The sequence below is a fragment of the Carassius gibelio genome, chromosome A12 (genome assembly GCF_023724105.1).
Source record: "Carassius gibelio isolate Cgi1373 ecotype wild population from Czech Republic chromosome A12, carGib1.2-hapl.c, whole genome shotgun sequence".
In the NCBI taxonomy this organism is placed as follows: Eukaryota; Metazoa; Chordata; class Actinopteri; order Cypriniformes; family Cyprinidae; genus Carassius; species Carassius gibelio.
The window spans coordinates 5,050,156-5,111,246 of NC_068382.1; the positions used below are offsets into that span (position 1 = coordinate 5,050,156).

The following is a 61,091-nucleotide window of genomic DNA, read 5'->3' on the forward strand; positions in this document are numbered from 1 at the left end:
TCAGTATTTATTTAATTGTTTTATATTTGTTTTGTTTTCTTTAGGAATCCTGTAAGCACTTTTTTTATTGATATTAAGCAGATGTAATTTTTTGATCAGATCAAAATGTTATTGGATACAATTATGTTGACATAAAAGACCAGAATTCAGCCCTCAATCCAATAATCTCAACCCCCACTGAAACCTCATCCACAACCCTGGCTCCTGAAACCAGGACCCTTTCCACCCATCCCAACCCACAACACCACATGCACCACATGAACACACATGAACTACATGAAAACCTCAAGAACATTGTGCAATTCGAAGTGTGCTACATATGGGTGAGTAAGCTGGAAAAACCACCTGCAGAAAAAAAAACAATGTTGTCACCTGATCTGGATTTTAGGGAACCAGGTAAGTGTTAACAGAATTTTGGAGGAGCTGGAGACCCAGCGCCAGAATAGCCTACATGACTGCACAACAGCAGTGTACTGTAGAGAGCGCTATACATTTAGACTGTTATGCGCCAAAAAAAAAACTAAAGAAGAAGAAGATGGCGTCACAGACAGAGGACATATTACAACTTCCTGTTTCGGGAAGCGCTGAGTTGGGTTGTTGTTCGCTAGCTAACGTTAACTAGTAAGCTTGAACGTCCAAAAGGACTGCGTATTAACCTTCGTGTCCGAATGTGCGTACATTTTTAAGGACCAAAAGGTGCGACTTACTGCATTCAGTGAAACAATGTCGGACAGTCCCGGTGGGTGTTGTCGTATATTCAGTCGAAGTAACTGTTAGTTAGCCAACTATTTACAGACCTACCATGTTAGCGGCTCAAATCGACATATACACATTAATTGCATACATTTTGTTTATTTGTCTTAGTTGTGTTATATGTGTGTTTTGAACAAAGAGTGATTAAAGGTTTTAGTGAATATATATATATATATATATACCATTTATGTTACTGCTGTTTTAACATTTAAAACAAGGTCACCAGAATCTGTCACGACAGCAAATATACCTTTACTTTGTATTTTGCCAATGCCAGGAGGAATGCAATGTTATTCTGCTGTTTTACTGAAACTTTAATCTTGAATCTTAATTTAGCTGTATTCTTTTCTTTTTCTAAGCGAGGTTTAGGTCTAACAAAACATATATAACACCATAACTTGTCTTCATTTTTGCTTCGTAATGTTGGCACTTTAATATGTTAATAAAACAACAACATTGTGTGCATCTACTCTATTTTCAACTGTTTTTGACAGATTTTCCACCAAGCGTTGAGCAGAATTTAGAGATAGAAGGCTCTGTTGTGATGATGGAGGGACAGGAGGATAGCATGTTTAATGACCAACATTTCTGTGAGTAATTAACATGTACAAACCTAAATATGCAGATCGTTACTCCTAATTTAAACGTCTTGTATCTTTTACACTTTCTCTGTCTGCAATATCCTCTCTTTGTCTTACTCTTCGCTTTTTTTGGCAGATTGTGAGATGTGTCACCATCACTTCATTGACCAGTGTAAGGTTCATGGTCCACCATTATTCACATGTGACTCGCCAGCAGCTATGGGCGTTCCTCAGAGAGCTCTGCTGACGCTGCCACAAGGCTTGGTTATCGGTCGATCGGGCATCTCTAATGCAGGACTTGGAGTTTTCAACCAAGGCAAGACTGTGCCTTTGGGGATGCATTTTGGACCTTTTGATGGAGAGGTGACCTCTCAGGAAAAGGCAATGGATAGTGCCTTCTCTTGGGTAGTGAGTGTCAATCTTACCATTTTATTATTTGTTAAGAGTTGTAACAGCAATATCAATATAAGCATTTGGCTAAACAAATATTAATGCCATTTTCTCTCTAGGTTTACAGAGGCAATAATCAGTATACCTACATAGATGCAGAAAGAGACACTCACTCTAACTGGATGAAGTAAGCACTTCTGTTTGCTTTTGTTGTGGATTGTAGTTTACCCATTTGTTTGATATTTTTCTCAATCTTTTGTCTTTTCAGGTTTGTGGTGTGCTCAAGGAGTGAGACGGAGCAGAATCTTGTTGCATTCCAGCAAAATGGACGTATTCTGTTCCGTTGTTGTCGCCCTATTGGCCCAGGGCAGGAATTTAGAGTTTGGTATGCAGAGGAATATGCTCAAGGACTTGGCATCATCTGGGATAAGATCTGGGATAAAAAATGCATTTCTCTAGGTAACTACATCTTGGATTTTTTTTTTACCTCTGTTACATTTCTGTTTCTTTTATATGAATGCTTCTTTAAATAATGTCACATAATGTGCAGTTAATCCAGATATTATTTAATAATTCCTGATGTAATCCAATTGCTTTCCACTGTCTGATAGTAGCTAAAATGACACTACTAGGAAAACATGAGAGCGTTTAAAACAGTAACTGAGGAAGGCAGGTTTAGGGACAGGCAGTAGCTTTCTTTCCCCATCTCAGTTCAGATTTTTGTTGCGTGTCAGCTTTTCCAGACTTGTATGCATTTCTTTCTTCTGTGGAAAACCAAAGAAGGTGTTTAAAAAAAAAATTATTTATTTTTTTGTCGTTGTGATTTGCGATTTAAAATGCGATTAAAAAAAAAAAAATGCTAGCTGGAAATGCTGACATCATCAGCACAATTCAGTTTTATTTTGTTGGGATAGCGTCTGTACATGCAGAGAATGTTATGCATTTTCTGTTTATCTGTCATGTCCTATTGGCTTTACAGTAAATTGATTTCTTTTTTCAGGAACAACTGAAGAACAGGCAAGTCAGGACTGTCTGTGTCCTTATTGCCATTACTCCTTCCCAGCCATTTTTTATCTGCATGCTCATGTGAAGCGCTCTCATCCCGATGAGTATGCACACTTCATGCAGACACAGCCGCTTGAGTCTGTGGACATCGACCAGTGCCTTCCGCCATCTGATGAGGCTCCTTCAACCCATACGGAGCCAGTAATAGAAAGCTGTCAGGATCAAATTTCAACCCTAAATGGACAACCCATCCATCACTCAGAAAAGTCAGATTGCGCTGATTTGTCTGACACGTGCAGTAATGGTGTGAGTGGTCAGACAGGTCTCGATGAAATGAATAAATGTGGTGAATGTGGCCGTAACTTTTTGAGATCTTGTCATCTGAAGAGACATCAGCGTACTATTCACTCCAAAGAGAAGCCTTATTGCTGCAGCCATTGTAGGAAGTGCTTTAGTCAGGCAACAGGGCTGAAAAGACACCAACAAATCCACCAGGGGGAGGAAAAGAGACAGAAAGATGCTGACAGACCTTCTGATATATACCCTTGCACAAAGTGCTCCTTCTCTTTTGTGGCCAAAGTCAATTTGTATCAGCATCTGAAACGGCATCACCATGGAGAGTATCTTCGTTTAGTTGAGAGTGGCTCAATAGCAGTAGGGACTGGAGGTGATGCTGAGAAAAATACTGACGAGCATGACCCAACCTATGAACCTCCTGCTCGAGGGAGAAGGCCTGTGAAGAACACTTTAAGAGGCAGGAGTCACACTAAAAAAGTACCTCTTGGCCGACCGAGGGGGCGACCACCTAAACCCAAGAATGCAGCTGTGGATGAAGTGCAGAAGACTTTATCTATCTGCACCGAGTGTGAACAAGCGTTCTCTGATTTGGAGACACTGGAAACTCACCAATGTGGAGTACAAGATCATAATAAGCCAAAGGAACCACATGAAGCACCAGCTTCTCAGCATGTCTGTGGTGAGTGCCTGCGAGCTTTCAATAATTTAGATCTTCTTGAAGCCCATGAGTGCATTCAGCAGGGAGACGGATCTTACTGTTGCTCTCACTGCAACCTTTACTTCAACCGTATGTGTAACCTTCGTCGCCATGAGCGCACCATCCACTCCAAGGAGAAGCCCTACTGCTGCACGCTGTGCCTCAAGTCCTTCACCCAGTCTTCTGGCTTGAAGCGCCACCAGCAGAGCCACTCACGCTGCAAGGCCCACCGCCAGAGCTCAGCCCTTGTTGATGCCACCATCTTTCCCTGTACATACTGCCCCTTCTCTTTCACAGATGAACGCTATCTTTACAAACACATCCGCCGTCACCATCCAGAAATGAGCGTCAAGTATCTGAGTTTCCAAGAAGGGGGTGTTTTGTCTGTTGAAAAGCCTCACAGCTGCAGCCAATGCTGCAAGAGCTTTAGCACAATCAAGGGCTTCAAGAACCACAGCTGCTTCAAGCAGGGAGAGAGGGTGTATCTGTGCCCAGATTGCGGAAAGGCATTCATTTGGTTTAATAGCCTCAAGCAACACCAGCGCATCCACACCGGAGAAAAGCCTTACACGTGTCAGCAGTGTGGCAAAAGTTTTGTCCACGCCGGACAACTGAATGTGCACCTCCGCACACACACGGGTGAAAAACCTTTCCTGTGTTCACAGTGTGGCGAAAGCTTCAGGCAGTCGGGAGATTTGAGGAGGCATGAGCAGAAGCATTCAGGTATTCGCCCCTGCACGTGTCCCGATTGTGGGAAAAGCTTTAGTCGGCCACAAAGTCTCAAAGCTCACCAACAGATCCATAATGGCACCAAACTCTTCCCCTGCACTCAGTGTGGAAAAAGCTTTACTCGTAGATACCATCTCACCCGGCATCATCAGAAAATGCACTCCTGACTAAAGTAGTAATAAGACAATGAGGAATTTATTAAAATCTTTAATGCAGATTTAAGTTCCTTTAAGACAAAGTTACTTTGCTATTGAAAAGATCCTGTTCTTGTCTAGTCCGTTAGACAGGTCTGAACTAGGCATTTTTGAGTATGTAACGTAATGGGGCACAAAATGTCTGAATGTAGTTGTTCCCAAAACACGGAGTCATTAGGCTGGTTGTAATCAATTTAATGAGACAACTTGGCTGAAGACAACTTTATTTTATTAATGACAAAATGTGTTATTGTTCAACAATGTTCTTACGATCGTAGTAAAATCATTTTGTAAATGTATGTGTGGCAAGATGTTTTCTTTTAGTCAAGAACTTCAGAGATGGGAAACTTGGGGTTTGAGGATGAGAACTCCTGGGTTTGCATAGATGCATAAATGTTCAGTTTTTTATTTTTTTAAAGGTGTCATGTCCCTCTGTGCAGCATACAATGCTTACAATCATCTTTTGTTGTGCTTGTTTTGTTTTTTGACCATACAACTGATCTTAGGTCCATTTATTAAAGTTTATCTCCCATTAAATAGTGGGTATCAAGTAATACCCTTGCACAGATAACTACTTTTCACCATGATTTACTGTGATTTTATGATGTTGCAAAACTTGCAACCTGAGAGTTATCATCAGTCTGCTTTGTCACTATTACTCTTTTAATTTAGCTTTGGTTAAAAATGGGCCTCTTAAAAGAAAAATATTCTGATGCTCATTGGTTTCTGTCATGTTTGTCTTCGTGTTTCAGTTCTTGTTTCTTGTGTAGATAATGTAAAATCACACGAATGAGGTGATTACTATCTTAATGTACTGTATGTAAGATTTATACATAATGAAATCTGTGTCACTGCTGCAAAATCTCTCCAAAAACCCTTGGAACTTCGAGATAAGTAACCATTTCAGAGAACTAGAAGATGCTCATACATTGGTGCTATGCAAATTTCTTGTCTTGGAAAATTTAATCTTCAAGCACATTAAAATAAAAGAATTAATTGTACAAGCTTTTTCTTTCTCTCTGCTCATTGCACATTGTTTGACTAACAAAGAGTTCTCTAATGCAGAGTATGTATTGCAATATGTTTTTTCCTTCTGTATTTGTACCTCAGATGCATTCATATTAAACGCTATGTTGAATTGTTTGGGTTATTTGCTCCGTTTAATACTCAAGATTTTACTGAAAAACTGAGCAAAGAAAACGCTACATAAGATTGAGGTTGAAGAAGATGAAAAATCCTCTGGGATCTGATCTTTGAGGGCTACGGTTTTTCATTTACTTTATTTGAGATAAATAATTATATCCTTGATAATTTTGAATGGTCTGACATCTTTTTCAGCAGAAAGAATCATTTAATTAGTCACTTCAGAGTTTAAAGCTGTCCCATACGTTTTAATGTAGGTTATTGTAAGCTACGTATGTATCAGTTCACTCTCTGTAGTGTTAGGTAATGTGAATGTTCCCAGTTTTGGTCATCTTTGAACTGAAAAGCAGTCTCAGATAGATCTGAGTTTATACAGTCATATCAGCTGCTCCCTTGACACATTTAAATACAAAGTGTTGGACTACCAATATATGTCCATATAAGTTATTTTGAGCATAACAGAGCATATTCCACTTGAAGAAAACAAAGCCACTTCGGTTACAAATCCACAGCTGACTGTTTATTTCATAAAAGCACATTAACGAACCACGAGTGTGTTTTCCATACAAGCCTTGCACTAAAATAAAGTTGTTTACATGCCTCATTGATTTAATGTAGTCCTGTGTAAAGACTAATGAAGACGTACTAAATACTACAATCACAATCATTTATAATTCTTGGTTCCTTCATATATTTCACATGATTATGTTAGCAGATGTAAATTTCACTGCTGTTGTATCTAAGACATCCTCCTTCGACATCTAGTTTAAGAAATGTGTGCTGTATTAAGTCAAATCATACTGAGCAATTCATGACGCAGATTCTTTCCAGGCAGTAAAATCAAGATTGTGTCCTCTTTTATAAATGTATCCAGATTTCATTAAACTATTGTGGCTCCATACAGATCGATCTCTTAACTGCATTTAAATGTAAACCACATTCATTAAAAACACACGCAAAACTATACACATGTGGAGGCCAGTCCCATAATCATACATAATCATTCCCATCTTTTTTGCCTCTTTAAAGAAGTTTAAAATGAACACTGGAGAGTGACTGTGAACAGGAGTAATACTGAGAAAAAGGCAACAGTTGGTTTTCACGGTTCAAGTCACCAAAACCTTGCACAAGAGGTAAAGTGTGGACTGCTTTAGGTAGGACAGAGGTGTTTAAATTAACCCCTTACAAATCTGGCTATATAGTAAGGCTAAGCTATAAGTATATCGTTTGATGTTTTTTAAGGTAACAAAATATGAGCTGAAATACTGCATCCTTCATTGGTTCTTAAAAAGACCGTTTTTATACTTTATATTAACTTCCCCCTCCATTCCACCATGAATGATGTGCTTCCCATTTTAAATTAATATGCACTTTTAAAGAATCTAGACCAATCATACGTAACGTTTTATCACATAGAACAGTGCCTAAGGAATGTCCTAGGAAGGACATTAGGACAAACATGAAATAAAAGAGTAACAAGCTTTTTAAAGTGGCAGTTCATTAGTTTAAAAAAAAGGCTTCAAATACAAGATATTGTTTTGAAACACTTCTGGTGGAATAAGTGTTTCTGTTTCATTCGTTTCAGGACTGAAACGCAGAAAAATGTTCCACTGTAGTATTTTGATCATGAAATGCATGCTGTATGCCAATTGTTAACGTAACTTAAAAAAGAACATTAGAATATTACAGGAACAACTTTGGCGAAACTATCAGTGACAGCCGAATCATTACCTAGAGTTAAATATGAGGAAAATACAAAGGGGTTTAAAGAGCAAACACTGCTGGGTAAAACAATTATTCACAATACTAAGAACGAGATTAATTCATCTCTAAAAGCATAAAAAGCCTGAAATCAAGGGATGGAGGAATGAAACTCTTGGGCTTACTGGGAATAACAATATTGACAAAAGTACAGATTCTCTGTTTCCCCAGTTGCAATACATTTATATTGAAGTAGTTAAATTTTTTTACGATGGATCCAGTGACTTCAACTCCTCGACCTGTGGCTCAAGACTTGTTACCTGTATCAGAAGATATTTTATATGACTTGAATTGTTTAATTGCCATATTTATAAACTATACAATAGGTTTTAAAATGTATATGTTAGTGGGAACTAAAAGGACTTGATTACATTACTAAATATTACAGGAATACTCTACCTCGTCTTGAAGTTGTTCTGTTTCGTCCTTATGTGAAGCTTCACTCTCCTCTAGAGTTTTCTGCTGAGCTGTTTTCTTCTTCAGTAACTCGATCTCCCTGTATGAAAAACAGAAGGCAAAAGACATTCATATATTTCTGAAATCATACTGAATACTTTAATTAGTCTCTTGGCTGTGTATAGTGCGATCTTGGCCTAGTGACTAAAAGAAAAACATCTTTGACAAAAAAAATCCTAGTTTAAAATACATGTGCCTAGTCCTTAGAAATGTGATATTTTATTCATGTTTGTTTAGTTTATAGGATTTCAAATTGTTTTATTTTTTTTTTATTATTATATAAAAAAAAAATATATATATATATATATATATATATATATATATATATATATCAAACTTGTCTGTATGAATTGCTTTTTATTTAATTTGGAATTTCTATCTTTGTATAAATTTGAAATATTTGTGTGTGTGTGTGTGTGTGTGTGTGTGTGTGTGTTTAGTATTTAGTTTGCGTGTCTTTTAGAATGTTGTAATGTTATTCTAATTGCATTTATTGACTTTCTAAGTATATTAATTAGCCTTGGACACAATTAACACAACATTATAATAAAAAAATAACAAAGGTGTATATATGTGCATGTATTCATCTTTAAATTAAGGGTTAAATCTAAACAGGACCTTCAGTAAGAATATGGATGTGGATCTGTATCTGTGTGTTTTCTCTCACTTTTGCTGATATTCCTTTATAAGGCGTTTGGCCTTGCTGTATTTGCGTTCTAGAGCCTGGTACTGAGCCTGCGTTTCTTTCAGGTGCTCATCCACAGCCTGGCAAAGACTCTGCGCCTCCATCCAATATCCCTCCAGCTTCTCCATGCGCTCCCGGTTCTCCTGCATGTTCCGCTCCATCTGGGCCTTTTCAGCACGCCAGCGCTGCTTCTCCTGATCTGCATGATTTAGCTTCACACATGAATGCAAACAGGTGATTCCGTTTTTTAGTTTTGTCATGCAAATAGTAACATAGGTATACAACTGTGGAAAACCAGAACTCTTTGTCAGAGGAAAAACTCCCATATGTGTTCTTTTGAAAAATGGAAAGGCCTATAAATGGCAATTCTGCCATCATTTACTCACACTAATAGCATTATAAATCTTTATGACTATTACCAAAATGAAGAATGTAATTAATAATTAATAAGCAATTAACAAACTCCAATTTCCAGTCAAATGGACTACTATTATGGTGCCTTTTTGGAGTTTGACCGTTTGAATCACTGTTCACATTTGTTGTAAAAGAGCAGCATGAACAATTTGAAGTTAATATAATCTCATGTAAATGGTGACCATTTTTATTTTCATTCTCTTAATCCTAAGAAATTCCAACATTCTATCAGTGATCCGATGAACAGTAAGCATGATTGAAGTTATCATACCTTCCTCTTGAGCTGTTGGATTTCAGCCTGAGTCACAGCATGTTTGATCTGCAACTGTGCCACAGTAGAAAACAGGTTAAAGAATGTAAGTAAATCTACACCCCCCCCCCCCAATTAATTAGCATTTTAATGGAAAATAAACCAAGCACAACTGATTCGTCAGAATGCATTTTTCAAAGACAATCTAAAGTAACAGTTTGAAAATACTTTTGTATGACTTTCATTGAGTGGCTTCTTATAAAATGTAACTACTGCAGCTACAGAAAAAAAGAGGTCTTTACAGAAAGCCATAAATATTAATGAATCTTTGCTATTTGCCATGAATCTCAGCACTTTCATTAATGTTTTAGTTTGTTATTTTAGTAAACTGGCTTTTTGAGATGGAACTATGACTTTTTAGGTTAAGGTATTCTAGTTATATAATTCATGTGGGTGGAGTTTTGTTGCATGTAAATAGTTACACCCTATCCTGACCTGGCCCTTCTGTGCATCTTTGCTAAGAGACAAAGCAAAAGCATTTGAAATTAATATACTTAAAATACTGGATGCACCCTAATTTGAGTCCTACTAAGGGTCTTTGATATTGTCACAGTTATGGACTTGTGTTCTTACTGAGTTTCCTTATTTGGTCATGTTCATTTTCTTGTTTAGTTAATTAATTAGCCCCACACCTGTTTCTGTTTCCCACTGATTTCATTCCCAGGATTTAAAAAGCTGTGTTCTCCATTTTTTACTTTGTCCACTATTGATGTTAGATTATTTGGATTTGTGTTTGGATGTGCCTTTTTTTTGTCCCGTGGATCTTTAAAAACTATTTTTTGATATCTCCTTTGTCGTGTGATTGCTTACATACCAACACGTGTGACAGATATCAGCAGAGACCTCCGCAATTTGCTGTTGTTGAGTTTGTCTGTTCAAACTGTCTGTCTACATACATAAATGTATGCACTTTTCCATCAAGCGCCATAGTATAGGAGTTAAAAAATTTCAGGTATAAGATTTGGTTTCAGTTCAGTTATGCCCTACATAATTTAAGCACTAAACTGAAAATTCAGACTGAACAGGTTGCTTTAAAATTTTACTTTTACAGTTTAATGAAAAAAAATTTCCTGTCACTTGACATTATCCATCTACTTCAAAAGAGAAAAAAATCATTTTTTGCTTGCAAGTACAATTAAATGTGGATACTTTCATCTTTTAAGCAAGTAATTTTTTGTTAGATACTCGTCAGTATCATTTTTTTAAATCCTTACTGTCCAGCATAATTTGTGTCTTACTTCTTTATATTTGTGGGCAAGCTTCTCAGGGTCCACTTCTACTGGTGACAGCATGTCCTCATTCTCGGCCAAGTCAAACACCTCTATGGCACTAGGGTACGTAGGGCTCATCTCGTCTTCATCTTCATCAGTGCCGTAATCACCCGGCTAGAAGGAAAAGACAAGGGAACAGCATTCTGTCACAAGTTTTAAACACATAAACACACACACACGCACACACACACACATACATACATATATAGTATATATATTTATATGTATGTATGTGTGTCTGTTTTAATGTCCTTATATACTAGAGAAGTATACAGACTTTCACATCTGTTAACTAAATACACTTCCTTTCTAAAATCAGGGTACGGATATGATGTCATGGCATTTATTATGTATGTAAGTTTTATACTTAATGTTATTATTCGTTAACACATAGCATGTTCTGCGTTTTAAAAACACAGGATGAAGCCATCGGAAAAGGATCACAGTATTTTAGGGTGATTTTTAATTAAATGCAATCTTTAAATGTACTTTAATACAATGTCTAGTGTCAATCAAAAATATTTATTGACGTGATATTGCATTAACCTGTCAATGCCAAGTGTGGCTCACGTGCCTTTTGTTATAATCACACTGACCTCTAGGAAGAACAAATGTAATGTATGCAGATTTGAAATATTTATATATATATATATATATATATATATATATATATATATATATATATATATATATATATATATATATATATATATGTATATACCACAACAGTCTTAAGTTGCTGGGGTATATTTGTAGCAATAGCCAAAATGCACTGTATGGGTAAAATGTATGCCAAAAATCATTAGGATATTAAGTAAAGATCATGCTCCATGAAGATATTTTGTAAATTTCCTACCATAAATATATATAAAAACATAATTCTTGATTCGTAATATGCATTGCTAAGGACTTCATTTTGATAACTTTAGGCTATTTTCTCATTATTTAAAATGTATTTGCACCCTCAGATTCCAGGTGTTCAAATAGTTGTATCACTACCAAATATTGTCCTTTCCTAACAAACATCAATGCAAAGCTAAAGCTTTATTCAGCTTTCAGATGATTGACAAAAATTGACACTTAAGACAAAAGGTTTTGTGGTCCAGGGTCACATGTATGATATATGAATGTGTGGGGGGGGGGGACTTTTATGAATAGTTTAACTTATCTCTTTTCCACACCCTACACATAAATTAATTATTTTTATTATTTTCTTTTACAATAAAAAAAAAGCTGTCAGGTTTAAATCACTTTTCAGTGAATTTGTCCCCAAAGTACGGTTAAGTAAGTACACACACAGGAAAGCACCACAGACCTCTTCTTCATCTCCCGTGTAGTTGCCATATCGTTGTTCCATCATCTCTCGTTGCCAGCGCTCCTGTTCAAGGGTCTGCTGGATGAGCTGGGCCACTTCACTTTGCTCTCCTGGCTTCTCTCGACCAATAATAAACCTAGAAACAGAGGTGTTTATTACACTGTGGTAATCTGAAGTCTTTTTCCTGTTCATACACTACGCTATAATAAGAAATGGTTCTCTTTTTCTTTATACTGTAAAATTTTTCCTTTAAAGGAGTCATTTTCATACTTTTTTAATCATTTTACTTTTTCCTTATCATTTTAGTTTTTCCTGAGGTCCACTTATCATGACCTTTAGAACTAAAAGGGCTGTGTTTTGCTGTTTGACTTTAGTGAAAATGCCTATTTGGATAATGCATGATCAGTAGCTGTCTATAATTCAACAGTCATTGCAATACAATAAGACAGTCTGCATTGAAATGTGTTGCTCAGCTGGTTAACATAAAAACCAAAATGATCAGGGATATTTTTTAATATAAACCACAGAAGATTTGACTTTAGAAATTACATAAATAATAATGTACTGATACCTACATTAATACTTAATTCATCATATTGAAAGCATAAACTAATCATGAAGTAATGAAGTTACCATGACTAGAGTCTTATGGATTCATGCATGAATAACGGCTGCTTTAATGTTAATACATGTTTGATAATTAATGCATTAATTAACTTTTATGGGTCTTTTTTAAAAAAAACACAAGAAGTACTTTGACTTTAATAATAATAATCATTAGTATATGATAAATGAAGTAGTGGTCAAACAAAATGTGTTTTTTGACAGCCGATGCCGATATCTTGAAAAGCAGGGGGGCCGATAGCTGATATAAAGCCAATATTATTTTTTACAAATGATTATTATTAATATTTAAGAAATGTGAAATTATTTGACAATGGATTAAAAAAAAATAAATGTGTAAAAGAAACATACTTATACTTTAGATGACAGTATTTTTCACAAATAAATACATATTTAAGAAAATTAATTATAAAGGAAGTAAACACTGTAACCAACTGGCACTCAGTATTCTGAGAAGCTTGTGTGCATTGGGAATCATATTTTTCAAATAAAGCCAAGGTAACCCTTATTTTACATACAGCACACTGAGAAAATGACATATGACTGTGGGCAAATGCATAAAGTGCAGTATAATTTGAAATCACGAATTTGAAGTTTAAAACATTCAATTCACACTGACAGACAGTCACACAGAGAACACGTGATCATGCTGGATAAAAATGCATACTTCACAAGATGTGAGATCTTGTTGATTTCATGTTCATTGGTCATTCAAAGATTTGTTTAAATTATATAAATGCGTATTTGCTTAATGCTGACGGCAAACGAGAAAGTATTATAATGTTTGCATTTCTATTTCTAATAGGCCTAATATAAAATAAATCATTATAATACTTTATGTATACATTAATTCCTTTGTTTAACCGTTCTATCTGATTATTAGACAGACTTCTATCCGTATTAGACACAGCTGTTAACAACAACGACAAACAAGCACTGTGTGCGCTTAGGAGCTGCTGCTGCTCTCAGCGCTGTCAAAATAAAAGTCCCGGCTCGAACACATCGGCCAAGCAGAAAAACTCATCGGCCAATGCTAAGATATATCGGCGATATCGGTCAACCACCAAAATTAAGTATTAATTTAGGTATTAGAACATGATTATTAATTTTCCTTTATTGTAAAATGTTACCAATTATTGTATTTAAATGCTCTTTTAGAATCTGTACCATTTTAAAGAGATCTTATAAACATCTTCTTGTAAGGCCAGTCATAAATTATGAGAAGACAAAATTTACAATGATGTATAACAGGTGTGCTCCTGGAAGGCCACTGTCCTGTTTAGCACCAAACCCAATTAAACACACCTGAACCAGCTAATCAAGGTCTTACTAGCATATAAAAAACTAAATTTGGACAATTTGGACACCCATGATGTACGATGACAACAAGATTTATCCTGTTGTTTACTTTTGATAAAGCTCTTACAGATCCTTCTTTGCTTGTCTGTCTCCCTTCTATATTTATCCATCCTCAATTTTCTCCCTTTTCTTTGCTCCTACACAGTGCGTGTCTCCTCCACCCAGTGTCTGGTTTCATATAACCCTCTCCTTGTTCTGGCCTCCCCCTGTTAACGCTCATCTATCATAATGAAATATTATTCTCTTCTAAATGCAGTCTTTGTAACACATCATAATTACAACTGCCACAATGACCCCCTCATTGGCTGAATGCTGAATAAACTGAATGCTGGAAAAAAAAAGAGTAGGGAAAGATAATGTCAGTGATGATGTCAATGAAACTTAAATCATTCTTTAAACATTAAAAAAGCACATATTTGAGCAAGTTTTAAATGATTAAAGAATTTCATTTCACAATGCTATTGAGATAGAACTGGCTACAGTGCTCCTTTAACAAAGAGAGCATGCAAACATTACAAACAATACAGCTGCACGCAATTGTAATATATTACACGACTGTAATGTCTGTTTATATCCTGCCATGAATTTATACAATATGTGTATACAAAGTAAGAGAGCTTGAAACAAATAAGCAAAATGTTATAAAATTCAACCTGTCATGTAGTCAAAAGTACAGTCTCTAATTACTTTGTATTTATTGCTGGATTCAGTTCCTTCTGGGAAGTTCCTACTTATGACTTCAGAAGGTGTAATTATGATCTAATATCTTGAGCTGCTATCTGAATCAAGGGAAATTAAGTTTTGGCACACAAATCTGCTGTCTGATGAACACATTTTGAGGCTATTCTCAGTATTCTCATACTATTTACACTGTAAACTTTCATAATCAGAACTTAATTGTGACCAATACCCAATTAGTTTCTGAAATTATTTTTAATTTACACCCCAAATTTTCCGCACTGATGTTTACAACATTGTGGTGGTGTTCATGTGTGCTCCATTCATAAATGGATAAAATTCTGACATTAATCGAAGGTAGCATATAATTAATTCATCATTACGTGTGCCAACAGCAATAGGTGCATTTCAGTTTCACATATCTGTAGACAGATATATAAGATAAGAAAAATGGGAAAGATGGGACTTCAAAGAAATTAGATCAGCAGGGACATTGTGTGAGTTGTGTACCACAGTGTTCTGCATCCTGCTGGTCTTACCGAACTGTGCCAGATGTGTTTCTCAGAACAGAGGCAGCAAAACTTTGAGTTACACCAACCAGGCTTGTTCCATCCACCTCCACTATCAAATCATTCACCTGGATCCTGAAAGAGAAAAAAGTGGGCAGTGTTAAAGGTGTGAAATGAGTTTCAGTAATTAAAGGGACAGTTCACTCAAAAATGAAAACTCTGTCTTTAATTACTCACCATCATGTTGTTCCAAACCCGTAATACTTACGTTCATCTTTCGAGTCGATTAACGCATATATGCGTTTTGAGTCATTTTCTCCTGATAACCCCGAAAAGAACTTAAATTACACTCTCAGTTTTAATCGTACAGATAAGAGCAATGCATCAATCGAATCTGTAAAGGGTCTACTTTTTTTTGGATACAGACATAATAACAAAAAACCTTTGTGCACTTATAAAATAAAGATAACAAACAAGGTGCGCTGTCTACAGTCTTTGTCTCCGCTGATCGTCATGTACAAACATTTCATTAAAACGGACTGTAACTCCGTGAATACTCAACGAAGAGATATGAGAGAGATATCTATAGAAAGCCTGGAATGTCTACTTTTAAACTAAACAAGTGCTGCCGAAATTACTTTATTCTGAGTTAGAGTAATCCATATGAAAACAACGCGATGTCTGTTTTTCATAACTCCGCTCATTATATCTAATGTGACCACGCCCCCGCGCTGAACGCGCTATTCAGATTCAAACTGAAGCGCGCGGCTTGAATACGCCCACACAGAAGAAAAAGCAGCGAGACTGTTCTTCAAGTTTTTATTTTATTTTACTGTTTGCTTCGCGATGAGAGGACTAAGACATAATTCACCCCAAAAAGATGTGATGTGGTTGAGGATTTGAAAAATGGATTTCCTCAGAAAAAAGAATGAAGCTCTTTATTCAGCAGAGATCATAAACATGAGTAAGTCTCTTTTTATTTATTTGTACTAGTTTTCACATAAAGTGTAAACATTTTACTAGTCAGACTTTTTCCAAATACTTTTTCCAAACTATAATTCCTGACTAAATGTATAATCAAGTGAAACATTATGAAGTTTCAATAACAGTATACAATACTATACCATTCAAAAGCTTGATGTAAATAATATAAATGTGACAAATAGAGATAACTCTAACAAATGTAAAAACAATGCAGTTCTTTCGATTTATTCCCCCTAAAAAAAACCTGAAAAATATTCTCAGCTCTTTTCAACATTAATAATAATAATAATGATGATGATAATAATAAATGGGGTTTATTTGGTAGAAAATAAGATTGTTGAAAGGATTTCTGAAGGATTGTGTGACTGGAGTAAGGATGCCAAAAAAATTTGTTTGAAAGTAAGCTTTGATTGTCCCTAATAAACTGTTTAACTGCTCCCCCAAGTGGATATTAAATTATGTTGTGGGATAATTAAATATATTCTTAATAAACTACAAACATAAAATTACATACTTTTATTTTGTTCTCACATTCTTTCTTGTAAGTCCTCCCTCAGAGTGGCACAGTTCAATGAGAGGCTAATTATGCAGCTCATTATGCAGGCCTTTGTCTTCTCAGGTGTAAATCACAATGATATTCATGATAGTTGACGCCTACTCGCATATGACTTTTACCAACAAAAAGTGTCTTAGAAAATTTAAATCAATATATTGTTTTCTGTGAATGAGTAAACAAGATGATTTTCACATAATTTAGAAAGAAAAATTCTAGGCTACAAGCTCCAGTTCTCAACTTTTTCGGCAACCAATTTTATGTATGCGTTTTATTGCCTTATTCAAGTGACTTAACATTTTTAGTTTTTCACTAACCATGCATAACATTTTTTTTCTCAAAAATACAATCATGTACATGCATGAATTTCACATATTATTATAGCCCAGTTTGTGCTGATTACAGTGATATTAGACTTTACCCATTTAGATATTTATAAGAAACTGAAAAAAGCACAAATATCAGGGCATGACAAAATTTCTCCAGGCCCCAAAAATACCCTTAGACTCCAGAGGGTTAAGTTATTTTTGATGAAATCCAAGAACTTTCTGACCCTGCATAGACAGCCACAGAACTACATTGTTAAAGTTGCATTGGTGGTTCAAGCGGTCGTTCTGATGTAGAAACCAGATGCACTGTGCCTTGTTTGCAAGCAGAAGAATGCATGTGTCGTGGTACTGTCATAAACGTGCGCCAAAGACTGACACGGTTAGTTTCTTAGCTTAGTAAGATTAAGGTTGAACCACTGATGCCACGTGGACTGTTTTAACAATGTCCTTGCTATCTTTCTGGGCCTTGAACATGGTAGTTCTGTTGCTGTTTATGCAGGATCAGGAAGCTCACGGATTTCATCAAAAATATGATAATTTGTGTTCTGAAGATGAACAAAGGTCTTCTAGGTTTGGAACAACATAAGAATGAGTAATAATGATAGAATTTTCATTTTTGGGTGAACCATCCCTTTAAGTTGAGATATTAACTATGATGCTGTGGAATATGCATAACGTCTACCTGCCATCCCGATGGGCCGCCCCTCCCTCGGTGACCGTCTTTACGAAAATGCCAAGCTTTTCCAGACCCATGTCAGCACCAGCACCCATCCCAATAATGCTGATACCCAAACCCTCATTGTCTGTTGATGGACAACAAAAACCGAGAATTCAATACTATTTTAGCATTTTCTATTCAATCTATAGGTTCCTTTTACCTGGGGATTAGAATAACCCAGGGTTAACTATTTCAAGTGTGAGAAAAAGTACTGTGAAGCACACCTTCATTTCCTCACTGACATTCCCTCTGTTGAGTATTACTCTTTGAATACAATAGTTGTTCATTAATAAACAGTTTTATTTGCAGTGGATATAGTTGTAGCTAAAGGGTGTTATTAATCTCAAAATGTCAAACTGTTTTTATATAACTTTTTTATTTCTACTACATTGCTTAAAATATTGAGATTGCATTTTGATTAAAGCACATTTAAGACACTGTCTCTATTATGTAAAGTTTAACATTAACAGTGGCCTCTATGTGTGTTCTGTGGTATATAATCATTTAGTTCTTTTAAATTAATACACTCATTACTTCTGTCCACTGGAGTCCTTCCAGCTACATAATCGCCTTCATCAATTTAACAGTCTTTAAATAAATAAATAAGCTACCAAGCAGTGAATATGTCCATCTGGTGAGTTCGACAGAAGTGAGCTTCACTATGGCATATTCGCAAAGCACTTGAAATTAGTAGTCAGAAGGGTGCAGGTTGGCGGTTGGGTATGTCTTCAACCATTTATATACGGTATCCATCAATACATCAACCCACTTATTGACTCTTCAGTGCATCAATCATTTCAAGCGTCTTTTCCCAAATACCTTTCTCCAGTTCAACGGGGAACAGGTCCAGCCTTTCCACACGTTTCTCCAGCTCGTACTCAGCAGAAGCAGCCATGGGGTCCACATCATCATTCCTCCTGTCATAGTCCTCATTAGAATAGGTTGTGAACACCTGAAGATTTGATCATATATAAATAACCACGTTTGCTTCAAAGAGACAAGCTTTCCAATCAGGTAATTACATTAAAAACAATAATAATAACAATAATTCATTCACTTTTCAGGACAAGTAAATTCTCCCCTGCTTATTAGATTAACTCCCACTTTCAACAAGTATAGTCTAACTTTGTTTCAGCATCAGACCTTGAACCAAACCTGGAATAAGGATGGCATTGCTTGTGATTATACACTGATTTGTATTGTCTCGTTCAATAATACTAAGCAATAAATATCAATAGTATTAACCAGTTTGCCACCTCTAAATTATTGGAGTTGATTGATGCTGTTCACCTACTATATTTAGCATTGAGCAACAGATAGATTTCTACAGTTCCTGATGAAGATTCAAGTAAGTGCTTACATTTTCTTCACAGTGATTTGGACCAGACACAAGACATCTGTACACTACCCTCTATGATGTTTTACTATTTTTTGTTGTAGTGTCATCACTTTTGAAAAGTAATAGCACACTTCTACTGTAGAATTGCATTGACTGTTGAATTAAAGTGTCTCTTTATTGAAAGCAAAGTTGTGTGGGCAGAGTAGGTGTGACTGTGCAAACTTCACAGCAGCTCTTGAGGCTTTACTTCTAGTTTTATATAATCTTTTTAATGTGGGTGCAGGTGCCAACTTTACCTGGCCTGAACACAAATGCATGTTTTAAATTTATACTGTTAATGTGAAATCCTCTTGGTGACATTCACAGCATGTAAATGTTCGTTTTACATTTGTCTTGCAGCCTTCTCAGGTATCTTCTTTTGGCCAGACACATACTGTAATTGTCCTTCATAGAGAAGGTAACACCAGAATGCATTGCAAGAAGCTCAGTGAAAACAATCTCAGCAAGATGTTAGACAAATCCAAATAGATTTTCTAGCCATTATAAATATACTAGTTAATTAAAAACCGGAATGTATTAGAGCTGTACTAGAGTTTGTACCATACCAACTGTCCTAGAGATTGCACCATATTTGTGTGTGCTATGCATTTTTATGAAGAGTTTTCTGTTTGGTTGACATCACCAAGCCCAATTTTTTTAGCCACCTGTCAAATTGAGATTACCTTTACAATCCAATCAATTCCCAATGGATAAACTAAAGTCCTGGCCTGCTTTTGCCCTTGAATATCCTGTTTCATTTAGAAATAAGTTACATTACAGAAATAAAATTAACTGTGAATGCTGTTTCCTGTTATGTAATAAAAAATAATAATACCAGACCATCTTTATTCCCCAATGCCAGACAACCACCAGCATCCTAAATCCTCATGCCTCAATTCTACCTACTTGTGTCCTTCCACAAGCATCCCACATTAAACACAACCCCAGAGAGAAAAATTGTTCTTTACTACCATCTGTGCTTTAATTCCACCTGCACATACTCCCCAATAGCAAAATACACAAGAAAAGCATCACACACCAGCTGAGACCAACTGTTATGGACACATAGATTGTGTGGCTGGGATTTTTGGTGGTGCCCAGAGGACACAAACATTGGATTAAAGAGGGTGAAGACAGAATGAGAGAGAGAGGGAGAGAGTGACAGACAGTGTTGTTCTGGTTGTGTAAGAGTGCCAGTGAATCACATCTCTTAACAGATGGCCAGGAATACCCCTCCTCTACTACACAAACAATCCCATCTAGGCTCTGCTACACTACAAAATGTATGAATGACAATAAATAATAAGTGCGTGTGTGCGTGTGTGTGTGTGTGTGTGCACTTAAATGCAGAGCACCAATTCCGAGTATGGGCTACAAATTTCACATTTCACTTTCACTAATATTTCTATAGAAATTGCTGTTTTCTTGCTCAGGTGTTGGATGAATCTCATGAAACCTGTCAACATGCCTTGGTCGAATAAAAAAGAAGCCTATTTTAGGACCATTAAGTTTATTTTCTTAAAAATTGCTGCAATGTTAAAGTATCAATCTCATTACAGTTTAGTGTAGAAGTTTAATTCAGTTTTGTATCACAATAATGAAAATTTTAAGGGGAATAGTGCTTATGACAATAATAATGCAACAAAAAAAATGTCTGCTGAAGCCCTCCGAGACTTGAGAACACACGACACTTGTAACATTGAACAAAACAAAGTATGAGGAGACGTTCTGACAGGAAACCCCATTTAAGGAATACTGTTAATAGGCTGTTGGAATGGAATAAATCCAAATAACATGGTTATTGCCCACAACCACTGACATTTTCTGCTCTGCTTGAGGTCGGGAGCAAGAGAGAGTTGCAGTAAGATTGGTTCTGTTCCAGGTGACAGAAATAGATTTCTGAACGCCTGAAGGCTTTCTGTTACTCTAACACATGAGGCAGAGGTTTTCCAGTCTTTTCCCCTCTTTTCTTCAAACAATATATTTATGTATTTATAAAATAAAATAAAAAATGTAATTTTGTTGCAGGTAATATAGCTCACATGCACATTTGTATGTTTGTATTTTTGTTTCCTGAAATTATTTCCTGTAGCTTAATCAGTAGAGCATGGTGCTAATAACGCCAAGGTCATGGATTCAAACATCTATGTAAATATGTACCTTGAATGCGTATAAGTTGCTTTGGATGAAGCTGTCTGTCAAATGTGTAAATGTAAATAAAAACTTGGGATAACTCGATGATAACTTGATGAAATGCAATATTTTGCACCACACTTCTCTCTGGGTAATGCTGGTTTTGAGGTTTGTGTTTATTCAGTGTTTTGCAAAAGTAAACTCATCAAGTCTATGCAGTGGGTCACGAACGTTGATCTGTCTTCAAAACAGCCGATAAAAGAGTCACGCAAAAACGTGCGTCATCACTACGACACCTTTTACGGCATTAGATCTGGCTTTTGTTCACACATCGCTCGTTCCGGGACAGAACCCGGCAATGTTAGTGTCAGTGACTACGTTTACATGCTGTTAAAATTCGGGTTATGGTCGGGTTAAGGTCACTATTTGGGTTTCTGAAACATTCGGGATAACCCGTTTACATGCGTGAGCAGAGAGAGTTACTCCTGTATACATGGAATGTGTAATCAGTCACCAATATCCCGATGTAAACAGCGACGCACGGTTAGCGTCTGGACGTAATACGCAATATGCGTCATTTCTGATTCTTCTTCCTGTATCCAAAGACTCAAAAGACCAAGATTCCTTGTGAATAGAACATGCGCAGAACACACATTTTGATGGGGATATGCCGAAACGCGTTTACAAGACCAAATATTCGGGTTAGAAAAGGGGTACCCCAGGTATATCCAGGTTTTTGCCGGTGTTTACATGGCCGTGCGTGACCGGGTTATTGCTAATATCCCGGTTTTGAACGGGTTATTGGCTGCATGTAAACGTAGTCAGTGTGAAAGGGGCTTAAGGGGTCAAGGCTGCACTGCTTTAAAGAAGACAAAGAAAATGGGGAGCATGTAAAAAATTATATTCATTTATGAATCGCACTTATGTCTTCTAATGATTCTAATAAATTCACAAGATTTAAAATCAATGTTCTAAAGCAGTGGTTCTCAATCCTGTTCCTCGTGTCACCCTGCTCTGCATCTCTCTCTCTCTCGATCTCTCTTTCAGATCACCAGCTCAGCTCAAACTATGAACTGTTCCATTTATACCCTTATTTTCACATAGCTATGGGAAGCGTTATACATTATCGCACGTGCGGTTGCCGTACTGTATTGAAGTTTTAATCAGCATAAAACCGTATATTAAAAGCTAACAGAAGAAGTAGCATTTACAAATAACAGCATATCTAAAAGTATGAGACTGACAACAACAAACATAAAACAGACCATTAAGAGCCTTGCTTGATTCTGCGCGATCCTCTTCAGTAATATACTCTGTGTCTCAATCAGGCTCAAATTGATAAGCAATATATACGACACCATTGTTTACAATACAACTGCAGTATATGTCACTGAGGTGAGGGGCGGGACTTTTAGACTCGCACTAGAGGCAGTTTAGCCAATCGCAACAGACTGGACTAGCTAACCAATCAGAACCTATCGCGTATTTCTGAGGGAGGGCTTCATAAAACCAGGAAATTATCTGCACGCTTATGGGAGAAGGGACAGAGTGGTGTGGAATAAAGGTTAATTGTGTGAAAAATAATGTGTGTCTGTGTGTGTTTTTTTTTTTTTTTAATAAAGCATAAAACACAATCAAGCCTAGAACAAAAAACAGTCAACCACCCCAAAATTGTAAACATAGGTTAACCACAGATATGATCTAAAATGTAAATTGGACATACAAACAAAGAATTCCCAGTACAAGTATGTTAAATACATGCCAGGCAGGCAAAAATAACATATTGTAGAATTTAGGCAGTCATTCCTGAACATCATCTATATCCTGATGTTCTGAGGCTTTGTTCAATAATGTAGCATATGGTGAGATACTCTGAAGTGAGCTGTATTTTATCCTTATGATGTGCTGGGACTGAGTAAAGAATGAAGGATGGATGAATGAACCACTCCTGCTGTTAAAATGCGATTAATATGTGTGCCCTTCATATAAATACACTCTCTGTCCTAATTGGAATACAATTTTACTACCATAATGCATTTATAAACAGCCTTTTTTCTTAAACAAGCATATTTTATTTAGCATTATTTAGGCTTAAATGTGCATGAGGCGGGAATGTGAATTGATGTGAGTACAGTCAAACTTTCTGTAATGTCCCTCGGGCGCAGAGGTGTGAGAATTCACTCACAGACAGTTCTGGGCTGTCTGTATGATCCTGATATATTTGTCAGTTGTCTACAGAAGTAGCTCAAAATTTCAAGCTAAATCCAATGCTACACATTAATTCCTCTCGTACCCAAACCAACAAAAATCAAAGCAAATATGCACTTCCACTGCTTTATCCCTTGTATTATACACAAAAGAAAATTCTAAAGAGTACTCTTTTCCATGCATTAACAATAAATGGCTTCAAAAAGCTTTAAAAGCATGCAATTACAGAAAAATTATTAGCAGTCCATAGGACAAACATGCACAGATTAATAGAGTATAACGACTTAAATTTTGGTCTGATCGTGTCAGAAAGCTTTTTAATTCCATAGTCTTGATTCTAAAAGTACACTGTAAAAAAATAAAATTATTGACATTTACAGTAAAATACCAGCAACTGTGGTTGCCAGAACTTCACCGTTAAAAATATGGTAATAACATTTTAGGTTTTACAGACTTAACTTTAATTCACAATAAAATGCAGTATTTCATTAACTGATATAATGTTCTAATGTTAATAAACCAACATACTGAAGTACTAATATCTGTTTTGAACCATTGTAATGCACTAATAGCTACCAAAAACTGGTGGTGATGAGAAAGTAGCATGATGAATCAAAGCTCATCACTAACAAAATCACTAAACACCATCATGGTAACACACGATACTGAAATGATGCAATAAACATTAATTTAACAAATTTAGATGAAAGATAAAACCCTAATGTACACAAATGATAAAAAAACTAAGCATAGTTAACAGTTATTTCAATAAAAATAAAAAAACATAAAATATGAAGTGTCATGCAGGGAATTCTGGGAGTGTCAATTTACAGTTTTTCACTGTAAATGCAACAATGACTTTTTCTTTTTAAATTCCCAAAACTGTAATTTTAACGTTATTTTAATGTAAAATCACATTAAATGTAATTACAGTTATTCACCGTATATATAGAAACTTACTGATACCAATTAACAGGTTTTTACGGTAGCATTTTTACAGTCTTTTTACTGTTAAGATCTCTAACATATTTTACACTTTCATGTTTAATTTTTCTTCTGATTTTGGGAACAAACCAACTTAGAGCTAATAAAAATGCTGAATAACTGCACTCTGTGTGTAAAAACAGTGTGTGAAACATAAAGCAATATTCCTTATATTTTTTTCACAAGTGTTCACAGTCCATAAACACAGACAATGGGAGATTTTTATTTTCCTGGCAGAAAATTACAAATACCTTTAAAAAAATGTCTATTTTTCTTACAGTGTAGAGATACATAACTGTACAAATAATTTCACAAATTTTAATGACATCTCTCCAGATACATATTAAATGACTGATATTCAGGTCTATATGTGAGCTATATAGATAAAGAGAGAGAAACAGAGAGAGGCTAATGAAAAGATGTAGTAAGTTTGTGTCACGCTGCCAGTCTTTGTTTTCCTGGGTGTTCCCTAGTGAGCTCACTTCCCCTTAGGCACTTCACCATAGGCACTTTAATTCCGCTAGTCTGGTTGTGTCTTCACAGTAATTGCACTCCAATTAGAATCGCACAGGTGTTGACAATACTCTGTCATTAGTTTCCCTATATAGAGCTGTCTTTCTCTGTTGTCATCATGGAGTCCTTACCCTATGTGTCTCATGCTCTCGTTCCCCCGAGACTTCCTCTACCTTCTCATTCTTCCGAGTTCCCCGTTTCATCCGGTTCCCTCTTTTGGTTACGTTTGTCTCTCATGACTGTTTATTTTTGTAGTTACCCCTCTGTTTAAATAAAAACCCTTACCTGCATTTGGATCTACCCTCTCTCTTTGTGTTTTCCCAAACCCAACCGTGACAGAAGGACTCCATCATGCCTAGATCCAGCGGTGTGAGATTTCGAATCGGTTCCCCAGCCACCATGGAGGAACGGAGGGGGAGATTCCGGAACTTAACCACCCTTCATCAAGAGGGAAGGGAGGTGGGTGGCCTGGCGCAATTGTTTTGGACTTTGGCAGTCGGGTTAGGTTACAATGATGCAGCACTAAAGGATTGGTTTAATAATTGCCTGGATGATCCTTTACCTCAATGGGAGATGAAGGGGTTAGAGATCCTGGACTTTTGGGGGTTTACCAATTACCTGCACCATCGTGCTCAGTGGGATGCAACAACCACACCAGAGTTTCCAGACAAGGCTGCCAGCTCAGCTCCACAACCCAAGATGGCCACCAGCCCAGCCCCACAGCCCAAGATGGCCGCCAGCCTAGCGCCACAGCGCAAGATGGCCGCCAGCCCAGCACCACAGCACAAGATGGCCGACTCAACGCCACCGACTCTCCATCGTAGAGGGCGGAGGAGGAGACAGGCAGCTACTGTTCCTCAGGACCCGGAGAACGTTCCCGAGCGGGCGGCTGCCGTCCATGAGGCCATTCCCGATGCGGTGCCCGCTGCTGTTCCGGAGGCGGTGGCCGAGGCTGTTCCCGATGCGGTGCCCGCTGCTGTTCCGGAGGCCGAGGCGGTGGCCGAGGCCGTTCCCGATGCGGTGCCCGCTAATGTTCCGGAGGCCGAGGCGGTGCCCGATGCAGTCTCCGAGGCGGTGCCCGATGCAGTTCCCGAGGCGGTGCCCGATGCTGTTTCCGAGGCCGAGGCTGTTCCCGAGGCGGTGCCCGATGCAGTTCCCGAGGCGGTGCCCGATGCAGTTCCCGAGGCGGTGCCCGATGCTGTTCCCGAGGCGGTGCCCGATGCAGTTCCCGAGGCGGTGCCCGATGCAGTTCCCGAGGCGGTGCCCGATGCTGTTCCCGAGGCGGTGCCCGATGCAGTTCCCGAGGCGGTGCCCGATGCAGTTCCCGAGGCGGTGCCCGATGCAGTTCCCGAGGCGGTGCCCGATGCAGTTCCCGAGGCGGTGCCCGATGCTGTTCCCGAGGCGGTGCCCGATGCAGTTCCCGAGGCGGTGCCCGATGCTGTTCCCGATGCAGTTCCCGAGGCGGTGCCCGATGCAGTTCCCGAGGCGGTGCCCGATGCAGTTCCCGAGGCGGTGCCCGATGCAGTTCCCGAGGCGGTGCCCGATGCAGTTCCCGAGGCGGTGCTCGATGCGGTTCCCGAGGCGGTGCCCGAGGCTGTTCCCGAGGCGGTGCCCGATGCAGTTCCCGAGGCGGTGCCCGATGCAGTTCCCGAGGCGGTGCCCGATGCAGTTCCCGAGGCGGTGCTCGATGCTGTTCCCGAGGCGGTGCCCGATGCAGTTCCCGAGGCGGTGCCCGATGCTGTTTCCGAGGCCGAGGCTGTTCCCGAGAAGGTGCTCGATGCTGTTCGAGAGGCCGAGGCAATGCCCGATGCTGTTCCCGATGTGGTGCCCGCTGCGGTTCTGGAGGCCGAGGCGGTACCCGCTGCTGTTCCGGAGGCCGAGGCCGTTCCCGATGCGGTTCCCGTTGCTGTTCTGGAGGCCGAGGCGGTGCCCGCTGCTGTTCCGGAGGCCGAGGCGGTGGTCGAAGCCGTTCCCGATGCGGTTCCCGTTGCTGTTCCGGAGGCCGGGGCGGTGGCCGAGGTCGTTCCCGATGCGGTGACCGCTGCTGCTCCGGAGGCCGAGGCTGTTCCCGAGGCGGTGCCCGATGCAGTTCCCGAGGCGGTGCTCGATGCTGTTCCCGAGGCGGTGCCCGATGCGGTTCCCGAGGCGGTGCTCGATGCGGTGCCCGATGCGGTGCCCGATGTTGTTCCCGAGGCGGTGCCCGATGCAGTTCCCGAGGCGGTGCCCGATGCAGTTCCCGAGGCGGTGCCCGAGGCTGTTCCCGAGGCGGTGCCCGATGCAGTTCCCGAGGCGGTGCCCGATACAGTTCCCGAGGCGGTGCCCGAGGCTGTTCCAGAGGCGGTGCCCGATACAGTTCCCGAGGCGGTGACCACAAGGCCGTGGTGGTCTTCTACTCCGCCCTGGGGGACTCTGGCGGTGACCACGAGGACGTGGTGGTCGTCCGCTCCACCCTGGGGGACTCGGGCGGTGACCACGAGGACGTGGTGGTCGTCCGCTCCGCTCTGGGGGACTCCGGCGGTGACCATGAGGACGTGGTGGTCTTCTGCTCCGCCCTGGTGGACTCCGGCCTCGACCACAAAGACGTGGTGGTCTTTCGCTCCACCTTGGAGGGCTTTGACTTTGACCACAAGGCCGTGGTGGTCTTCCGCTCCGCCCTGGCGGACTCCGGCCTCGACCACAAAGATGTGGTGGTCATCTGCTCCGTCCTGGTGGACGCCTCAACATGCCCTTCATGGACTTATGTTTTGTGTTTTTTGAGTTCTGTTTCTGTCTGTTCCTTTTAGTTTAGTCTGGCCCTCCTTCCCTCCCCCTGAGCCTCCACCTGTCCGCCTCCCTCCTGGACTCCTTGTTTTGTGTTGCACCTTTCCATTCCTCCTGGTTGCTCCTGTCCCTGTTTTCTGTCCCTCCGTCCCTCCCCCTGGTCCGCCGCCGTTCCACCTCCCTCCTGCCTCTTTTTCTGTTGGGGTTTTCCTGGGTTTAGGTGGAGCATCTGGTAGCTGCTCCGTAGGGAGGGGGTAATGTCACGCTGCCAGTCTTTGTTTTCCTGGGTGTTCCCTAGTGAGCTCACTTCCCCTTAGGCACTTCACCATAGGCACTTTAATTCCGCTAGTCTGGTTGTGTCTTCACAGTAATTGCACTCCAATTAGAATCGCACAGGTGTTGACAATACTCTGTCATTAGTTTCCCTATATAGAGCTGTCTTTCTCTGTTGTCATCATGGAGTCCTTACCCTATGTGTCTCATGCTCTCGTTCCCCCGAGACTTCCTCTACCTTCTCATTCTTCCGAGTTCCCCGTTTCATCCGGTTCCCTCTTTTGGTTACGTTTGTCTCTCATGACTGTTTATTTTTGTAGTTACCCCTCTGTTTAAATAAAAACCCTTACCTGCATTTGGATCTACCCTCTCTCTTTGTGTTTTCCCAAACCCAACCGTGACAGTTTGAGTGTTTGGTGTGCACAACGCCTTCAGGGGAGGACTTACAGCGACAATACTGCTATTTATAAGCACTGCCAAGCCAGGGAAAGAAAGAGAGACATGAGTGAAAGAGAAAAAGACAGGAGGAAAAAAGGATTCAAATGGGAATGAGTAAAAAATTTAAGGAAGATGAAAATAAAAAAGAATACTAGTAGGACTTGAATGAATATGTTCATCTCAAATGAATCTGGGTTGAAGAAGGACACATAGAGGAGAAGAAGTGAGCAACTGAAAAAGGGGCAGAGAGAGAGGGAGTGAAAAAATGAGAACAAAGCGGTTAGTGTGAGATCTGCCTCTTAGGTCAGCCTCAACTCTCCAGCCTAAAGAGAGAAGGAGAGAGAGAGGTTTAATAAAGACCCAACACCCTAGCCAGCACAACCGGCCTTGTGTTTAATGGAGAGCTGTTCAATTCATTTAGGGAGAAAACTTTGTCCCAAATTCTGTCCACACTGAGAGAGAAAGAGAGACAGAGAGACAGAGAGAGTGACACGGCCACTTACTGACCAACACAAAGGCAGCCACAGCTTGGCAGCAACTGAATGCTGTCTCCTCGGCCTGCGGATCTACATGATCTCACACACCAGTGAAAAACACAGTACGAAGACTCCAGATTGAGAACAGGGATGGCTTAAAAACAGTTTTTACTCAATTTAAAGGTAGCACAGAAATGCTGGTGCAATGTATATGCTAAATTTAACTTTTTTGTGACAGAGCCATAGACAGTGACATGTCCACAAAAGGCCCTATAAAAAAAAAATTCTCCATTGCAAATGTTTTTTTAATCAGCCTTGTGAGTGAAAAAAACTGAACAAAAAAAAAAAAGTTATATTGTGCTTCTTGCATCATGTTTCATGGCAGTTTCAAAGTCAAATGTCTAGTGACCGGCACAAAAAAACATCTACATTTTTCTCAGAAACAGTTAAACATGACTGTGGCGATATTTTATTTACAAGTGTTTTGAGGTCATAATATATTACTGTGCAAGGAACCCTGTTAATTGATAATCTTCTTCTGTAATCATAATTTGTGTGAAAAGGAACAAAATGTTGGTGTTTCTTGACTCGAGAACAAGTCAATCTTTTGTTCATTATCTTGCTCGGCTCTGTGTTCATATTCAGTTCTCTCTTCACAGCAGTTCAGTCAGTGTACTGTTTGAGTAGGGGAGAACCGGGGCGAAAGTAACACGGGACGAAAGTAACAAAGCGATTTTCTCCGAGCCTCTTTCTGCATTTGCATTCCCAGCTATGACAGCATGTTCAGCATGCAATCCTTGACAGAGCTGAGAAATATCATGTGATTTCCTCATGGTATTCCGAAGTTAGGTCCATAAAACTGTTTTCGAGTACAAAAAGTAAATTATCGAAGCGGTAATTTTTTGCGGTTGTTTTTCTTGTTTCATGTGTCAAAGTAATTATCAATCTACAGGTTATTAAGTGCTTTAACACATCCTAAAGTTTGCATTTTCAATTTTTTTTTATATAAAATTAAATCGAGTTTAAATGTCAGGAGTTCCTGTCAACGGTTACTTTCGTCCCGCTAAAGTCACAGAAAGTATTTATTTTGTTCCAGTGCAAGCTATATTGTGAATTTCTGTGTCTTGCATCATTTCTTACAAATGTTAATGTCATATTATACCAAAAGAATATGTCTTAGTGAGGGTCAGAAAGACAGACAGAGGTCTTGTTTTATCCAGATGTTTTTGAGAGGGTGTTTCTGGACATAGAGGAACATCTCTCTCTGGGCAGCTGCTACGTCACATTTATATTTAAGTTTTAGCCATATCTTAGCTTTTACACCTCCACCTGTGAATTTGCAGTGTTTCCAGATGTTTTAATGCACATTTTCAATTCATGCATAAAAACAACTGGATGGAAACATAAATAGGCCTACTGTTACATTATGTTTAGAGTTTTTTTATTATGCTAATGTGATTACATTTTTATATTGTGCATTCTGTAGAATTGTTTTATTATTATATAAAAATACATTGAAATTTCCAATAAATAAAAAAATACAGTCAGGTTTTAAGACATCTGATGAAACTTAAACTTAAATTTAAAATGAAAATATGAAAATGTAATTTAATAATTGTTTTGAAAAGATAAAGGACAAAATATGTTTGCAGTTATTTATTAACAAGTTTATAGTTTTTGCTATTTCTGGACCAAAATGTATTTTCGATGCTTCAAAAAATTCTAACTGACCCTGTGATGTCACATGGACTACTTTGAAGATGTTTTTATTACCTTTCTGGACATGGTTAGTATACAGTACACACAGTTTGAATGGAGGGACTGAGAGCTCTCGGACTAAATCTAAAATATCTTAAACTGTGTTCCAAAGATGAACGGAGTTCTCATGGGTTTGGAACGACATGAGGGTGAGTTATTAATGACATCATTTTTCGGTGAACTAACCCCTTTAATGCTAATACATTAATAATTACATATAATTAAAAAAGATTTCTGAAGTGGGTATTTGCATGATTTTTCTGAAATGCAGCTTTACATTTACGTTAAAACCTTTTTTGACTTTTAACCCGTTTTATCTAAATGGTGATTGATGGGTGAGTTGGTATGTATCAGGACGGATACAGTGTTTTTAAAATTCCTTATGCAATGTGATCACATTAGTTTCTGTCTACCTCCAAATGTAATCCGAAATATTAAATCGCAAAATATCCTGGACCACATTTTTACATATGTAATAAGCACTCGCAACTTGTGATCAGATCGCCTCTCTGAAATAGATGTTAATGCCGGATGTGAACATGGTAATATATGTAAATCTTGAATGTGCTCTTGAACTGTACTTCAAATCTTAAATGTATATTTAAAATAACTCTTAATTTGATGACAATATAATAATAAAGTAATAAAATGCCACTTAAAGAGAGTCCACTTTCATGACCGTTTCTCAACACACTTAAGTACACTTTTAAAAAGTGTAGTCTTTTAATAAAGTCCAATTAAAAGTTTTAATTCAAATTAGTATTCATTGTAAATCATTGTTTTAATAATCTTTTGTCATGATTTAAAGAAAAACATTGGTGTTTGTGTTGTTAGTGTTAGTATGTGTCAATGTTTCTGATTGTATTTCCAGTTTAGAGGGAGGGACATTTTATTTCTAGAGACAATTTTATTGGACATGGTGTCCAAATGTTGGTTCGGTTCATGTCTACACAGATCTACAGAGCAGAAATAGCTACATCCTGATCGCAAGCAGGCCAGCAGAGCTTATCAGACACATTGTCTGAGGTATGTTTGTTACCTCATCCACTGATGTCAGGTCAGCATTTGTCCTGGATAAATGTCACACCCAATCAAAGAGAGGAAGAGCTTGGGAGGGAAAAGATGCCAAAACAAACCAACTGACAGTCTGGATTTTGTTATATTCTATTCAGCTCTTTCATTCTGTGCCAGACTGCAGCCTCCAATGGTAACTGTCACTGAGGCTTTTACAGGAACCAATAAATAAGGAACCAATAAATGAATGATATGATGCATGAAGTTAATTCATTCACTCCTCCCAATATGCCAGTCCCCGGGCGACCATTTTAAGTGGACGGACCCCTCTCATTCATTTGAATGAACATTAAAATAAAACAAAAGCCAAACATACAAGGAATAAAAATAAGAACACAAAGCACAGTAATTCTTACGGAGCCCCGCACATGACATGCAAGAAAAAGTAAATAAATTGTGCGCACAATTTACTAATTCGTTCCCTAAATGTACTAAAACGTGCACACGATTAGTATTGTGTTCCCTCGATTTGCTAAATTGTGCGCACGATTTAGCAAATCGAGGGAACGAGTAAGTAAAGCGTGTGCACTATTTATAAATCGAGTGAACAAAATAGTAAATCATGAGCACTGTTTATAAATTGAATGAATGAAATAGTAAATTGAAAGAACGCGATAGTAATCATGGGCACGTTTTAGTACATTGAGGGAACGAATTAGTAAATCGTACACACGATTTAGCCTACTATTATTTTCATGCATGTCATATGCGGTGCTCAAAATCTAAATACAGAGTAATCAAATTCTTTTAATGCGAATAAATATCCTCCTACCTGAAAAACATGGTTAGTGTCCTTATTTTGTTTAATATTCCTAATTTCTAATACAAGACACATTCACACATTGAAAATCATACCCTCCATCATAACTCTCAAATCTCGTTCATCATAAATTCATGTTTGATTTTGAGACTTGTGAGATCCAGTGGTGTTTGGTGTCAATGATGCAAAACTACAGCAGAAGATCTTCAGTATATCATTTCAGTTTTAGTCTTTTATTCATATAAAGCTATCATATTACTCCATAAGACTTTATATATAGCGCACAATCATACCTTTATGAAACTGATATGTATCATTAAAGTATTTTTTGTCCTTTCTGTAGCTTGATAAAGCTTAGATTGGTGGTTCTCAACATTTTTGACTTGAAAGGCCCCAGGTTGTCCAACATTACATTTTGGATTATTATAGATATGCTGCAATTATGACAAAGTTGTTTTTTTATTGACAGAAACTGGAAGTATTAAAACCATCATTCATTGTATGATTTCAGAATTTCATGAACTGATGTTCTTCAATACAAACAACAGTAACTGAGAGATAAGAATGAAACATGATTTCAGTTCAAAGCTTGACTTTGTAGCATTTTAATTATGATTACAGTTAAATTATTGTACCTATAAATAGTCATTTATTAATTTAAATCATTTAACAATCAAGTTATCCTGAGGCCCCCCTGGATGTTTACAGATGCACACTGGTTGAGAAACACTGCCCTAGATGGACAAGTCAGGTGAAATGTACAGAAAAATAACTTATTTTGTGTTACGAGGAAGAAAGCACATCATACAGGTTTTGAGTGAGTGAATGATGACAGAATTCTAATTTGTGGTGAAACATCCCTTTGAGGTATAAACTCACCTTAATGGGTGCAGTGCTGAATTTAATTTTCCGGCTTGGGGGCAGATCCTCCTCCACAGGTAATCCAACAATCTCAGAGCAGCTCGACTGTGGCTCATATACATCATCTTCATCATCCTCATCCTCAAGCTGACTACCACCAGAGTCTTCTCCTACTGCACTGTAGGCACTGATATCCACCAAATCAGCCTTAGAGTAATCCTCCTTCAGAGTACCATCATCATCCTCCTTCTTACTGACCCCCACTGATGGACGAGCATGTCCATCCTCGCCCTTCCTTCCAGTGCTGGTGATGCCAGACTCCGTAGTGTCTCTCTCTAGGGCCTCTCCATTGGAAGTCACTCCCCCATTTTCCAAATGACGGACATCATCAGAAATAAGAGTACCTTTTGCCTCTGTGGCATTGGCCTGTCCTGGCTTACACTTATCTCGAGTCTTAGATTCATTGGCACTACAGTCATCCTTTTCCCCTGTCTCTTTCTCATCCAAAGACTGTGTATCCTCAGCAGTGATAATGTCCTGGAGCTCAGACGCTCCATTGAGACTGCTACACCTTCCATCTTGCTCATCCAGGTGCTGGTTTACTCCATCCTCCTTGTTTGACCCTAAAGGAAAAGCGCGTGCCCGTTTGGTGATGATTTTTGAGTTGAGCGCACCGACCCGGCCGGTGACACCGCGCAGGGGCAGCGGGGGCGTGTTGGATAGCCGGTGCAGGTTGTTCCGCAGCTCGGCGGCCCGCTCGAAAACGGCACTGAGCTGGCTGACGGTGGGCGACACGGCCTCGACAGTCCCACCGATCGCGTCCAGGCTATCCAACGACTCCGTGCTGCCGTTAAAACGCGCGACCACATCCAAACGCGACGCATCCTGAAAGCCCGCGACGCGCTCTTTCTTCAGCAGCACGCGATTAGAAGCCGCCTGCTTCTCCTGCTGTTGCTGCTCGAAGATCTTCCTCGTCTCCTGCAGCTTCGAGTACCTGGGCGACGCGTCCGTTTTGCCATCGAAGCGGTTGACGCGCTCGGAGACGCTAGACCCCAGTTTGAGCAGCGCGCTGTGATCCACGTTCTCGTTCAGGCTGCCAGCCCGCGGGAGCGTGAGACGCACCGCTTTGCCGTCGCCGTTTGCCTTTTGCGCGTCTTCAGCCTCGGTGGGTGAGGATGCGCCCATCTGCATGAACATGTTTTTGATGCGGTGCACGTTCGAGCCGTACGCGCGACCGCGGCTGGTGGGCTTCGGCTTGCCATCCTGAGCGTCGCCGTTATTTAAGGCATCTTTCACCGGCTTCAGCGCCTGGATCCCCGCCGCCTCGTACGCGTTGCGGTGAGGAGAGGGGCTGCGGAGCGCGGTGGTGCTCGCTGGCTTGGAGGAGGATGAGGATTCGGTCTTCATCATGGTCTGTTAGGCTTCTCCGAGGCGATGCGATAACAGCATCTCTAAGTCGTTGTCCCAGACGTTTCTGTCAGGACAAATCTTTCGCTGGTGAACAATAATGTGCCCTGGAATATGATAACGTTGAATTGATGCCCATGAATTCATGTAGAGTGTCTGTCAGCGGCATGGCACAAGCAACGCACCATCTTCCCGTGTGTGAGAAGAAGAAAAAACACGCTGATTAATGTGAAAATCACCCATGCATTGATGGAAGACTAAACAAAAAAACTAGAACAGCGACGCGCCCTGGATTTTCACGACAGATTGTGCGTTTATAATCCGGATCGTTTTGATCTCTTGATTTAGTCCGCTGCAGATTTGTGCCTTTTCCCTCTGATGCGGCAGCAGAGATACAGGGTCATAGAGAGCGTCTCATTTCACACCCTCTCAGCACATTGATTTTTATGGGGTCACACATTTGATCCCTCATACCAGCGCAGAGCTCCATAAAATATTCCACCAATAAATGAGTTTTTAACATTTTTACGTCAGTAGTAGCGCTTAGTGCACTATATATATATAAGTGCACTTTTTATTTAATATGATCAAATCAGTCCTGGTTTCTGATTGATTACAGCATTCTACAGCTGTGGAAATATGATCTGAAAAACGTTCATCAAATGACTGCACAGCACTCATAGCTGATCTTATTGATATTATTTTTCTTATAAAATATTTTCTTCTTCTGTTATGTCAAGGACTATAGGGGAGTCCGGGGATGGTTGTAACATTTTTTTAAATTTCTGTCTGTACGGTATCTTTCTTTTATGTCAGTGCATTCAAAGTTTAATACAAACAAGTTTCTGCTATTACATTATATTTGCAACACAAACTGAAAATTTATAGTTTCGTTTCATACCCTGGGGCAAGATGTGACATTGTGAAAAAGGATTATGAGTGGAGAGAATAGCGACTCACGTCCAGATGGCAGTAAATAATTGTTTTCATTGTGTATTTGGCTTAAAAGCACAAGTGTTTTATAATGAATGTCGGCTGAAGGTGTTTTAGATTATGCGCTGGTCAGTGGTTTAGTTATTCTGAATGGATCCATATAGCATGTACAGTCAGGTTAAGGCAGCAGATTTAGTGGACTTTTGGCATCTCTCTGCAGTCCTGTTTGGTATTGCAGCTTAAAGGGGGGGTGAAATGCTATGCATACTGAGTTTTTTACACTGTTGAAGAGTTGGATTCCCATGCTAAACATGGACAAAGTTTCAAAAATTAAGTTGTACGTTTGAAGGGGTATTTTTGTTCCTAAAATACTCCTTCCGGTTTGTCACAAGTTTCGGAAAGTTTTTTTCGAGTATGGCTCTGTGTGACGTTAGATGCCGTGTTGATGGCGGAGACCCGGGTTCGAGCCCCGCTCGGAGCGAGTCGTTGCTGCTGCTGCTCTCGTTCAGTTTCAGCCTCTGGATCATAAATAAACGGCTGAATCTGACTGTAAGCCATGGTTTGTTTTGGATAATGGGTTTTCCCTCATGGTAATGTCACAGCTTCCACATGCTCTCAACGCAAAAGCCTATTCGCGCTCGTGATTCTTTAGCTCCGCCCACACGTCACGCCTCCAGCCGGTCGTGTTTTTCCGGGAAAAATCGGTACAGACTATCTTTCTCTTATGAATATAATAAAGACTTTTTGGATTTATGAAGGATGCAGTACTACTCTATATGTACTCAAGATTAACAGGATATTGAGTGAAAACGAGCATTTCACCCCCCCCCCCCCCTTTAAGTGCTTTATATATCTAAATATAGATATATATATATATATATATATATATATATATATATATATATATATATATATATATATATATATATATATATATATATATATATATATATATATATATATATATATATATATATATATAACACACACAACCTTGAGGCGGATGGGCTACAACAGCAGAAGACCCCACCGGGTACCACTCATCTCCACTACAAATAGGAAAAAGAGGCTACCATTTGCACAAGCTCACCAAAATTGGACAGTTGAAAACTGGAAAAATGTTGCCTGTTCTGATGAGTCTCGATTGTTGTTGAGACATTCAGATGGTAGAGTCAGAATTTGGCGTAAACAGAATGAGAACATGGATCCATCATGACTTGTTACCACTGTGCAGTCTGGTGGTGGTGGTGTAATGGTGTGGGGGATGTTTTTTGGCACACTTTAGGCCTCTTAGTGCCAATTGGGCATCGATTACGTCTACCTGAGCATTGTTTCTGACCATGTCCATCCCTTTATGACCACCATGTACCCATCCTCTGATGGCTACTTCCAGCAGGATAATGCACCATGTCACAAAGCTCGAATCATTTCAAATTGGTTTCTTGAACATGACAATGAGTTCACTGTAATAAAATGGCCCCCACAGTCACCAGATCTCAACCCAATAGACCATCTTTGGGATGTGGTGGAACGGGAACTTCATGCCCTGGATGTGCATCCCACAAATCTCCATCAACTGCAAGATGCTATCATATCAATATGGGCCAACATTACTAAAGAATGCTTTCAGCACCTTGTTGAATCAATGCCACGTAGAATTAAGGCAGTTCTGAAGGCGAAAGGGGGTCAAACACAGTATTACGGTGTTCCTGATAATCCTTTAGGTGAGTGTACATTTGGAATTATCAAACGCTGGTTACAACTAAACCAGAGTCTTGTAGCCATGAACTAGCTCACAATATAGCTACCAATATAGCTAACAACCAAAACATTAGCACTAACAACTTGCATTAAAAAAAATCTCCATACACAGAAAATACAATTTAACTTTAATGAGTTTAACTAAGCATGAATTGCCATCACAAAAGTAAATAAAGTCAAGTGTTTTTTTTTTTTTTTTTTTGAAGTTACATCAAAATGAGTTTTCCCCCTCTATAGTCTGCTGTGTCTGCCTCAGGGATCTTCTTTTTCACATGTGGAATAACGACTAAAGTGAAGGGAATCAGGTTATTTGAAACGTTTCCCTTATTGGAGAAATTGGAAGTGTTATTACTGACCCATTTTACAACCATTTCCCCCATGAATAAAATAAATAATTATTTATAAATAAGGAAATAATGAAAACAATGACTACAAAATAAATGAACTGTAAATGAACTGATTGCCTGGTGTACTGAATCCTCACCTCTCTCTCAGCACTACATGAATGTATTTTTAGGATCAGGTTAGGTATTGACTGCATGAGAAGATGGGCCAACAACATTTACCACATTTTATGAAACACTGATGAGATGGGCTACTGGTGTTATTTTAAAGATGACAGTTTAAACTTCTGGTCGATTATCTTGGGCAGGTATAGGTTAGATTGTCACAGCTCCAAAATAATAGCAAAATAAATGTAACATAGCCTATGACAATCTATATTTTTTTGGGGCTCTTTATATTTAAACACTATTCAGTATAATGAAGCTCTTTGTTTGTAAGTGCAATTCAAAGATGAACGACAATTCTGTACAAAGAAAATATTATGTGGTTTGCTTGCATGACACGCTCTGAAACTGTTTGTGGGTGTCTGTTCGCATACTATTTAGCACAAACCATCCGGGAGCAGCATTGGATTCCCTGAAGGTGAGGACGGTTGGCAAAACGGCTGGATTGTGACTGGTGTACGGATGGTAGGAACTGACGTAGATTCCGGAAGCGATCCGGAAATGGAGGAAGAAAGGATTGAGGTAGATAGTGGGGGAAATTCAAGTTTAGGGTGGAACGTAGTTAAAACAAAGAAAAGGAAGAAAAGTCGTGATTTAATTTCAGACACGGAAAGTGACAAGGGAAGTAAACAGGCACAAAGAAAAAAGAAGGAGTATAAAGTAATGATAAAGTTTGTTGCAGACTCTGTGAGTAACATCAACCCGTTGAAACTTACAAAAGCAATCAAAGAAAATGTAGGGGTTGTAGAGAAAATAAAAACCCTGAAGGATGGAAGACTGTTGTTGTTTTGTAAAGATAGTAGGCAACAAAAAGAAACTTTGAGAATTAAATCAATGATCGGACAGAAAATAGACTGCTCAATTCCAGAAGAGAGAAACTGGATTAGAGGTGTAATATCTGGAATTCCTCTGGATGTTTCAGATGAGATGGTTAAAAGTAATGTAAAGGGAGCTGCAGTTAAGGAAGTAAGACGTTTGAAATGTTTCAGAAACAATGAGAAAACGGACAGTCTTTCAGTTATGTTGGTCTTTGATGAGGTCAAAATACCGGAAAGAGTATTTTTGGGATTTATCAGCTATGGAGTTAGGTTGTACATTCCTCCTCCAATAAGGTGTTTCAAATGCCAAAAATACGGACATGTGGCTGCGGTATGTAGAGGCAAACGAAGATGTGCAAAATGTGGAAGCGATCATGAGTATGGCAAATGTGGACAAGATAAAACCCCAAAATGTTGTAATTGTGGGGGTGAGCACAGTGCAGCGTACGGAGGTTGTGAAGTGAGGAAAGATGCAATTAAGGTTCAAAATGTGAGAATGGAAGAAGGAATATCATATGCTGAAGCACTTAAAAAAGTAAAACAAACCCCCAAAGTAAGCACAGTAGAGGAGGCCCCTGTTAGGATACAGCCACAACCTAGTAAGATGCCAACACCAAGGAAAATAATTGAAGTGATTGAAGACAAAGTTTCATTCATTGCTTTTATGGCTGAAGTGGTGAATTGTTCAGCGCAGACTGAAAGTAGATCTGAAAGGATTAAGATTATCATTAGAGCTGCAGAAAAATATTTGGAAATGAAGAACATATCAGTGGACATGATAAATGAAAGACTCGTGACACAAGCAACAAACAGTCAGACAGCATGTGGGGGCTCATAATGGTTTTTGTAATCTTGCAGTGGAATGCAAGAAGTTTAATTTCAAATGGGCAAGAATTTAAGCATTTTATAGCAAATTGTGATGTATACCCAGATGTTATTTGTATTCAGGAAACGTGGCTTAAACCACAGTTAAATTTTATGATTAGTGGGTACGAGATTATTAGGAAAGACAGGAATAAAGGAAATGGTGGGGGAGTAGCAACTTTTATTAAACAAGGTATAGGGTTTAGGAAAGTTGAAGATAATAATGAGTATGAGGCTGTGGTAGTGGAGGTATGGGAAGGAAATCAGAGTATTAGGGTAATAAATTTTTATAATCCATGTGAAAAGCTAACTAAGGATATGATGGAAAGTATTGGAGGAACAGGGGATTTTAAAATGGTGTGGTGTGGTGATTTCAATGCACACAGTACTTTATGGGGGAGTTCAAACACTGATTATAATGGATTGATCATAGAAGATATGCTGGACTGGGGTGGATTAGTATGTATTAATGACGGAAGCTACACAAGAGTTAATCTCTCTAAATGCAAATATTCTGTGTTAGATTTGACAATAGTGTCAGAAAATTTAGCTCGAAGATGTGATTGGAAAGTATTGAACGAAAATACTATTGGTAGTGATCATTTTCCTGTTTGCAGTACAATTGGAGTAGACTTAATAAAAACAGGTATGGAAAGAATTCCTAAATGGAATTTTGAATCAGGGGATTGGGAGATGTACAAAGAGATATGTCATAACAAAATGGCCGAAATTAATGATGATGTTGTGGAAGATATTGATGTTTTAAATTCAAAAATCAGTGAGGTTCTTAGGAGCACAGCAGAAGAAGTATTTGGTAGAAAGAAGGCATGTAGCAGGAGGAAAATTGTTCCATGGTGGACTGATGAATGCAATATGGCAATTAAAGAAAGAAATAAAACACTTAAAAAAGTAAGAAGATCTTTTAGCTATGATGACTTTATTGGTTATAAAAAAGCTCAGGCAATAGTGAGGAGGGTTATCAGGACAGCAAAAAGAAATTTTTGGAGAGAGTATTGCAATAATATTGGGGGAAACATTCAAATCAACGAGATTTGGAATATGATTAAAAAGATGGGAGGAAAACAAAGAAATAATAGTATTCCAGCTATAATTAATAATGAGGAAGTAATTGTGTCTGATAGCAGGAAGGCAGAGATACTAGCACAAACATTTGTGGAAGTGCATAGTAATAAAAATATATCAAATGACATGATGAAGATAAGGGAACAGAGTGTGAGGAAGAATCCTCATATATTGGAAGTTAAGGAGTCAACTGGAGATTCATTGGACTATGATTTAACTTTGTATGAGTTAAAGAGAGCAATTGCTGGGACAAAACAAACGTCTCCAGGTAGGGATGAGATATGCTATGAAATGATTAAGCATTTATCAGATCCTTCATTAAATGTCATTTTAAATCTTTATAATAAGGTATGGATTTCAGGAAAGCTTCCAATGGAATGGAAACATGGAGTTATTATCCCAGTAGCAAAACCAGGAAAAGATCTTACGCAACCTATTAATTATAGGCCTATAGCTCTAACCTCAAATATTTGTAAGATTATGGAGCGTATGGTAATGAGCAGGCTGGTTTATGTTCTAGAGAGGAGGGATATATTATCCCCTTTCCAAAGTGGCTTCAGAAAAGGGAGAAACACTATGGATTCTGTGCTGTGTTTGGAAGCTGACATAAGAAAGGCTCAGATTAATAAAGAAGTTTTGGTAGGTGTCTTTCTGGATGTTGAAAAGGCATATGATATGTTGTGGAGGGAGGGACTTTTAATTAAGCTGGATATGATTGGAATAAAAGGAAAAATGTATAATTGGGTTATGAACTTTCTGTTAAATAGAACTATTCAAGTAAGAGTGGGATGTGAGTATTCTCAGATTTATTCAATCGACAATGGAACTCCTCAAGGGAGTGTCAGCAGTCCTATTTTGTTTAATTTAATGATCAATGACATCTTTTCTCAGATAGAACCTGGGATAGGGAAATCCTTATATGCTGATGATGCTGCAATATGGAAAAGAGGTAGGAATGTTAAGTTTGTACAGGAAAAGGTTCAAAATAATGTCAACTTGATAGAAAACTGGGCTAATAAATGGGGCTTTAGGATATCTATGGCAAAAACACAAGTAATTTGTTTTTCAAAAAAGAAGAATCCTATTATAAATATTAAAATGTATAGAGAAACATTGGAGCAGACACTAGTTGTAAGGTTTTAAGGAGTATGGATGGACTCAAAATTAAATTTCAGAGTACATATACAGAAAATAATAGATAAATGTAAAAAAGTGATAAATATAATGAGATGTCTAGCTGGAGCTGAATGGGGAGCATATCGGAAATCGCTCAAAAATATTTATGTGGCACTAATTGGAGCAACTATAGATTATGGTAGCATGGTGTATAGTTCTGCCTCAAAAACCCAACTTGATAAGATTGAGACAATTCAAAATCAAGCGTTAAGGATATGTTGTGGAGCAATGAGATCATCACCAGTTTCATCACTTAATGTTGAGACGGGAGTAATGCCACTAGGAATGAGAAGGATTAAGTTAAGAATGAGATACTGGGCAAACATAAAAGGTCAATCGGAAAATCATCCAGTTAAGAATGTTTTAAGTGACTGTTGGGAATATAACTATAAAAAATTAACAAGTTTTGGGTGGTTTATTAATGAGGAGGCAAGAGAAATGATTAAGGATGTTAATATTGCCAGCTGTGTGGTTCTGCCAGCAATTCCTCCTTGGTTTTTTCCAATGCCTTTTATTGATATCCAGTTACATAAAGACAAACATAATAAGGAGAATGTCCTGGATAGCGTAAAAATACAAGATTATATAGATCATATGTATTTTGGTGCCATCCAGATATATACGGATGGCTCAAAAGATCCGGATTCTGGTATAACTTCTGCAGCAGTATTTATACCTCAATTTAAAGTTAACATTTTGAAAAGAACATCAGATCACATTTCAGTATTTACATCAGAATTAATAGCAATTATATTAGCATTACAGTGGGTCGAAGAAGTTCAACCAATCAGTTCAGTTATATGCACAGATTCTCTATCTGCAATTGAAAGTCTAGCAAGTGGTATATCTACAGCTAGACAGGACTTAATTTATGAAATATTGCAAAGTCTTTTTAGAACCAGACAATTGGGAATCATTATTAATTTTCTTTGGATACCGGCTCATATGGGGGTGGCAGGTAATGAGGAGGTGGATAGATTAGTCAAACAGGCCATAAAATTTCAAGAAGTTGATATCAAGATTGCGCTGAGTAAGACTGAGATTAAAAGTATAATAGCTAAGGAAGTTAGAAAGAAATGGCAGAATGAGTGGGACAGTGGAAATAAGGGTCGACATTTATACAACATACAAGGAACAGTTGGTTTTGAAAGAAGAAACATTGGAAATAGGAGGATGGATGTTATAATTTCAAGAATGCGCATAGGCCATTGTCTACTAAATCAAAGTTTGGTCAGGATTGGGAAACACCAGACTGGGTATTGTGAAAAATGTAGTTCGGAAAATATGGAGACAGTAGAACATGTATTATTAAAATGTGAGGCTTATGCAAGAGAAAGATTTAAATTATTTCAAGCATTAAGAGAAATGGAAATGGAAGATTTTTCTATCAAAGCATTATTAGGTAATGGCCCAAAGCAACTTAAAATATACGAAGAAGTATTTAATTTCTTAAAAGACACTCATTTAAGTAACAGGATTTAGGTCACTACTACCATAACGTTATCCACACTCCAATCCAGTAGGTGGCGGGAATGCACCATTTAAGTTTGGTTTGCCAACCGCCATTAAACTTGAAAAAAGAAGAAGAAGAACAAACCATCCGGTGCACTAGGTGGCAGTATACCATCAATTGAATTCTCTGTTACCGAAAGCAAAACAGAGAAGAAAATCACGCTAGCAGACTCACACACGTGGAAACTGGTGCGATAACTTCAATCAAAGGTATGGGAATATATTTACTCTTTTACGGATGATAGACGTATAGACGAAATCAAAACTTGAATCCATTATGCGAAGAACTTTAGTCTTTGGTGCCTGTGACATGGTATAAAGTTACATATAAGGTGTTTTGGCAATCCAAGAGAATTCCGATAACATAGCTTAACAGTATAGGCATAATTTTAACCAAATTTGTCTTTTTTGCTGTACTAAGGCAGCATAAATATTCTAGTATCAACATAATGTGGTCCACCACGTATAGACCGTGTGCATCTCCTCAAGTCTGTCAAGTCATGTTTCACTTAAAAGAAGTCAAATATATTCAGACAAGTTGGTTGTTACTCATTGTTGTATTAGTAATGAAATCTAATGAGAATCACATTGGCAATAAAGAAAGTTGCTAAAAAACGAAAACAAAAACTTAATCACTCAGTCATTTTCGAAGAAGTGAAATATGGTTGATGATTGTCTTGAAAATATTATCATAATGCAACAATTACAACAAAAAATCCTTTAAGCTAGTCTTCTTTATGTAAAATGTAATTTATTTTGTGTTCAAATCTGAATTGAACTGAAATTGTCATATTATCCTCATATGTCTATAGATGACATCATTAGCACATCAGTTGAAGCGGCTGGCTCTGCCACAGAATGACTCCAATCTGCTCAGCCGGAGAGTGGTGGCCTCTGTGCTCTTTGACCCTAAAGATGCTGCCAGCATGGACCGCAGTACCTTCTATGCCCTGGGTAAGTCACATGGCCTGCTAGAGCTTTTCCTTCTTTTTCCTCCAGTGTACACTGCTCCTTTGAGCTTGTATACTATGCTCATTGATGTGATTTTACTGAATATGAGACATTTATATACTTCTGCAGAGCATCTACTCCTCTGTCCTCTAGATGGAAGAGGAGATCAGTACATTGAAAATGCCAAACAAGACCAGTCCATAAATGACTTATTTTGTGCAATTGTATTTGCTTTCTAATAACCAAATATGCTACCAGTGAAGTGGGTGAACTATGATTAAATAAATTTTTAAACAAGAACCATCAGTTTGCATACTATCATTTCTGCAGTGTGGAGTATTTTTTATTTGTCGTGTGACTACTTGCTTGAATATGCAAATATTTAAATAGTTTTAGGATCTAGGCAGAGTGGCTCATTTATGTTATTCACAATACTTTATGGAAGCGGATGGTTGCTTTGTTTTGAGCACTTTTGTCTCAATTTTTATTCCCGTGGTAACAGAGACGTCTCTGGTGGAGTGACGAGTTGGGGAAAAAAAGTCCATTCATTCTCTGATTTATGATTTATAACAATAAATATGATTTAAAAAAATAACACAAATACTTTTGAAGACAGACCTACTGTGAGTTCGGAGGTTGATGGTATTTGCTTTTGATGAAGTCATCTGTTTGCATTAATTCAACTTATTTTTATTTACTTTATTGTTGAAAGAAGAAAAAAAAACATTACCCATAATGCTGTACAGGAAAAACTACCAATCAGGGATTCACAGCAAGCAAATCGCTAAATGAGCTTGCAGGGACTTCTCAGTACCATGAAACAATATATGAAGAAACAATCTTGTGCCTTTGTCTGATTTTCAAATAATATTTTGCTTTGAATAAAAGTTTGTAGTTTTGTGATTCACCTTGTAGCTGGTTGGTTTGTTTTATTCTTTAAAATGCTTTAACAAAGACTTTTTTTTTAATGGATGAATAGATATATAAATACATGAAATAAATCTTTTTGATGATATTCTAATTATATGACCAGCACCTGTATATAGACGCATATATAGATATATAGAGAAAGATAGATAGGTAGATTATATATATAATGTTGAGCTGCTCATGGTTTAGGGTCATCTAATTGTTTACTGTAATCAATTACCTGTAAATAATCATTTATTGCAAGGAGTAGTAATATTCATCTCATCTAAATGTCTGCTGTTATTGATCGTTCTGAACAGGCTGCACAGGACTTGAAGAGCTGATGGGTATTGATCCAGCATTCAATGAGTTTCAGGAGACTCTGTTTAGTCAAGCCTCTTTGACTTTAGAGCGCAGCGTTCAGAGCAAAGAGGTGAACAAGAAACTGGACAAGAGCATCTCACTCTTTCTCACTCGACTGTCACCTTACTTTCTGCTCAAGCCTGCTCTGAAATGCATTGAATGGCTAATACACAGGTAACTTTAGTAGATTTGCTGTTGTCTCACATTGTCTGTGTGAGTCTCACTGTGTCCGTTTTCAGACAAAAAATTGTGCTGTATGTTCTTAATTTAAAGGTGATGTGTTTAAATTATTTGATGTTGATATGTGCAGAGACAGCTGTAAGTAATCCATTTGTATGTAGGACTCCAGAAAAACACTGATTTGGTCATAATTTTTGCAATTCAATTTGGAAATCATACACCCTTTCTATATTGTAGCATTAAAAAAGTCTTCACGGATGCAAATTGCACTTGATTTCAGATTCCACATTCAGCTGTACAACCAGGACAGCCTGATTGCTTGTGTTTTACCGTATCATGAGACTAAAGTGTTTGTACGAGTGATCCAGCTTTTAAATATTGAAGATCCAACCCACAAATGGCACTGGCTGCATGGATTACAGGTAAACCACATCATTTCTGATTCTGTCATACAGTATATGCAGTCGATGGAAAGAAAGCTTTAGCTTAATTTTTTACCCTTCTAATTGCCCTGTGCTTTATCTGTAGAAACCTGGGGTTCCCCTGGCTCGAGGAACTCTGCTCACACACTGCTATAAGGATTTAGGCTTCATGGATTTCATTTGTTCTATGGTCACAGATTCAGTAAAGGTAAAACACCCAGGCTGGGTTCTGTGCAGGTTGAAGTCTTCCAGTCCAGTAATGCTGCATTCTTTAAAGCTTTATTGAATCATGTTGTAGGCATACTCTGGATTCGTCAGGGATGGGAACTGTCCGCAGCTGCGTGTGGTTTTCTCTTTCTATGCGTCCACCATTGTTTCTGCACTTGATGCAGTGGAGAAGATAACAAACTCTATTATTGCCAAACTGCTTCCATTTGTACAACTGGTAAGACTATAATTTATTTAGTTTATAAATATATATGTATGCAGGTTTGTTTCAAAAAATTATATTAATAATTATTTTTCGTTACTCATCAAAGTTTAATTTTAATCAATATTAACCTGATAACTGTCACTCACGTTTTTGAAGATAGACTTGAATGTGCATGATACAAACCTAAATTTTTATATTTCATGACTGAAAACATTTTGTAACATGATTTTGATGTGCCATTTACATGGTAATGCAATGTCTGATTTTAAAATGGGTTTTGAAGGATGAATTTTGAGATTTTATGTTTTCAAGTGATATATAACTTCTGATGATTTCTAAAATGTGATCGAGAAAAAGGCAACGAGGAAGTCTTTTTTTTTTAAACAAAGGTCAAAGCTCCTTTTGTAATGTAGATTTCTGAGGGTGCACTCTTGTCATAAATTGATCTATTACTTTTCCTACATAATTTTTAACAAAAAATATTGGTATAATATATATTTGGGAGTCTTAGACCTTTCCAACGATATATAGTTTGTCAAGATTAGATTAAATTTGATTGTAATATAGTATAGTCAACGTAGGTGTCCCGTATACGGGACGGGGTGACATTTAACAGGTTAAATTACTACATTTACATTTAACATCTATCAGTTCGGTTTGCAGCCATATTCCTTATATAATGTTTAAGGGCATCAAAATATTCTTGTATATATTATTGTTGTAAGCATGCCAATCTATAAATGCGTGTTTCTTTTCTCACTGTTATTTCTCAGCAGATTGAAGATGCTGATTTACAGTATTCTTATTTATTAGTTTTATTATTACTTTTTTCGTGATAGTTTAAAGTTTGATTACACTTATTAAATAAAAAAATGTCAGACTAAACCTCCAGATAGGAAGGGTTGGCATTTCTTAATGTTAATAATAATAACTTTTTAATATTATTAGCATGTTAATATCTTTGAATAATTCCGTTCAAGAATAGTTTTACTCTATTTCTAAGGTAACAAATTTACAGTTAAAACTGAGATATTCCAGGGTGAAAACTGGAATTTGGGGAATCAGAATATTGTATGCTGTTATTATATTCCCGATATCAAACTAATCGAATATTGACAAATTTCATTTAATTTTGGGATGTGCATGTAAACCTAGTCAGTGAGTGATTCCAGCATCTATATCTAGCAGTGATGTATTGTGTGTGTGTGTGTGTGTGTGTGTGTGTGTATGTTTGTATGTATGTATGTGTGTGTATATATATATATATATATATATATATATATATATATATATATATATATATATATATATATATATATAATTGACGTATGTAATTTAATTATAATTAGCCAAAACATTTGTCTACCACATTTTACACCTGAATATTGGCACCAAGTGGAAGTGCATGAAACAATTATTTGATATGAATGATTTTCCAGGGCCAATAAAGGATGTATGCAACAGAACCTAAATACATTCTTGTTTTTTTCTCTCTCCCATAACCAGGGACTGAAATCTAACCTTTTAGACTACGTGGCTGCCACTTACATGATTGTGTGTCAGATGGCAGTGAAGGTAGTGATGGAGGCTCAGCTGGTTGACTCTCTGACCGTGCAGTTGTGCAAGTCTCTACGCCGAATGCCTCAGTTATCCAGAGAGGCTTTGAGCTGCATTATCATCCTCCTGCAGAACCAGAAAGAAGGAATTGTTGGTCCAAAGTAAGTTTTAGTGATTTTCCTACTCCATGTCACACTAAATTTATAGTTGTATAAGATGTGTTCAAGTCTAGTATAGTACTTTTTGTCACACTGCATCTAAAATACTTTATCTTTTTTGTCTTTTCGCATAAGGGCATTTGGATACCTGTGTGCTATCCCCTCCCTGGTGTCCACTCTCCAGAGTATAGCAACAGTTCATGACATCAGTCCCCTGCTGCGTTATCTGCTGCCTCATCTCATACACTCTGTGATGACCCAGGATGGTTGGTTTCTATCTGTGCTCTGTAGAAACTTGCAATGCCACCTTTTCTCTGAACATGTATGCACTAGTTAGCAAATGACAACATTCAAATCAGTTACCAATGGACAAATTCAAGTCCCGGCTTCTGCCCTACATTTGTTTCTCATTCAAGAGTTTATTTCAACAGCGAAGAAAAGCCAGTTGTTATTTCCTTTTCATGTTGACTTTATAATGTAGCTTATATTCATTAACCACTTATAAACTCGTCATTGTGTACTGTAAATGTTGGTGGATCTTATGATATTGCTCCTGATGTTCCTTATTTGCACATTTCTTTGGATAAGGAATTTACAGGTTTGGATATATGTAACCCTAGTAAGAGCTGTGTGATATCAGACAACTGGTATAAAAGAGTATATTGGCAAAAAGTCTCATCTTCTCTCGTGAAATGCTGCATTCATTTTTTTTTATCCCAGTTATTGTTATAAGGAGATTGCAGCTATGAACAGTTTCCAGGCAACTTTCATAACGCTCAAATGAATCCATGTGCGACAGCAGAGTACGTCATCACTCCATCGATTCCGCTGTGTAACAAAAATTATTTCTAAAGGCTGGAAAACACCACATGACTGATCTGAACAGATTTAAAAATGCTAAACATCATACACTTGCTCGTTTAGTAATGGCTGAAGACCACACTCTACCAGACTTTCAGTTTGTTCAGACCGCTACAAGCTCGTACAGAAACATGCGGCTCGATGATTGACAAATGAAAACAATGTGCTCTAATATCAGCTCACAGTACACGGTTTTCTGAATTGCTGTTATCAAATGGATGATTTGCTTTATTTATTGTGTCCCTGTAGATGAGCAGCAGAATGAAAGTTTGTCAGACCGTACTGGACTATTACAGGCAGTGTTTCAGGATCTTCCACTGTCTGGCAACCTGGAGAGCACTGCAGCCAAGTAAGTGTGGTTTATGAGTGAATCTCTCTCTGTCCATGCATATAACAGTCTGAATTATTAGATATTTACTCTGCTACAATTGGCGTTTTGTGCAGGCTGCTTCTTGAGGAGTATGTTTCCTGCAGCACCGAGCTTCCCTCAGATAGGATTTCAGCTCTTAATCAAAGAATTCAATCTACTGTTCGCCAGTTTGAATCCAGGTATGTTTATAGACACTTCTGAACTTAATGGTATAGTACAGCTCATAAAATGTTATTTTCTAGAGTGTTTTGTTTCTGGTGTTTATCTTGGAGTGTTTTTTTTTTTACTCGCAGGTATCCATGTGCACTGGATGTGGCACTGGAAAATCATGTCAAAAAAATTTCATCCGACCGTGAAAAAACTCTGCTTCATCAGTTCATCTCCTTAACAATGAGCTGTGGAAAATATCAAGTAGGTCTATCAGTTCTTTTATTGCTTTAACAGGTGATCCACGATATTGTAGTCTCAGCTGACCTTTATCGCATAATAAATTCTGACAGAATCATCCAAATATGATGTAAAACTATCAAGCGCAAGGTTGGGGGTTCGATTCCCCAGGAACACATGATAGGTAAAAATTGATAGCCTGAATGCACTGTAAGTCGCTTTGGATAAAAGCATCTACTAAATGCATACATTTTATTTAATTTTAATTTAAAACTGGAATGAGGGAACATATTAGACACATGAAGAATGTGCTATGAAAAAAAAAAGATTTTGACAGCCCATGTGCAATGTAATTTAAGTCTTTGTTTTAGTTGTACTACCATATTTTTCGGACTAAAAGTCGCACCTGAGTATAAGTCGCATCAGTCCAAAAATACGTCATGATGAGGAAAAAATTTTATATAAGTTGCACTGGAATATAAGTCGCATTTATTTAGCAGGACCATCCAAACTCTGAAAAAAAAAGTGCAACTTATAGTCCAGAAAATACGGTTATTGCCATTCACATTGTTCTGACCCCAAAAAAAGACTTGAAAATGTTGTTCTTCTATGCAGATCCTGCCAGATTCAGACACCTCTCTGATGCTCAGTCTCAATCATCCATTACCTTCTGTGAGAAATATGGCTGTAGACTACCTGAAGGAGATCCTCACCTCAGAACACGTGTGTATCTTTTGTATTCCCTTCAGTGTTAGCTTACTATTTTCCAGTTTTTTGTCATAACATCCCATTGGATATCCATGAGACCCACATTAAGGAAGTAATGATATTTCTGTTGTCCATTTGTGATCTGTTTTTATGGAGCAGAATGGCTTTGATGAGGCGTTTCTGAAGGATGCATTGCTGGAGAGAATAAAGGACGATATGCCAGAGATTGTGCTCTCTGCCCTTAAAGCATTGCAGGTAAAATAACAACATCATTAATTTGATGGTGTAAACTTTAGCCTAGTCTTATTTTTGATACAATCTAAATGTTATTTTCTGGATATCTGACAGCTTCACATGGATCTTATGGATGCAGAGGAGACTGTTTCCCGTTTGATTTCACTTCTTCATCGCATCAAACCGTCAGCTGAATGGTTAGTTAACTGATGTTATACCTTCTTTCACTCTAGAATGATACAAATGTATGTCTTCTTAAATGGGATGACATTTTCATTATGCATTTCATTATGAGTGCTACACTATTTAAGTCAAAACTAGATGCATTTTTATTAACCCACAAATGCTGCCAAAATACTACATGAACATTTACTGTATTTTCCGGACTATAAGTCGCACTTTTTTTCATAGTTTGGCTGGTCCTGCGACTTATAGTCAGGTGCGACTTATTTATCAAAATTAATTTGACATGAACCAAGAGAAATGAACTAAGAGACATGAACCAAGAGAAAACATTACCGTCTCCAGCCACGAGAGGGTGTAGACTGTAATGTTTTCTCTTGGCTCTAAATAAATTCGACTTATAGTCCAGTGCGACTTATGTTTTTTTCCTCATCATGACTTATTTTTGGACTGATGCAACTTATACTCAGGTGCGACTTATAGTCTGAAAAATACGGTAATTTAAACCACGTGTCCCAAATGGGACATCCACAACAACAACAAAAAACACTTCTTTTAAAAAATAAATAATGTAGGAACTCTGTACTAAGGATACAGTAGCTTAACTCTATCTGGTGTTTTTTCCCCACAGGTGTTTGGTGCTAAAAGAGGCTGTGGGGGTTCTCGATGACCCACGTATTATTGAAGGCAACCCAGATCTTAAGGCTCAGATTATTTGGGAGATTCTGCCCTTCCTGGTGTTGACCAGCGCTGCGCCAAAGTGTGTGGAGTTGCAAATGGCATCTTATGTGGCTGAAACGACTTTGCTTTCCCAGCATCCCCTAACTCATGGTTGGGCAAAAGGTAAACACTCATGCGGTTTTACAGTTACGGTAAATCTATTTTACAGTGAGAAGAAAAAATATCTGTTCTTTTAATATTAAAGCCTAATTCAATATGCAAGTTTATAAGGCCTCTAAATTATCAGCACGTCAAAAGATGAAATGAAAAACCTCTTCAGGCCTTCTGTTATTTGAGAAGCGTAATTTGATAGTAATGTTTCAAGATTAACACTTTTGGACTGAAGCAACTTTGGTTTATTTGATTACCCATAACCTCTTTTTTTTAAATCATGTTTATGTATCAAATATGATACATCATGTTAATTTGTGCATCTCTTAATCATCCTTGTATTGCATGGCATTATATGTGATATGATATTTAACACTTCTTTTATTTTTCTCTCTCTCTCTCTTGAGCTCCATATTCACCTGTATCGTGCTAAATGAGCCATAATAGCCATAATATTTTGTCTAAAGTTTTGTCTAGATCTCTATAATGGTATTTTCTCAGTAGCAAATTCCTTACATGCACAACATATTTACCCTGAATTATTTCTGAGTAAAAAAAACCTCTCTCTCTCTCGCTATATATATATATATATATATATATATATATATATATATATATATATATATATATATATATATATATATATATATATATATATGTATATATGTATATATGTATAAATATATATATATATATATATATATATGTATATATGTATATATGTATATATATATATATATATATGTATAAATATATATATATGTATAAATATATATGTATAAATATATATATATATGTATAAATATATATATATATATATGTATAAATATATATATGTATAAATGCATGATGCAGGACTTGATTAATCCATTGGTATATGATTGGATGGTAAACACAGTCAGAGGAAGAGAAAGATGAATGATAATTTGATGAAATCAGTACTGATGGGTTTTCTTTCTTTATAGTGCTGAAGGATGTTCTGGTCAAAACCTCTCCATCAGATGTGCTGGGTGTAGTCAACCAAATGCTTACAACGACTCTGATCAAGAACTTGGCCAATATGGATCATGCAACCAAACTCGACACTGTAAGTGTTTAACTTCCCGTCCAAGCTTAAAAGAATGGTTTACCCAAAAATGTGAACATTTTCTCATTTACTCACCCACATGTCATTCCAACCCTGTATGCATTTGTTACTTTGAATTTTTATTTTATCCATACAATGAACTATTTAATGTAGGCTGTGTAATGAAACTATTGAATTAATCCAATTAAAAATGGCATCTCAATAACAAACCAACATTATGGTTGCTTAGTTGAAGCTGTGTTTTCTCATGCGTGTCTCTTGCAGCTGCAGAATGTGTGTGATATCGTGAGCCGTCAGGGCAGCAGCGTGCGGGAGAGAGCAGCGTTTGTGGTGTTCAGTAATGCACTGCTGCAGAGTCTTCCGTCCATGACGGAGAGTCAACACCTCCACACTGCACAGAGTGTGTACAAACTACTGGAGCCTTTACTGCTACAGGTCTACACAATTCAACCCGAACAGGTCAGAGCACCCATTCAGAAACAAATGGCTTCAAATAACTTTTTAAAATGCACTGATGCAGCAATTCTGGCCAGTACCAATTTCAAGAGAATTTTGGCATGATGTTCATATTGGTGTCGACCATAGTTAAAAAAAAAAATTATTGGAAGCGGATATTATACAGAACATTTACTCTAAAACACTTATGCTTAAACTGAATGTGTTTAAAAAAAAATAAGCATTGCCAGAAACTTCTGTCAGCCAATATTCCCATATCAGTGGTGTCTCTGTGCAAAAAAAAAAAAAAAAAAAAAAAAAATCAATACAATTTCCAATATTACACATTTGTTGTATATTAATAAAAAAAAAAAAACCTCTCTAAATCCCTAATTCAGAATGTTATATGCTGTGAATTTCGTTACTAGTATATCGTGCATTATAGTATCTACACTGTTTAGTTAAAATCAGACAATTGTATTTAGGTCTAATGTAAATGTTGACTTCTTTTAATGAATCTTAGGCTTCTTGTGAGGAGGTGAATGAGTGTCTGCCAGTCTGTGTGGTATTGGGTGAGTTTCTGCAGAAGATGAGCGCTGGTCTCAGTGCAGAGAGAGAACAAGGCCTCCTCCTGCTGTCACTCCTGCGGCTTTTCATCACGGCACTCAAGTGTCCAGATTCCACATTTAAAGGTACAGGACTGCTTATTTAGAGGTGAACTGTGATGTAATTGTAATAAATATTACTCACATTTATTACTTCGTTTGTGGCATCTTACGTTTTATGTAAACTGATAGAATTACCTTGTAAATATTCACACTGTTTAAATATTTTTATATGTACTACCATTCAGAAGTTTTGGGTCGGTAAGATATATATAGGTATATATATATATATATATATATATATATATATATATATATATATATATATTATTTTAAGAAGTTTCTTATTCTGCCCCAAGACTGCATTTATTTAAACAGAAATACAGTAAAATTACTGTAATATTGTGAAATACTATTACAATTTTAAATAACTGTTATAATATTAAGAATATTAATTATTATAAATATTTTTTTAAAAAAATTATTCCTGTGATTGCAAAGATGAATTTTCAGCAGCCATCTGGTGCTCATGGGACATTTCTTACTATTATCAATGATAAAAACCACTGCTTAATGATTTTGTGTCATTGTATTTATTTATTTTGGACGAATAGAAAGTTTTAAAAAACTGCATCTGTTTTAAATATTATTCTTTTTTTCTTTTTTTGTAACTATGTAAAAATTTTTACTGTCAATTTAATGCCTTCATGATGAAGAAAAGTATTAATATATTTTATAAAAAAATTATTGACCCCGAAACTATTGAACGGTAGTATTCATCTGCATAAGTCTCCATGTTAAATGTAAAAGAAAGAAAAGTGTTTTTCAAACACTAAGACAGCAAAGCATTTCTTAGAATAGAGGCATTTACATAATTCACTACTAATATTTGATGTTCTCTAAATCCAAATAGCTTTACTGTGTATAATGTTGTGTTTTTCAGATGAGCCATGGTGGAACCCAGAGAAAATGGACGCCAATACCTGCGTTTATGTGCGTCTCCTGTGTCGTCTGTTTGACGTAGTGATATCAGGGGCCAGCCAAGGGCCTTTGGCTCTCTGCTTCAAGAGCCTAATGCAGCCTCTGTTACAGGTACTGTATTCTCTTCATGCCTCTCTAGGTGGAATAACATGCCGTTAATTTAGAATTTTAATTAGAATTTTAATTTTGAAGTAGCTGAGGCACATTAATAGTTTGTATAAATACTCTTGCCATGCTATAATTACGCCAGATTACTGCCATTGTGATTTAACATTACTCTTTATTTTCATTCAAATCAATGGCATTGGCTAGAAAGCTCATTTCTTTCTGGCTTTGTCATTTTGCAGGTTCACCTGAATGAGCCAACGACCCTCTTTAAGTTCCTCTCTCTTTTATGGGGCTACAACAGTAATTTGGGTGATCAGTTGGACTGTCAAGTTAGTGCCATACTGCAAACGCAGGCTCTTTATGTGGGAAAGGCTTTGCTTTGCAATCAGCCAATAAAAACCCGCAACGTGCTGGCATCAGGTTCCTCACCAGGTATGTCAATATGGTCTCTCCCGCATTTGGGTTAGTTACATACTATTGTTTTTGCTTGTTTTATTTTTGGAAGGGTTATTTTTTACAGTTCTCTTTTGAGAGAGAACTGTACATGCATTCCCCCCACCCACAATTCCTGCCGGCCCGGGACTCGAACTCACAACCTTTCAATTGGGAGTCCAACTCTCTAACCATTAAGCCACGATTTCCCCTACACACACACTGTGAACACACACCCGGAGCAGTGGGCAGCCATTTATGCTGCAGCGCCCGGGGAACAGTTGTGGGTTCGATGCCTTGCTCAAGGGCACCTAAGTTGTGTTATTGCCGGCCCGAGATTCGAACCCACAACCCTAGGGTTAGGAGTCAAACTCTCTAACCACTAGGCCACTACTTTAATCATGAATAATCCTAACAACAAAATATATCTAAGCCCACTGAGATCCTTTTATTGCCTTAATCTGATTCTTGTTTTCATTTAGTAAAAATAAATTTAAATGTTTATTGTTTTAGAATAAAAAACATTTTTTTTAGAGAGAGAGCTTGTTGTTGGCCATGGCTAATGTGCAACTCGCTGTGGTCTTGTTTCTGCAGTGGTGCCGTCCTTGCTGGTGTGTTTGTGTTCAGGCGTGGGTGAAGTTCGGAGAGCTGCCATTGCTGTGCTCCATTCTCTTTCAGGGGTTGTTTCTTCCCCTTATTCTCTACTAGGGGAGAACCTTCTCAAATCATCAGAGGAGATCATCGCTGACCCCTCTTACCTCAGCCAGGTCAGTCAACACATAATACATGCTGTATTAACTTTGTATAGCTTTGGGAAACTGGATTTGTCATCTTGCTTGTGTTGCATAAGTTTTAGAACTCTTTAAGAAATAACGCTTCTGATTTTACCAAAGGCGCTGTCCAAGATATATGAGGAGGCACTGTTATTGAAAGATAAAAAGAAAAAGCTGGCATCGATTGAGCAGCTTCTGCAGTGTGTGCAGTTACCTTGCTGCCCTGCCTACACCTGTAAAACACTGCTGCGAGCGCTTCAGGATGTTCATGGAGAGGTACTGTCACCAAACTGATCATAGTGTGTGTCTTCTCGAGTAGTGTGTTTAGCATTTAAATCGGGTATCCTAGTTGCCACAAAAACAGCTCCACATTAACTGTGAAACATAGTAAAACAGTAGTTCTCAACAGACTACATTAAATATGGTTGCTGACCATAATGTCTTTGCGCATGAATTCAGTGACAGTCAAAAGTCATAAAATTGTCTCGTCATTGTGTAAAAAAAACAACAAAAAAAAGCCAAAACTGAAAATTGTCATCATTTACTCACACTCATGTCATTCCAAACTTAAATGGCTTTCTTCTGTGAAGCACAAAATATTTTTTAAAGAATGTTTTTTTAATTAATCACAAACTTTCAAACTTCTTTTAAGCTGAAGTGAAGCTTTTCCAGTTTTATTTGATTCATGATGACAGGATTCTTAAAAAAAAATATATATATTTTTAGACCAAACATTTGAACCTGTCAACCGGAGACATTGTTTTTGCTCAATTTTGTACGATAACAGAGTTGTGGGCTTACTTTTTTGTTGGAGGACTTGCAATCCTAATTAGAAACATGTTGAAACACAGGCAATAATATAGATGTTCCTTCTGATCAGCGATTGCCATTAACTTTCCCATTTGCCTTATAGATTGATTTTCACAGGCATTATTTTATGTCAAGTTCTTAAATTATGTTTTTAAAAACAATTCAGTCAGAATAACATAGGCTGTTACCAATTATATGAAGTATCAGCAAAATCCATGTGCACTGCAAAGGTGACACTGTATCTGAAGTTCCATTTAAGAGTATTGAAAAAAACTGTTTAATGCTGCTCAGGTGACGACATGAATGCGTTTACACTGCAATAACGATTACATACATTAGATTTAGGTGTTCTTCAATATTTCTTTACAGTCCAACATAGTAATTTAAAGTCAGTTTTGTTAATTTGGTGTTTGATGCTAGTTTGTCCTGCTTTTCTTATAAAAATGCCCTTTGTGCAGCCTATTTTGGCCATTCTTCTACCTGCTGTGGAGCGACTTCTCGAGCAATGTGCTTCAGACTCCTGCACCTTCCTGCCAGATGAAGCCCACCTCCTACAGCTCCTGCTCAGCAAGTTCAGTGAGGCTTCTGCACCTCTTCTGGTCAAAGACCCTCGATGCCTGGAGGTCTTTATTAGGGCATTGGGCACCTCAGCCAAGCCGTACCCTTCTATGCCTGGTTTCCAGATTATTGCCCTGGAGCAGGTTGGTGGACGTTTAGAAAAAGCATTTTTAAATTGGAAATTTTGGTCCGTTAAGACTCCTTATATTAGTTTTGTTATCACATACTCTATAAATAATGAATCTGTAAAATGTTATCATAGAATTGTGACTGTAATGTTGAGGTAAAATGTCAAAATTGTTGCACCATATTGGACATAGATCTATGATGATGCATGATGCGTGTTTGTCATTTGATTGCATGTTTCCTCAGATCACCAAGCCATTCTTCACTGCTCTTGGAGATGAAAAGATTCAACAGAAAATTCTTTCTGTTTTATTTGACTTGCTGGTGGGGAACAAAAACCCTGCCTGCGCCCAAGCTATCAACAGTGTCTTTAAAGCGGTATTGGAAATATACATTTTCTCATAATTTTAAAGGATATTATTTAGAAGTAACAGTTTTTTTTTTGTTTGTTTTTTTGCTTATTTCGGAAATAACGGTTACATATGTTTTGCTGTGTCCTTGTTTCTAGATTGCAGTGGATGCGGAGCTTGTGGCCAATGAGCTGATGCCTGTAGATAAACAAAAAGTTACTGTAACAGTTCAACAAGCACGCAGGAGTAAAATGCAAACTAGGTGAGTAGCTGTCTTTTAGTTAATCAACTCCTAATTCCAGTTCTGGAAGATTTGAAGATCTAAAATGCAAACTTAATTTCTCAGAAAAACACAAGAATCCTCCCGGGCAGTGCCCGAGGAGAATGTTGTCTCTTGGCCAAGAGTTACCCTGATTTTAGAACTTCTCCAACACAAGAAAAAGCTAAGGAGAGCCCAGTGTCTTGTGCCCGCTCTGTTTAATCTGCTGTCAAGGTATTTTAAGTTTGCATCTACTGCTATGATTTGACACATCATAATTTTTTCAACTTGAGTTTCCCATATCAAATTCTTTTCTGACTTCTGTGGCTGAATGCTCTGATGCAGTAGAATCCAGATGAATACATCAGATCTCACTGATTGATTGAATATGCTCTGAAATGTCACAAAAAAATATAATGGATTGACAGTGCCATTTGTTATTTGGGTGCTGTAGATGTCTGGAGCCCGCCGCAGCTGAACAGGAGAATCTGGAGTACACAAAACAGCTCATCCTCAGCTGCCTGCTGAACGTGTGTCAGAAACTGTCTCCCGATGGAGGGCCTATAAGCAAAGGTACTAGTAATCTGGCATGAAATGGCTAAAAATAATAATTAGGTCAAATGCTATCCAGGTTTTATTGTCACTTTGCTGGTTAAAAACATGTTTTTTTTTTTAGTTACTTTTTTAAATCAGGAAACGTTGTTAGGAAATATTGCATTTGTGTGTGTGTGTGTAGATGTGCTGGAGGAGGATAAATTAAATGTGGAGCTGGTAGTGCAGTGTGTCAGGATGTCAGACACGCCTCAGACTCACCATCATGCTCTCCTTTTGCTCGGTGCTTTGGCGGGTATCTTTCCTGTAAGTACAGTCATGAAACACTCACTCGCATACATATTCAAACACATTGGGAAACGTCTTTCTCTCTGATTTTAGGAGAAGGTTCTTCACAACATCATGCCCATCTTCACATTCATGGGCTCTAACATCATGCGACTGGATGACACTTACAGCTTCCAGGTCATCAACAAGACTGTTCAGGCAGTCATCCCTGCTCTTATAAAGGTGCGTAAAAAATATGTTGCTCTGTATACAGTGAGATATATTTGAAGCATTTGAATGTCTGATTTCCATGAGAGCTTTAAAGACTTGAACATGATTTGATATCAGCACTATTGCAAATGTGATTGATTTTATGTTTGAATGAATTGGCTGAAGGACTCACTCATTCTGACACTGATTTGCTGTTACGTACTGGCAGTGCCTTTTTGTTTTTTTCCAATTGTCCATTTATCATTATCGAAAAAAAGAATGATACTTCTTTGTATAGGGCTTGTAAGTAGAGGTGTGCTATTACTGTTATAAGCAATAGGACTTCTTTAGATTATTTTGCCTGGTGGATGATCAAATGGGTGACTTCTACTAAAGGAGAGATCCAAGTCATATTCAAAGCTATAATGGCAGCCATATCACCCTGGAGCCCAAGACTGGTTTCCCACTGAAGTTAAGCAAGGATGAGCCTGGTCTGTACCTGGATGGGAGACCTCCTGGGAAAACTAGGTTGCTGCTGGAAGAGGTGCTAGCGAGGCCAGCAGGGGGCGCTCACCCTGTGGTCTGTTTGGGTCCTAGCGCCTCAGTGTAGTGATGGGGACACTATACTGTCAACAAGCATCGTCTTTCGGATGAGACGTTACCCATTGGCCTCTGACCATCATGGCCTCCAAACAATCCCCATATCTGCTGATTGGCTTCATCACTCCGTCTCCTCTCCACCAGTAAGCTGGTGTGTGGTGGGCGTTCTGACACACTATGGCTGCCGTCGCATCATCCAACGTGGATGCTGCACACTGGTGGTGGATGAGGAGATACCCCTTTATAAAATATAAGGAATTATTATTATTATTAAAGACTAGAAAATCATAAACACCTTAAGGTGGGCTCTTGTGACCTGGGCCATTAAGCAGTGCCTTGGCAACCCCCAGATTATGCAAGAATTTGCATCAGAAGACCTTTGCAACTACTTGACAATGCCCTTGTAACTAAATACAACCACCTGTCATAGTGGTGGGGAGTTTTACACAATTTTATACTCTTGTTTTCTTCATAAAATGTGAACGTTTTATTTTGCTGTTATTTAACAGAAAAAAGTAGCCCGTTATTTTCAATTCTTGTTTCTCCGCAGGCCAATGAGGGTGGAAGTGCCCAGTCTGAGGGGAATATGGAGACTGTGGTCTCACATATCGTGCATGTGTTTGTTGATGCCCTGCCTCATGTGCCCGAGCACAGACGCTTACCCATCCTCAGCCAGCTGATGAACACGCTGGGGCCGTCTCGCTTCCTCTGGGTCCTGATGCTGCTCCTGTTCAAGCAGCATGTCACACAAACATCTGTCAGTGCAACTGGGGCTGAAAAGGTAAAGAAAGTTTCATGTGTGTTTTTCTTAACATTTCCAACTGTATTGATATTTTAGGGGGTTTTTTTGCCAGAGAATAAGACATTTCATAAAAAAGCTATGGTACACTGGAAATTAATTTGTGTTTAGGGTTTGTAGAGACAGTTGTGTTATTTGTTGTGTAGGAGGCTGTTGTG

General features: G+C 38.0%; 3 protein-coding genes across 4 annotated transcripts in view; 2 read left to right on the top strand and 1 right to left on the bottom strand.

The window, feature by feature from the left end:
* Positions 1–542: 542 nt before the first annotated feature.
* Positions 543–5,650, top strand: LOC128024935 (histone-lysine N-methyltransferase PRDM9). 2 transcript variants are annotated; one of them, XM_052610821.1, is made up of 6 exons: positions 543–739; positions 1,248–1,343; positions 1,471–1,742; positions 1,844–1,911; positions 1,993–2,183; positions 2,725–5,650. In XM_052610821.1, exons 1-6 carry the CDS (start codon positions 724–726, stop codon positions 4,617–4,619), a joined length of 2,538 nt encoding a protein of 845 aa, XP_052466781.1. In that variant the 5' UTR covers positions 543–723; the 3' UTR covers positions 4,620–5,650. The 2 variants fall into 2 exon arrangements, with proteins under 2 accessions (XP_052466781.1, XP_052466782.1); XM_052610822.1 differs by having other exon boundaries at positions 546–696.
* A 637-nt stretch (positions 5,651–6,287) lies between these two features.
* LOC128024936 (neurabin-2-like) lies at positions 6,288–35,155 on the bottom strand. Its single transcript, XM_052610824.1, has 10 exons — positions 33,390–35,155; positions 18,575–18,707; positions 17,720–17,840; positions 15,202–15,306; positions 12,002–12,137; positions 10,654–10,800; positions 9,377–9,430; positions 8,674–8,903; positions 7,950–8,046; positions 6,288–7,810 (listed from the first exon to the last, which is right to left on the bottom strand). The coding sequence occupies exons 1-10, from the start codon at positions 34,779–34,781 to the stop codon at positions 7,757–7,759; spliced, it is 2,469 nt and encodes an 822-aa protein (XP_052466784.1). The 5' UTR covers positions 34,782–35,155; the 3' UTR covers positions 6,288–7,756.
* Positions 35,156–43,539: 8,384 nt separating this feature from the next.
* The window catches only part of heatr1 (HEAT repeat containing 1), a 25,760-nt gene continuing 8,208 nt past the window's right edge, over positions 43,540–61,091 (top strand). The window contains exons 1-31 of the mRNA XM_052610825.1: positions 43,540–43,644; positions 44,247–44,388; positions 45,615–45,831; positions 46,118–46,259; positions 46,366–46,467; positions 46,558–46,704; positions 48,199–48,410; positions 48,543–48,673; positions 49,518–49,617; positions 49,713–49,817; positions 49,932–50,049; positions 50,641–50,748; positions 50,893–50,988; positions 51,082–51,164; positions 51,782–51,993; positions 52,947–53,068; positions 53,333–53,527; positions 54,027–54,195; positions 55,052–55,200; positions 55,437–55,629; positions 56,224–56,396; positions 56,523–56,678; positions 57,671–57,913; positions 58,143–58,274; positions 58,405–58,508; positions 58,593–58,739; positions 58,960–59,078; positions 59,242–59,363; positions 59,439–59,567; positions 60,685–60,915; positions 61,080–61,091. The exon at positions 61,080–61,091 is cut by the window's right edge and continues 118 nt beyond it. Coding sequence (XP_052466785.1) covers positions 44,247–44,388; positions 45,615–45,831; positions 46,118–46,259; positions 46,366–46,467; positions 46,558–46,704; positions 48,199–48,410; positions 48,543–48,673; positions 49,518–49,617; positions 49,713–49,817; positions 49,932–50,049; positions 50,641–50,748; positions 50,893–50,988; positions 51,082–51,164; positions 51,782–51,993; positions 52,947–53,068; positions 53,333–53,527; positions 54,027–54,195; positions 55,052–55,200; positions 55,437–55,629; positions 56,224–56,396; positions 56,523–56,678; positions 57,671–57,913; positions 58,143–58,274; positions 58,405–58,508; positions 58,593–58,739; positions 58,960–59,078; positions 59,242–59,363; positions 59,439–59,567; positions 60,685–60,915; positions 61,080–61,091 — 4,311 coding nt within the window. The 5' untranslated portion in view covers positions 43,540–43,644. The remainder of the gene's footprint in view (positions 43,645–44,246; positions 44,389–45,614; positions 45,832–46,117; positions 46,260–46,365; positions 46,468–46,557; positions 46,705–48,198; positions 48,411–48,542; positions 48,674–49,517; positions 49,618–49,712; positions 49,818–49,931; positions 50,050–50,640; positions 50,749–50,892; positions 50,989–51,081; positions 51,165–51,781; positions 51,994–52,946; positions 53,069–53,332; positions 53,528–54,026; positions 54,196–55,051; positions 55,201–55,436; positions 55,630–56,223; positions 56,397–56,522; positions 56,679–57,670; positions 57,914–58,142; positions 58,275–58,404; positions 58,509–58,592; positions 58,740–58,959; positions 59,079–59,241; positions 59,364–59,438; positions 59,568–60,684; positions 60,916–61,079) is intronic.

Bases quoted from the DNA above. Each gene is read 5' to 3' on its own strand.
- LOC128024936 (XM_052610824.1), bottom strand. From the start codon at position 34,781: ATGATGAAGACCGAATCCTCATCCTCCTCCAAGCCAGCGAGCACCACC. The intron at 17,841-18,574 runs GTATTTGGGAAA...GTCCATCAACAG, and splicing joins CCCCGTTGAACTGGAGAAAG to ACAATGAGGGTTTGGGTATC. The intron at 8,904-9,376 runs GTATGATAACTT...TCATGTGTGAAG, and splicing joins TCCAACAGCTCAAGAGGAAG to CTAAATCATGCAGATCAGGA.
- LOC128024935 (XM_052610821.1), top strand. The intron at 1,743-1,843 runs GTGAGTGTCAAT...TTTTCTCTCTAG, and splicing joins ATAGTGCCTTCTCTTGGGTA to GTTTACAGAGGCAATAATCA. The intron at 2,184-2,724 runs GTAACTACATCT...TTCTTTTTTCAG, and splicing joins TAAAAAATGCATTTCTCTAG to GAACAACTGAAGAACAGGCA.